The sequence below is a fragment of the Corvus hawaiiensis genome, chromosome 5 (assembly GCF_020740725.1).
Source record: "Corvus hawaiiensis isolate bCorHaw1 chromosome 5, bCorHaw1.pri.cur, whole genome shotgun sequence".
Lineage (NCBI taxonomy): Eukaryota > Metazoa > Chordata > Aves > Passeriformes > Corvidae > Corvus > Corvus hawaiiensis.
Window position 1 is genome coordinate 18,205,169 of NC_063217.1, and position 72,089 is coordinate 18,277,257.

Below are 72,089 nucleotides of genomic sequence, written 5' to 3' on the forward strand. Positions count from 1 at the left end.
TCATAATTAACCCTCCATGCTGGTACTCATTAATGGAAATGTCAAGGGTTTTGGTTTGGGTTTGGGGATTTTTTTACAACTGCAAGCTCTACGATAGATTTCTTCACAGTCAGAGCTTGAGGTCAATCTCCTTATCCATGCTGGATAAAGGGCAGCCACTTACCTGTTCTGAATATTCATGATCCTGAACATCAGTGGCCATATCTGGAGCACTCTCCAGTTAAGACTCAGAGAAGATAAAACCTGCAGAGTTATGATAAACAGGTTTATTACACTACATCCGGGGGTTCCCTCCATTATTACCATTATTAATATGCCAAGTAATTAGTTGATAATGTTTGCTTTGATGCTTACAAAACTTCTTGCTCTGCAGATTTTAGGTGCTATAAAGTTGTCACTTTCAGAACAACTTTTGTTCTGAAAAACAACTTCGAAAATCATGTTCACTACATGTCTTGACTGATCTTCAGTGTTTACAGTGCAACTTTAATATGAAAAGAAAAATAGAGGAAAGTGGAAAATACTCAGCAGTACCACTGTTTAAAATCCATGAGCAATCACCAGCAGACTTCCAGTATTTCATACCAGCAAAGGAGATCAGCTGGTTGCTGAATGAACTTCTAACATGATGATTGAAATCTGACTTAATGTGCTTAAAATGGCCTAACATGTACTCAGTACCACCAATTACAAAACTCCTTCTTACCTACCTAGATATGCTTGTTATCTGTCATATAGGTAATTTATTCAACTATTTTCATTTCTATGAAGCTATATAACTGCATAAAACAGGATTAAAATGAGCTTTTTTCTGCCTATCTTATGCCATGACTGTTGTAATTCGTAAAATAAAACATTCCCTGTATCTACCATCACAGAAGCTGAAAGAGCGGTCAGATGTAGCCTCTGAGAATACTTGCCTACTGTATGTGATAATAAGGTTAAAAATTCATCTCTGTTCTTTCATCAGTTTTGGGGGACTAGAAAGAGATACCAGCTTTGCTTCAGTCTGGAAAGCAACATTCCCACATTACAGATTGCTATAGCTGTACATTTTTGGATGAAAAGAATTAGAAATTACTGTATAATACATTGCAATAGAAAATCTTATATCATGTTCATGAAGATATAAAGAGTTCTGCCACAGAGACCCAGTTTACCACCATGGTATAAAGTAAATTTTTTTGATAGTGTTACAAATATTCATGGTGTCAAAGTTTTTTACCATAATGGTTTAAAAGCATACTGTATTTTGAATAAATAAATTCTTCTACATTTTTCAGATTTAGTCTCAAAATACTTTAGCCTACACATATGCCAAATTTGCTGATTTAGAAAGGAGGTAGAGAATTGCCTTAAGGAGCTAGTTTTATAACAAAAAAACAGCAGCTAATACCAAAGGAGAATAAAGGTCAGAGCAAGTTCAATTCAGTCCATTGTGAAAGAACTTTGGTAAAATTAGGCAGAGGAAATGGAAGAACAGTGACAGAGGTAACGATGTTTTTGAAGGAAATGCTTGCAAGGAGACAGAATTGAAGGAATAGTCAGAATAACCATGAGGCACGTGCATACACTGGTGATAAAGAGCACAGCTGCCATGAAGAAAGTTGCACATTCATCCTTAGGCATGCAGCATCTAAGGAAGCCATGAGGAGTCCAGCACAAGATAACAGAGAAGCAAGGTTGCAGGCAGAAGATCAGATTTAAGAGTCATTAACACCGGGAAATAAGTGGGTCCATGACAGCTGGCAAAGTCATTCAGACAGTGACTGGGAAGAGGGAAAAGGGAATAATGACAGAGCCTTCAGAGATGCCAGCAGAGACGGGGGAGAAATAAGGGATCCATCAGCGCTAAGTCTCTAATGCTGTCAGCCAGATGAAGAAACAGTAAGTTGATGTCACATAAACCTAGGGGTGGGAGTTTCTTGTGGAGTAGTAAGTGGCCTATGGTGTCAAAGGTAACAGAGCTATCAAGGAAGAATGAGCACAGAGAAATGACCCTACAAGAAATAGGCACTTAATGTGAAGGACGACAAGACAAATTAGATATTTGGCAGTCTACCTAAAGCAACTCCTTCAGCTACTGTGACCACCTACATTGGCAGAGTAATTAGAAGATCTTCCAAACAAAGTGATAAATGGCATGGTAGAGGCAGGGAGATCTATGCCTATTAATAAAGTGCCAGTCATCATAGTATCCAGATATCACAGCAGCCAGTCAAAGACAGTCACCATCCAGTAGTGGAATATTTCTTCTGTTACGGTTAGATGTGTTTGGTATAAAAACATATCCCAAATAAGCAAAATTTTATCAAGGATGACAAAGCAAAGAAGGCTTGTCTATAGTGACGTACTGTGTACATCTTCAGGAAAAGAAATCTTTGAAGCTGAAAAAAGAATATCTTTTACAGAATTTTTTAATGGTGGCCCTCTTCCTGAAGACATAAAAAACCAGGATGACTTGACTAGCCAATGCAGACAAGAGCTAGTGCACAATGAAACAAGCAGTGTTAGAAAATGGTGCTTAGGGCTTAGAAATAATGAGCTCCTAATGTGGTTTTCTAATCAAAATGTCAGCATGAAATTCACTGTGTTTGGAGACCATTCTATTACCAAGGCAGCAGTGTATCAAAAGTTCACTGTGGATATGATTTTTGTCTCATCTTTGAGTTAGATTTGCTTTTTCCCCTCCCTTTTAATAGTTTTAAATCAAAACAGTACAAACAAGAGAGGAGAAATGCTTATCACATCTGCTCCAACTTCCTTGGACCAACAGACATTCCTGTCAGTCTCACTTATCTTCCCATGCAACACTCTTTTGAACAGAGGCTTGATAGGTAAAAGCTTTTCTCTCAAGATTTAGGCACATCATAAATCAAACAGACCACATGATGGGACTTGTTTCCCTATTTAGTCTATTGAACACAGACAGGAATATACTGCAGGTTCCTCAAAGGCTTATTTTCTAACAAAAGCACAGTGTTGTGCAGTTCACATATTACAGCAGGATTTTTGTCAGTTTTACCCAGGCAATATTTTTCTGTCACAAAACCAGAGCCATATTTCCCCTACTGAATCCACATAAATGTAGCAGCTGTGGCCTCAGTGCTGTTTTTAGGGACTAATTTTTTCTATTTTTCCCTTTGCCTTATGGTAGCAACATCCTTTATTCTTGAGAGATGGGTTTTAGGTGTTACATTTTGTTAAAAAAACTGGGCGTGTGTATAATAAGTGACAGGCAGTCTTATGTTTCTAGGAACACGGAAGAAATAAGCAGGTTAGATTTAGGTTATCTTCTTAGTTAAACCAGTCAAAGAATCCGGGTTCACTTCTCTTAATTTTTACCTGGTTTTGATTATCTAGTTTATATGAGCTTTGTAAAGTTTCTTGCAATTTCTCTTGATACTTTTTCCAAGAAAATCTCCAAACAGCTATGCAGGCAATTGTTCTTTGATCATTTTTGTTATTCTTGTCTCACATCCACCATCATATTTATGTAGATAGACAAATGCAGGTATGGCCAAGCCTCTGACACGATACAAGGAAGTGTAATACAGTCTGGTGTTAATGAAAGAACAAAGACCTGAAGGGTTGCCTTACTTATCTGAAAAAATCTGCACCACAACATACGTGACATAGGGAAGTCAAACAACAATGTTGTTATACTAATTTTTTTCATGGCATACGCGTATTACTTAAAAAGCAATTTGAGATTAGAGTTTGTATGGGGGTTAAATCATGCATGCTGCTTGTCTACTGTGCTGCAGAATGTAACTGGGAATTGGTGTGCAGCCTTGTACTTATTATACACACTGTGCACTTCACATAGGGATATAATAAAGTCTGTCACGTTGAGAGGAAATTGTATAAAGTGCCACTTAAAAAATCCTAAATTATCTGCTTAACTCAGCTTGAATTTCACAACACTAAACCATCACCCAAATTAGGCTCCCAAACCAACCCTGTCTTGGAAAAATTGTAGCTGGGAAGAGAAAGAAACTCTGTCTTCTACTCATTAGCTTACAGAACAGAGGTAGAGGATGCTGCACAGATTGGTTTTAATAGATAAAGCTGAAGGAAAGGGAGAGAAGCTGTGTTGGGTTTGCATGGCCAGGTTTTGGTAGTGGGGAGGCTATAGAGGTGTAGGGGTGTAAAGATTCCAGAGGCTTCCCCCTTGTCCCACAGACCCAATGCCAGCCAGCTCCAGGATGGACCTGCTGCTGGGCAAGGCTAAGCCCATCAGGAATAATAGTAATGCCTCTGTGGCAACATATTTAAGAAGGAAAAATGTTATTGTACAGATGTAAATGCAACCAGAGAAGAGTGGGTTGAGAGTACTTGAGAGGAACAACTCTGTAGACATCAAGGTCAGTGTAGGAGGGACAGGAGGTGCTCCAGGAACCAGAGCTGGAATTCCCCTGCAGCCTGTGGTGCAGACCATGGTGAAGCAGCTGTGCCCCTGCAGCCCATGGAGGACCACGGGGATGCAGAGGTGTGGAGAAGGCCCATGCCATAGTAGGTGAATGCCTGAGAGAGGGCTGTGAACCCCTGGGAAACCCATGCTGGAGCAGGCTCCTGGTCAGGACCTGCAGACCCATGGGTAGAAGAGCCCACATTGGAGCAGGTTTCCTGGTAGGATTTGTGACACTGTGGGAGACCCACACTGGAGCAGGCTGTGCCTGAAGGATTGTACCGCATGGGAGAGTGACCCATGCTGCAGCAGTTTGTGGAGATCTGTTGCCTGTGAGATGGAGTCACGTTGCAGGGGTTTGCAGAGAACTGTCTCCCATAGGAGGGACCCTACCCTGGAGCAGGGGACTTCTCTCCCTGAGCAGCAGCAGGAACAAGGTGTGATGAACTGATTGTAATCCCCAGTCCAAGTCTCTCTGCCCTGCTGTGGGAAGGAAGTAGAGCTTGTGAAAGAGGGAGGAATGAGAGGAAGGTGTTTTTAAGATTTACTTTACTTCTCATTATCCTGCTCTGACTTTGTTAGTAATAAATTCAATTAATATCCTGAAGTTGAGTCTGTTTTACCCATAGTGGTGATTGGTGAGTGATCTCTTCCTGTCCTTATCATAACCCATGACTCCTTCATTATATTCCCTCTCCCCTGTCCAGCTGCAGAGGAGAGTGATAGAGCAGTTTTGGTGGGTGCCTGGCATCCAGCCAGGGTCAACCCACTACAGAATCTCAATGTCCTACTATGGTCCTTCAACCCACACTACACCAGAACCTGTGTAAGGGTAGAGAAGGGGAGTTGAACAACCTCCATGACTAAAACAATATTGCATTCGGGTCTGCCAACCTTACTGCCAATTCTTTAAGAGCAGCAGGGAAAGACTAATCCCCTGATTTACATAGAAAGACAGGCTATAAAGAGTAAGTGTTGGCTTTTGGAGTATTGACTCATTTAAAACTGGAATACAGGAATGTGAACCCACGCACATTTTACACTGAAATTACATGTAGTATTTTAATTTTAACCATTTCTTTATATGCTGTCCAACTTACAGTATGTTTTATGTGATCCCTTTGATTAAACGCTCCCCCATTCCCAGAAAAATTCAGCGAGAAAGAGCAGCAGAAGATTGGGACAAAACCCCAACTCTTTGAAATGCCAGAGTGGTACTGATGTGGAGTTTTGTAGCACCAGCAGCAAGTCACTGCCCTGGCTCCTCACTTTCTTCAAAGAAGAAGGAAGAAACAAAGGAAATCTCTCTTAGATTAAATGCTCTCAGGAGTATTTAATTTCATGGAGCACCAGCCTACCTTAGGTCCAGTCCAAATAAACCTTGACTTAGAAGGGCACAGCCTGAGCTGAAGTAGGTAAAAAGTTTTCAGACAAAAGCAATGTAGAAAGTTGACACTTCATTCCTGTGAGATCATGGAATCACAGAATCATATTGGTTGGAAAAGATCTCTAAGATCATTGAGTCCAACTGTTAATTTATAACTCCCAAGTCCACCACTGAACCATGCCCCTTAGCACCACATTTACACTTTTTTCAATATCCCCAGGAATGGTGGACTCAACCATTTCCCTGGGCAGCCTGTTCCAATGCTAGGCAACCCTTTCAGTGAAGATATTTTTCCTAATATCTAACCTAAACCTCCCCTGGAGCAACTTGAGGCCATTTCCTCTCATCCTAAATATAACATAGGTTCAAATTTTCTGTTAGTGATCCCTTGCTTTATCACACTCTTATTGTAAGAGGTTCATTGCACTAACTAACCTGCTTCTGACAATGGAGAGGAAAAGTTTAACTTTTTTTTTTTTAATTAAAGGATCTGCAATAAGAAAAAGTCATGTGTAAAGTCTGTAACTTGCTAGGGTGGAAAAAAATCACATAGCTCTGATGCTTAGATTAAAAACAAGTTGTTTTACCTTTATACACAATGCTTGCAATCTGCAGCTGTTCACAAAAGACAGGAAGACTTAATATATAAACAAGTAAGGTTGTTGGCTTTGTACTTTTCTATTCTTATAAATGACATGTGTACTTCACCTCTTGCAGTGTTACATCAAGGTGTTGTCCTTGAATCAAGACTTTCTCATTTTGGCATTTGAGAGGGAGGAGAAGAGGAAAAAGCAATAATATTTTGCTTTTACTTTGAGGAGAATCTTTCATGCTTCTTCTTTAATGTGATTTTCTAAGACCCAGGATGCTAAATATGATCTCACATTTTACAGATGGGGAAGGAACTAGATGAAAAATAAGTGCTTTACATTCAGATCTGACACTGATGGTTAATCTTAAATTGGTCTTTCTTTTTCAGTAGCTGGCACATGTCACCTCTATGCAGTTCAGTTTCTCAAGATCTAGGAATCAACTGAGATATGAGCTGCAACAATATTTCAGTATTTGGCCAGCCTATGTCCTAATGTTAGCTTCCTGATCTTTCATACAATGGATGGCAGAGTTGATTTTCCCACATACAGCTTGAGGTTCCATGGCAACAATTATTTTAGAATGGTTCTGGAACAGAGGTTAGAATACAAAACTATGGATGCTCCATCCCTGGAAGCATTCAAGGCCAGGCTGGAGGGGACTTTGAGCAGCCTGATCCAGTGGGAGAGATCCCTTCCAACCCAACCCACTCTATGATCTTATGTTCATATAAGTTTGGCTCTCTTGGCACTTTCAGCATTGGGAGATCTGCAGTGGCCCATGTAGCCCATGCTGGGAATCCTGTTGCCTCTATGTACAGGAATCTGAGTGTGTGCTAACAGCACAGTCCCTGTTAATGTGGATATACCCAGTATTACAAATGTGCAGGTATGCTGATCCCTTAAGGCCATCATCATCCCACACTTCAGAGAAGCTCCACTACATTATTTTTGAGTACTTCAGCTTCAGCCAAAGAACCAGATCATAAACTTGCAGCCAGCACCAGATTTCCGCTGTGGTTATTTACATACAAGTTTGTCTGGAACAAAGGACAGGAGAGGATCCTAAGAAATACTCATCTTCAGGAAAAGGATAGAATCAATTAAAATAAAGGTTACTTAATTCAACATTTATTAGTAACTAATCATTACCTTATCTATCTTTACAACCCTATTTTCTTACTGCTTAAACAGTGACATCCCAGTAAAGGTCTAAAATCTACTTTCATACTCTTCTTCTAAGGCTGCCTGCTTTATTGGTAATTTCAAATCCAGAGCCCTAAGTGTGTTACATTTTAAATGGGTATCTCCCTATTTTTATGCCTTCTCCTTGTGAGGGATGACATTACTGGCAGGAAGTCCAACATACCAATTATTCTCCTAGTGGCAATTAGGACATCCCACAGTTACCATTGGTCTAAGAGGAATATTTGCATTTCTGGAAGGTTGGAGTTTCAATAGTAACCCCTATATATCATACATAAACTCTCAGGGATTGACTTGACTTATGACACCTTTCTGTAGTTATCTGTCTTCACCTCACCTCTCGTGTTATGCTTTCAAATAATACCTTTCCTTACCTGCCCATTGCTGTAGCCCAGTGAATATACAGAGTGTAATAGCAGGTATTCTGCATGGCACAGATGATGTCTTCCATGGAAATTGCAGTATGATGTATTTCCATTCAGCTGTTACTAAAAAGCAAATAGTTCTTATCAGATTTCAAAAACCCACAATAGTAATATATGAAAATAACATAAAAAATCAGCCTGCATGACTATAGAGGGACCTAAGTGTACTTTCATGTTTGTATGTTAGAATGGTGCTATAATGGTACTTCCAAGGAGAATCAGTATTCTTAGTTGCATAGATTATAGTGTGATCGCTAAAAAGTCCCAACCTTGTTCCTAAATCAAGGAACCACCTGAGCCTTTGGTAATTTTCTGGCAAAGATCCGGAATTTCTGGATCTTCTGGAAAAGAAGATCCAAATTTTCTGGATCTTCTGGAAAAAATTCATTGAGGTAAATAGTAATAATTTTGTAACTGTTACTTTAAAAGTTTTAATTTTACTTTCTGTTCTTTTGAATTTTTAATTGCTCAGCAAAAAGTTTTAAACCGTGTTTGTTTACAAACAGTATGTTATATATTTTTATCCATATTTCATAGGTTTTCTTGTTCCATTTTATAACATATTGCCCATTTACCTTTCTCTCCTGTGTTTCATATGAGGCAGTTATACTCTTTCTTCTAATTAGGATAACTGGACAGAATATACTCTATTCTATAAAGAATATTTGCATGTTTTACAACAGGCCAATTGGGAAAGCATTTTTCTTTGCAGAAATTAATATTCTTCATTGTAAACAATGTAATCCATCACGTTTAGCTTATGTGGTGAAATGAATATCCTGATAGTTAGCATGAAAGCTTACTGAAAGTACAGTGACCATCTGCATCTCTCTGTTGGGCTTTAAAGGCCAGTTCTCCCTTCTAAAGATTTATAATACAAAGGGCAATTCACTAATTAGTACTGTAAATTAGTGTTGCCACGAGGTTAAGAAAAAAACTAACAGCCCCTGCAGTATTTCAATTAATGTTATTTTTAATTGCTTGTATTAGCATTTGAGAACAAGATTGATTAGCTTTTGACTGTCAAAGAAGCAGAACTTGAAGCTCTTAAATACTGAAATGGAAGTTGTTAATTATGCTTAAAAATCCATAGATACTGTACATGGAAATCTGGAAGGTCATCTGAGCATTAAAGAGGGTATGTTTCTGTTCTGTTTAAACAAAAATTTAAAATGTTAGCATATAGCCACATGTATTTCTCATGCTCTCTACTAATTGATCATGCAAATTAACATCTCCAAAATCACTCTAAAAACAAAACAGCTTTAATAGTGCATCTGTTTATAGAAAGTAATTTTAGAAGTTGTTTAACTTTAAAGTGATTAGTTAATTCTCAATTTGTGATTAAAGTGGCAAGACCTGAAATTTCTCCTAAAGCTGTTGTGAGTTTTTCTCTGTAGACCCCAATTCAGGAAATAGCAGCTCTTTGCTATGTCTCAAAGGCTAGCTCTGAGACAGGACTTGTGCTATTTCATTCTGAAGTTCAAGGTCCTGCCTAAGGCAGATTTAGAGACCTCAGAACAGGACTCAGAAAAGCCAGCAAGCACAGCAGACATCTTCCAGTAGCAAGCTAAAAAAGGTCCTGAGGTAAGCAGTCCTGTGTAGCATTTTATAGATGCTTGTGGCCAACAAGGTAGTCACAGGTTGCTAATCTTTACAGAATACTTATGTAGCTGTTTAAAAGATTAAATAATCAAGAATTAAATAATTCTTATTATTTAATAGGTCCTGTTAGAGGAGCAAATCTGGGAAGAAGTGCACCTGGATTCATGTCCTTCTTCAGCTTGAAAGAATTTAAATGCATCTCCCATCTCACAGGGTTATATATTAACAACCAGATGTTAACGAGCAGGGTGGATGGAACAACAAAAGTTTTTACTTCTAACTAGGCCACTGAAACTCTGCTGTTTTGGTTAATGATTTGGCTTGGTGATCTTAGAGGTCTTTTCCAACCCTAATGATTCTATGATTCTATTCTATGAAAACATGAGTGATTCAGTAAACCTAACTAGTTAGCCTTATTTAGTTCTGTTGTTCCTGAGTCCTGACTGTATTTGGGAAGAAGAGAGGTATATTTTCCAATTGTACAATTTTTGGCTGTAGCCCTTAAGCAGTTGCTTAAGTGCTGCATAGTTAATGGGATGGAATCAGAGTTAATGTACAGCGTTGACTCTTCATGAAGTGCACGCAGATGTCTGCTTCCTTAGTGGCACTTGGATGTGTATTTAAGAGTTTTGCTTAACTGGGACTAGATCACAAATGGAGAGGAGCATGTAGTTCCACATTTCTTTTGTCAGCAGCTGGGCTGGTCTAAGAAAGTGCTCTGTCCTCAGTGCCTAGTCCCCACCGCTCACTTGGATTATCGGCCACATACTTTGTTGAATAGGATTATCCTAACCTCTGATGTGGCTAAGAATACTCCTTTCCCCCCAAGGCTAAATATTTTTCAGCTGGATTATCGTGGGTAGAGGATAGTAATCATCAACCTATGGATATGACAGGCATACCATGCCAGCTTCTGCTTTGAAAGCCAGTGGAATTTGCTACTTTTGGTACATTGGTCCCTTTGCTGCATTGAGGCTCTGAAATAAATTTGCTGAGAGATGATCTAGCTGTAGATTCTTGTTGGCCTTAAGCATCAGAGATGTACCAGAGAGAGCTGGTGCACACTGGGATGTGCAACAAAATACAGCTATCAATGCATGAAGAAATTCAATGGCTATCAAAATTTGTGGCTCTTAGGAAATTCATGTCTGCAGCTTAGGCAGCAGCCAAGTGGCATACTTCAACTCTGTCTGGAACTTCAGATCTTTCTAAGTCCCCTTTTTTATATATCTTGAATATAACAAAAGGAGGACGTGGCTCCTATCACTACAGTAACAATGAGTATGGTCACAAAGACCACAGTACTAACTGACAACACTGTCCTGACTTCCATGTGTTCTCCCTTTCTCTTTACATTTGATTCACATCTCCTTACCAACCTCATTCTTCAACTCATACACTCACAGAAAAAAATATTGCAGGTTGTAAGTAATTATATACTAGCTGTTCTAGAATAAGTGTAATATAAGGGTACTGCTGCCTAGCTTCTTACTGCTTTACATCTTTTGACTAGATAATAGTATAAAGTGAAGGATGAAAAACAAAGGGAGATTAAGATAAAGAAAATGAAATTTAAAAATGAGATTAGATAAATAAAAATGGAATTTTTTATTTTTCACTGTTGAGAAAGCAAAATGGAACCACATTTTAATTGAAAATTTCATTATGGAAAAGGATTTTTCAGTTGAAAAAGCTTTCATACAAAAAAATTCAGCTACATGTGTCAAAACACTGTGTCAACTCATCAGAGGACCAGGATTTTTTTTAGAGGCAATTAGAAGGTATATTTTAGAGCTAATTTGACTATCTAATGAGAATATCACAAATGAAGTGATTCAAGATAGCTCAAGTACTAGTGATCACAGTTTGTCAAGGTCAAAAGTTTCAGCTACAGTTATTAATATTTATATATATATAAGTAGGCAAATAGTTTATTCACAGTAAACGCTTTAAAGAAAGCTGCAACGTAGTGACCAACAAGGCATTATCATACCAATCTCTTCTAACATGCTGTTGAATTTCTAACTGCAGTACACATGTCAGAGAGAACACTATAGTTAGTTCCTGGAGAAACAGATGATAAATCAAACTAAATGGAATTAATAGTGCCTGATTACTAGTTATATACTTCACCTGGAGTATCATATTCAGCAGTGATCACCATACTTCAGGATATAATTGCTCTTCATGGCTTATAATACAGAGTCTGAAGTACAATAAACCTTAGAGAAATCATTAAAAAGATAGAGAGTAAAAACAGTACTTTATTTTTAATATTTGAATAAAAATTTCAAGGTTCAAGGTAACCACTTTGCATGGCATTTTTAGGAATATTCGGACAATTAACTGTGTGACTGGTGTAAACACATTCTGCTGAGCTATGAAAAGCAAAAGTAGCTTAAAAATGTTTTAATTTCTTTTTCCCTTCAGGGTTATGACTTTATGAGAATGTAGTACTAAATCTGCTTGAAAAATTAGTTTATTTTTTAAAAAAATGCTTCACACTATGGCATCTTTAACTTGACTTATTTGTGTTGTAAGATGATTTTGGCTGAAAAGGAAGAAATATAAAAATCCTTCCATTCATTTAAAACTGCTCTAGGTATACACAATCTGTTTCTTCTTAACCTGTCATATAAATCAGCTTAGAAAATCTGATATTGAGGAGTGCTACAAGTTTACAAATGGATATTGCCAAATGCTGGATAATTGGTACGTCATACTTGAAGTCTTAAAACAGTTAGAGACATTGGGTTCCTGCAGACTTTACAAAATGCACATTACTTATTTTTAAATATATTTTACTCAAACAGTGCCTCTTGAGGAATTGATAAGTTAATTCCTAATTTATTATGTCAGTGAGGAGATTCAGTTAACAACTTTCTTATGTTATCTATTTGTATAGTGGGAAAATGCCTACCTACTTATATGTGTAATCAAAATCAATTTCTCTATGGCCTTCACTTAATATTTAAGTACCAACTGACTGTTTTACAAGTGCAAAAAATTGGAGAGAGAAGACATTAGTTAAAATGCTAAACATTTATTTCTGCTTGCTCTTCATTAAAACTAAGGATATAAAAACGCTTCCTCAGGCTAGACTTAAAGATTAATTTCTGAAGCGCTTTCTAAACTCATTGCTCTGTTAAGAGAGATGGTCCAGCAGTTAGGGGTGTGATTGGCTTTCTGATCACTGAAATTTTGATAAATTTGATATGTATACAGCCCTAATCTTTGCAGACATTTACTTCTTTTTGCCTGGTAAGTAAGAGATGATCTTCTCTGTGTTTGTTGCTCCACTAAGTGCAGCGATCACCCCATGGCTATGTGGGTTCTTTTAGCTTCAGAAAGAATGCCAACTATCCAAAGAAGGAGAGGAATCTTAACTGACTCTGCGAAATGACAGAAGGAAGGTGACAGACACAGAGGACACTCTTACCTCTTTTACAAACGAAACAATAGTCAGACTTTTCCTGCAGGATAATTTTGCTGATGTTTTCTGTCCAACAGTGTTTGAACACCATGGTTTTCTCTGCTGAGAAGCTGTTTCCTCCAGACTTTGCCTTGACAACTGGAAGAATGCTGTTCTAAATAATGAACATCTCCTAAGTTCTACTGTATATAGAGAGCATATAAAGAGTCAGACATGAGGAAGATCTCTGCTGAATATTACTGCTAGGAAAATAGGAGATAGGAGCTAGTGTCAGACAGAACTGAAAACACGGGGGGTTTTACTACTACATCAGAAACAAAGGGGTCTGTGGTGGGAGCTTTATATTAGATTTCCAGTTTTCTTGTAAGTGTATTTTTATGTCATACAGTTCTTATTATTTTAATGGAATGTGAATTGATTTGCTTGCACTATGGAAATAGTGAGATAATCAGGTCTGAGAATGAGGTTTATTGCAATTTCATTTTTTACAATACAATAGGTTACTGAAACAGTTCTAAATCACACAAATTCTGATAAACTATTCTCATATAGTCTTTCCGACTGTCAATCTTTACCTTATTGTCCATACATTTCATTTAACCCTCTCAGGACTGTCTCTACTGAAAGACAAAGTTGCTCTTGTCTGAAGACACTGAAAGCCTTCATGTACCAAGACATCACACTTGGCAAAACATGGATCCATTTTTAAATTTTTTCACACAAGAAGTTTGCTACAGTTTCATGCTGTGCAGGCCCTGGTCAGCAGTATTGGTTTGTTCTGTATAAGGAATTCCTGTTGCACTGTAAGCATATTATGTACTGTGTAGGATAGAACTTGGTAATTCCAATGAGAACCTATCCCTGAGCCATTATTCCAGTAATGGTGTGATTCTGTTAGAAAGGATACCTCATGGAGGGGAAAAGACTGTTAGATCAAATGCACACATTAAAATAACACAGCCACAGGAAAAATTTCTAGATAGAGAATTTTTATGGCTAGAATATATGATAATAGCCCTCTTTAGGGAATGAAGGATATAGGAGTCTGTTACTGAAGTTTACAGAGCTTCCTTAGTAAATTTTTGTGTTAGCAGTAAATTCTGGGTTGGATATTAATTTGATGGATTAGAAAACAATGCCAAAGCACACTTTTGTTCTTGTCATGAAAATATGGAGAATAAGGTCTACATATCACTGCTGTGGCAAATTGACATCCAACAAGATTTATGCTGTTTGAAAACCCTATTCTTGCTGAATGCATTGCTGTAGTTTACTTGGAACTTTGCTGCTACAAATAATAGTAATATCTCTGGTTTGATACGACATGAAATTTATTTAATCTGGTACCTCATTTTGAAATACATTCATTAAAAGTGTTGAATGGTGAAAAATCTGTCAGCATAAATGGTGTTCATTTTCAATGTGACAGTATTCACAAGTCACAAGAAATAGAACAGTTGAATAGATAATGTCACATGTCATAGCATTATTCCGATGGTGTGATCTTTTTATTGATTGGACAGCAGTTGCAAATTCAGAGCTTATGCTACATTTCACTAGTAATGACAATGAAGCACATGAGCAATGATCTGTCAAATGTGTGGAAACTGTGCCATGAAAGTAAATAAATACACAGTTTATAATTCTCCAAAAGGAAAAGGATAACATTTGTTCTGGCATTAAGCAATAATGAAACAGAGGTTCTGCTTTGTGCTTTAAATATAAAATGGGGTTTTAATGGAAGAGCAATTCTTCCATTATTGATATTATGGAACAGGTGAAATGTTTAGCTTCCCTATAGTGTAAAAAAGCCACTTCCCAAGCAGACAGAGACAACTGTATTGAAACTTCAGTTTGTAATCTCTGTACTTTTATCAGCCTTTAAGACAGGAGACCTTTTATCCCAGATTTTTTGGTTGTAAATGCTGAAATCTTTTTTAATAGCATACTTTCCTAGCAAAAAAATAAACTTGAACTTGGATCATATGTGAGACACTCATTGTAGCTTGAGTCTAAAGAGCCAGATTAACAATTTAACTAGAATTCCTAAATCATCTGGGAAGTCCCTAAACATGGAACAATTAAATGAGTAATATCTCTTACCATAGCATTATTTGGATGGTGTGAATAGTGGTACATTAGGGAACATAAGTAGAACATTTTCTGTATCTTTATATTCTATCCGTCTAACAAAAAGGGGCAGGCGAGGGAGCTGTTCAGGTGTATGAATATAGATGCCCAACGGCATTTTAAGTGCTACAGTGTGGGGAATCACAAAAGGTGGAAAGCATTTTAGGTGTGAGAAACAGAAGCAGACCTCAGGAAATAAAGCAAGAGATTTAGAATTCAGCTTTGCCTGGGAAAGTTAGAAGATACAATTATAAGCAGCAAGGATATTAAAAGACAATGGTTAGTCCTTAGGCTTGGCCTAGATGGATGTTGAAGTTGCAAAAAGTATATTTAGTTAGAGAGATAAGTTTAAGCTTAATAATGGGATGTTGTATGTTATTATGTAAGGCATAACAAGTGACTATTGTGTACACTAGATGCACGTGCACTACTATACATTGGTTGAGACAGATGTCTGTAACTTTTAGAAGCACGCTATTGGCTAAAAAGCTTTTAAGAATGCTTTGCAACCAAGAAATCGGGGGATGTCTCTGTGACAGCGTGAGCTCTGTACCAACTTTGTCTCAACTCTGTATGTGAGACTGACAAACTAATAAAAGCTCCTAAAACGCTTGTCCGAGCCCCCCATCCGATTTGTCAGAGATCACTGGCACTACAGGGTATCCATGAGGCCCCTGAATGTCACTCTAGAAAGGCACAAGTCTGTCAAAGATCCTCTTTAATTTTTGCCAGCTCCATAGAGATGTCTAGAACACTCTAGATCATTACAGTGGCACTGTGTTAAGGCTGCTGAATTTCCCTGGGACTGTTTCTGGGATTTATTGTGCTTTTAAACAGTAAGGAGAAAGAAGTAATGAAGAAAGCAAAAAGATGCAGTCAGACCTTGAGCCAGAGGGTAAAGGCAGTTTACTTGGCACTTGTCTTGGCACTTGTCTTATACTGTGGCCTGTTACTGAAGGAACATCTGTATGTTCCAAGTGAGTCAGGTCCTTGAATCTTTGTGTTTAGGGAATAAAAAATGAAGTACAGTCCTTGCTTCACCATTCAGTTTCATTTGAAAAGGTGAAGCTTGGAAGACGAGACAGGGCTGATAGGGTCTACACCTCTTGGGTTCTCAGGAGCAGAGGAAGAGGCATGTCTTTGCCCACCTCTAGGCTATATTTTAAGAGCAGTTTCACAGCCACCATTTCCCCTCTGGAGGGCACTCTGGATCAAAATTAGAGCAAAGCAACAGATTAGAGAAAACTTCAAGAAAGTGAGTTGCCTTAAGGTATGCCTTCAGTTTAGGCTATGTAACTGGAGGCTGACTCCATGTTGCACCAAGCTTGGCACTCCACTTGTACTTCTTCCTCCTTGTGATGATACTGTTTGTCTGGCATTGGTTATCTAGAATGGCCTAGTGGCAAAGAGCTTTAGAAGTGTTTTGATGGTGCCTTCCACAGAAACAAATATTTACAGACTATAGATAGCCTGTGAGGATATTTTTGCAAGAATAATGAAATCCCAGAAGAACCAGCACACACAGATATGTAATAGGCTTAATTATTCTCCTGGTCTAGCCTGGATCTGCATTGTTTGGGCCATATATTTATTTTAACTTGTTGAATTATTTGCTGAGCTGATTTTTTCACAGCAAGCAGACAGAAATATCCATATGCATCTTTTCCAAGAAGGACTGTGCACAAGAACCTGTTGTTTGGCCAGGTTTTGTGCATGTGACTGCCACCATTGACACAGCATCTTCATTGGAGCTGGCAGGGCAAGGGAAATATATCATGCTTGTCTGTTGGGGTTTCTTTCTTATGAACATTGATGCCTTTTAATTTTCATTTATTTGGACAATTCTTCTGAAAATCACTTATCATCCAGATTTTCATTTCTTTTGGGCACGCTGCTAGACTTTTACTCATATTGTTCTTTATTGCCATGCACTTTGGAAAGGTGGGAGTGGAAGTGCCAAAATGGATTAATTTTCTGCAAAGGGCAGCTCAGGGAAAATGGTTGGAAGGGATCTCTGGAGGTGACCCGGTCCAACCCTCCCTCAAGAAGGGATACCTAGGGTCAGTACCCTAGGACTATGCCCAGATGGCTTTTGAGGATTGCCAAACATGGAGAGCCCACTGACTCCCTGGGTAAACTGTGCCAGTGCTCAGTCACCCTCACGGAAAAATGTTTTTTCTTCTGTTTAAATGGAATTCCTTTTGTTTGAGTTTTTGTCCATTGTCTTTTGCCCTGCACCAGTGAAAACAGCTTGGCTCCATTGCCTTTGCACTCTTTCTTCAGGTATTTACACACTTTGATAAGATCCCACACCTCAAGCCTTCTCCAGGTAGAACAGTCCAGGTCTCTCAGCCACTCCTCATCAGAGAGATGCTCCAGTCCTTTCATTATCTTCACTGGACTGTCTCCAGGATGCTCATTTTGCTACTATACTGAAAAAAGAGCAATGTTCCCTGCTCTCATCTCTCTAATTTCAGGAGCAATGGTGGATGAAATGCTCCTTAACAAATTTCTGTTAATGCCAGACAATCTGTCTACCCACAACTCAGAGTTGCCTACAAGAGAGAGGAGCACTGGGGATGGACTTTGGACAAACTACATTGCCTTTGGAGAAAAAATGTGGTCTATGAAACCTAGCTGCAGTAATTAGCAACACCAAGTTAATGGATAGGCAGGATGAAATTTCACCAGAAACAGTCCTTTATTTTCCTTAAACCTTTAGAACAGTATCTCAGTCACTCCAACACAAAAAATAAGTCTGAAAGAATATTTTTTACATATATCATTTCAGTGCCTGTGCTTCCTTCTAGAGTGACACAGTGCTGTACAAGGAAAATCAATTAAATTATATGACATATATTTGTGGATTACAGAGAACCAAAATAAGAAATTAGTCAGTTAAGTATGTGCTACAAGTACTTCTACTGTGTGCTTTGAAAGTGAAATTTTCAGTCTCCTGACACAGTCAATATATTCTCCTACAACTGTACAATGGGTTAGGACTCTCTTTTCTAGAGCAGTGAAATAGGAATCTCTCACTGTGTGTCAGCAGCCCTGTGTTTCTGCTGCTGCCACCCCATGTGGTCTGTCCTTAGTGCAAGCAGTGCACCAGCTGAGCAGCAGCTTCACGGGAACAAGAGAATTCCAAACCTCGGCAAAACCATTCAGCTGCGTGTGCCCTGGAGTCACAGCCATGAAACATGTCAGGAGAGCAGCAAAACATTGCAATTCCTCCACAGGATATCAAGGGATCCTTTATCTTGCTACAGTCATTCATAGGCCCCTATCACTTTCAGATGATGGCAGAAAATCATTGGCACTGAAGTCCCTACTGTCCAGCAATGACAAAGAAAACGTCACTGTGTATCAATTGTCTTGTAGCAATTGTCACTGAGTACTGACAGCATGCAAAGTGCACTGCCATTCCAATTATTAAAAGGTCTCTTAGTCCAACCTGGTTTTCCCAAAGGTAATTGATATCATTTTATTTATCTAGTTTTTCCTAATTACAAGGAGAAGAAAAAATGGCCTAGTGAGATGCATTGGCATTTCATAGTGTTTTCAGGGAAAAAATCCCCAGTAAAGTAGACAAAATATATTTCTGTAGGAGGATGTGGTAAGTCATTCTCTATTGATTTTAAAACTTCACATGAGGAAAGTTTTGCAGTGTTTAAAATGAGATTGAAGAGTGAATGCATTGGAATTTTTTTTATCTGTATTATCAAAGTCTGGGGTTGGTTTTGATTCAGTCTTTTTTTTCCTGATGAAATGTTTCATGTTGTAATGTAATAGAATTAATAAGATCTGATACACTGACTTTTAATGAAATTTCATTTTTCAAAAATAGGCACATAAAAATGTCTCCATAATAAACTTAATTAGAGAAAATAGAAGATTGTATTATTTCATCATTAATACAAAGAGATGGATAATTAGGAGGATGCAATATGCATATTGAGTGAAATCAACACTCCTGCAGGAGTCTGAAGTATACAGGCCCCATGTGAGAAGTTATTTTAGCCAAGGAATGGGACTCGGAGCCCCATCACTAGAAGGCTTTCTAAGGATATAGTACTCAATACTCTTCAATAGTACTTTTCCAACTCAATGCTCTACTGCGTCTCTCGTTTGCTTTCCTTGTTTTTTTCTCTTATGTGATCTGGTGCCATTTCTCTGTAGCCTAAATATCTTTGTATTAGCCATTTTGTTTCAGTTTCTACCCAAAAAAAGGCCCAGAATGCTGTATTTTCCATGTTCATTCATTCTCTCTTTACTGTTCCTCAGCCTTTTACTACAGCTCTGCTTTCTCGGTTTCAGTAATTTTCATTACATTTTTCTTCATTTTCTTCTATACTAGAATGTCTTCATGTCTCTCAAAAATGTTATTTTCAAGGTCTTATTTCATTATATAACTCCCACTTACATCAGTTAATGCACTGTACATGCCAATATTTTTATTAATCAGATTTTATGAAGGAAACAGTAAAAATCCTCTACTTAGCCTGAAAGCAGATTATTTGTGAATGTAATATAAACTGTGTTATTCAAAAAACTCTGTTGATGACAGAGCCAATTTCACTTTTGCTGGAGAATGGAGCAAATTAATTTTCTCATGCAATCAGAATGAAAGGTAGTTTTTCAACTGTTGAGGGTGAAATTCACTCCTGTTCACAGGGTCTGTACAAGGACCCTGTTTAAGTTTGGCTGATGCATGAGACCTTGTATGGGTGATCTACATTGACAGAAATTTATAGACCTGATTTGTTCAGTCTATTATATTAGTACGGTTCTGAATAGGCTAAAGCTCTCACTGGTGGATTTCCTCCTGTAATTCCACTCTTCTTACTCTGTCACCAATTTTATGATAGTTATTACATTAGTCTTGTCAAGGATGGTAGCTTCCCAACCTGTCATAAAATATCACTAACTTGTTTAAAAAAGAATAGCCAATATATTTTAAAATAAATGTAATAAATGATGCTTATATTGATAATTAAGATTCTCAGTCACCAAATTTTATAAGAAGCTGTATAATAACGAATTAGTGTAACAGGATTTGCAGGAAAAGTAGCTAGTAAAACATTTACATTTCAAACCTACAAACAACAATGATATTTGGAGAATACTTTTTGTTCTTCCAAATTAGGGTGCCTAAGGTAACTTCTAAAATTCCTTGAACTGATGGATACAGAATGGTTTGGTTTTTGACTCTGAAAGAAGTCTATCATGTAGTGTGACTTTTTGTGTGTGTTTTGGATGAGGTGTTTCTTTTGTTTTTACACAATAGTTTTCATTCCAGGCAGCTGCAAGAAAGAAGCATGCTGTACCCCCTTCTTACAAAACCCGGGCTGGGAAATATTGCTCAAGAAGACACAAGAAGCCAAACCTAATTTCAAATGTCAGTGAAACATATTCTGACCATGCATTCCCAGAACTGGAATTTATAAATGAGCCTCCCAGCTCCTTCCTGCCGCCCAGATTTTCTGTAGATCTATCTTTGCCCCCACTCCCCAGGTCACCTGTAGCAGTTGTGGCCTCACTCGTTGACTGCAGCCTTCTGCAGACTGTTTCAAAAGCACATCAGTGGTTTAAGGTCAAATTAATATTTCCCCATTTAAAATTTTGACACTGTGAAAAGGACATTTTTCCAACTTAAGATTAGTGCTGTGAGTTGTTCCTTACCCCTTCTCACAAATAATTCATTTTGCTCCTCATCAGATACCTCATGGCAGTGGGTCCCATGTCCAAGTTCAGACAAAGACTGGTCATACCTGACGAGTAGTGTCAATGATTGAATACTTGTAAAGAAATTTCTGCCAGGAAGGTGTTCATCCCTTAGTCTGTGGATTTGTTTTATGACAGCCTGGTTTTGTTGTATTTTGTGGTCTCAAGATCTCATAGCTGCAGTTCCTGCTTCAGAACAATGCTCAGCTCAGTGTGCTGCTGGGTGTTTCCATCACCCCCACCTGCCTCATGCAGTAACGTACCACCAATCCTGCTTCTCACCAGGGAAGTGAGAAGTGCTTTAAACCAAGATAGGGTTAATTTTTTGCATTAGCCATGAGAGGGAGGTGTTGAGGGGGGCGTGGCCAGGACCCAGGTGTTATTCTGTACCACCTCACATCATTGCTGGGGATTGGGTGGGCAGAATGAACTCTCTCACTTCTGAGGAGAAGGGCGTTCTTTCTGGTAGGGAGAAAATGTGGCAAGGAAGAGCCGAATTGGTATCATCACAGGTTTTCCATATAAATTGTTTCTTTGTCTTATACCTCTTGTTATTCATATTGTTGTTGTCACTGCTCATTTTCTCATCCCATTGCTGTTTCCAGTAGATCATTCTTATCTCAACCTGTGATCTTTGCCTTCTCTGCTTTACATTGGAGGGAAAGGGCAGCACGGTTTTAACAGGAGTGCTAAATTGGAAAATACCGTCCCAAACCGTGACAGAAAGTATGTCCCTCATACACCTGGACTGTCCTAATTCCTATAATAAGGTCTGAGGAACCAAGGTGGAGGTATGCTTTGAGGTCTCTGACTTCCTGCTTGGGGCTATCAGTGGCATCAATCCCCGAACAACATCCCCTCTTGCAGATCCCCCTCTCTTTGTGGGCGCTGTGCAGGGTAAGTCAGACTTCTTGCTCCAGGCTCCAAATGCTGCTGCAGATGTTAGGTATCTGGAAAGCAGGCAGGCCTCCCAATTATATGTACTTAAATTATTACTAAGCTCTTCAGTATGGCCAGCTTCACATTGGAGGCAAGGCAGATGGAGGTGGCTCCCGGGCTATATCATCTAACCCACTCAGCTACTCTCTGGGGCAGAGCTGCAGCCAGCATGGGTGAGCTGTCTGTGAGGGGCCTGAACTGCACGAGTAGCAGCACCTGCCTCTTAATTTCAAATCATATCAGTCATTTCTTAACAGGGTCCCAGGTTCCTGCCATTGTAACTGCTTGATTTTGCTTAGCAGGCTATAGCTCCCTGAGAGCTCAGCGGGGGTTACCTAGGGCACTGCGACCCAGTCACATCCCACAGTCCATTTTGAACAGCCCTGCGATCTGTCTCTGGTCAGCTATCAGCGTTACAACCAGTGATGATGAAGGAAGTGAGAAGGGTGTCTCATGAGGGTTGAGATGGCATTAATCACATCTTGTCCCCGCAATCTCCAGAGGCAGAGAGACCTCATGGTCTGGGTGCAGGGGGGTTTTGTCAGGGGCCCAGGGGCGGTCCCTGGGCAGGGTTGGGGTACAGGAACCAATAGGGAGAGCCTGAGGGAGTGGCCAAAGCTAAGGCAGGGAACGGGGGCGGGGGGGGGGGGAGCAATCTGGGATAGGAAAAAGCATGGGGAGGCAGGTTGTCACATCCTCCACTGATGGGCTGCTTGGTTTCTCCCTCAACATTAACAGCAGCCTGAAGACTGTATCCATCCCAAGGCAGAAATGAAAGATGGAAAGTCTAAATAATGCTTTAAAAGTGTCCTCAGATCTCTCCTTTAACCTTAGAGGGTGTCTAGCTGAATAGCTTTGATTAAGTGTCTGATTTTAGATGATGAGGTTTAGATGAGTCACACACCAAGGCAACGTTTTCTCTCTCTATGAGAAATGTGTAGTCATTTTCTCCACAGCTTCAGGAGTGGGTTTCAGATGATTTCCCCCTCTTAACTTTGTCTATTTACCCATCTTTTACCTTCCTTGCATCTAAAGTGGAATAAGCGGGCCCCAATGGCCACCAATAAAACAGCTGTTAGCAATCCATTTTAGATAGATTTTAAAACTCCTGGAGAAAGACCTGGGGCAATGGAGGCTACCACTCCAGGCAGAGATGCCTCAGCTCTCTTTTGAGCATTTAGAAGCATCACTCTACTCTACTTGGCTACAATGCCTAATTCAATTAGCATTATCCCTTAAATGCTTGTCTGCTGTTATCCAAACTATTCTCTGTTTACTCCTGTGATCCCCTTATAGACGCATTTCCTATTGCCATCAGTCTGTATCCTTTTATGTGATTTTACCTCTCTGCTAGAAGCCATAAAATTCTTATCAGCTCCCATAGTACATCATCCAATCCTCCTTTACTCTATAGTATATGTTGCTATCAATATTTCATTCTTATATATTTTAATCTCAGACAAGAGTATTGTATCATCTTTACTTTGTTCTGATAAAAGAAATGTAATATTTTGGTATGAAAACTACTCTTTAATCCACATGAATATACAAGAGAATTGTTTTCTGTATTGAAAAAAGGTCTTTTTTTACAGTATCTTTAAATCAGAAATGATATTACATTTTTTTAACATATTTTTCCTTTAAAGGATTAATTTAGTGCTCATGAAAGCTTACAGCAGTGTAAGATTCCTAGACTGCTTACGCATTCACCTGAAAAAATCTATGATCCTGATCCCATTCAAGTCAATAGTAAAATTCCCTCAAACCTGGTACTTCTTTTGGCTTCTAAGTCTGCCCATGAAAATAATCCTTATGACAATGGTAGGTGTGCTGTATTCTTAAAATTCTACTCCAACTGGGGATACTGAGAGTTTGCTCTGAGAACTGACCGCCTTTCATATGGCCACCTCTATAGCTGCTATCAGTCTACACCAGGTTCACATCAGTGATATAAAGAAGAGAGGGACTATAGCTCTTCACTGCTCTCTCAAGTCCTCCTGATGATATTAAGATTGTGGTGGTATTAACTGTGCGTGATATATTACAAATCTCCTTCAAAGTCACATTTTAGCTCTAAAAGGAGTGAGAGACTTTATCAATAAATAGATGGTATGGTGTCTACCACTGTGGTTTGTAAATGTTATGCCCAGAAGAAATCTTACTTTATAAACAGATGGATCCTTTTTACTTGATTCACTAATGCTTTACAATAAACTAATTAACAGGTTTATTGCCAAAATTAGCAATAAAAAGTGTTAAGGAGTTTTGACCAAAGCAGTCTTTGGCAATTACATAGATACAAAACAATCTGCATGATAGTTTGAGGCTAAACGTTCCTCAGATCGGAATTTAACCTGCTGTTTTCAAATAAAAGTTGACAAATAGGAAACCAAACCCTGCAGACTTTCTCAACCATTTCATATGTGAGAGCCTCAGCCTTAATTGGTATTAATTACAGGTAACACAACAAAAGTTTGAAGGGCTGATTATGCACTTTCTAGACAAACAAAGCTGTTTAATATCCTACACATTGATGGACTAGCTTCTTTCAGTCTCCTCTAATGATATAGTTCTGGGTCAGGAATCTTTGTGCTTTTTGTGCTATAAATAATGTTTAGTTTTAAAGGGCACCGTATCATCTAGAAAAATATATCACGAAGGACATTTAAAATCTAATTATTTAATATTACTGCAGGTCAGGAAGGGAAGGGGGAATTCTTGTAAAAATAGACTACTGACTTTTAAGTAATCAGTTGCATAATTTCTATGTAAAAATCCATCCCTTTCAACTTGACAGCACAAAAATGTGAATGAAAAAACCCTATATAATCAGAGTTTTAAAAGATCTTATTCATTTTGTAGATTTAACTCTAGAATTGTTTAATAGATGGGGACCAGTGATTCACTCACTCCTGACCATGAAGGTTTCAAAAGAAAATATATACAAAAATACAAAAGTAAGTCATAGTCAACTCAGGAAGAGTTTACAAGTATATCTAGCTGGTGTGTGTGTCCATCCATCCATATATGCACCAATTTAGTAATCACAGAATCCCAGAATGAGTCAGGTTGGAAGGGACTACAATGGGTTGGTTATCTGGTCCAACCTACCTGCTCAAGCAGGGTCATCCTAGAGCACATGGCACAGGATTGTGTCCGGGTGGTTCTTGAGTATCTCCAGTGAGGGAGACTCCACAACCTCTCTGAGCAACCTGTTCCAGTGTTTGGTCACTTGCACAGTAAAGAAATTCTTCCTCATGTTCAGGTGGAACTTCCTATGCATCAGTTTCTGCCCGTTGCCTCGTGCTGTTGTTTGGCATCACTGAGCAGAGCCTGGCTCCATCCTCCTGACACCCTCCCTTCCTATAGACATCGATGAGGTTCCCTCTCAGCCATCTCTTCTCGATACTGAACAGGCCCAGGTCCCCCAGCCTGCCCTTGTAACAGAGATGCTCCTGTTCCTTAACCATGTTCGTAGCCCTCCACTGGAGCTGTTCCAGGAGCTCCATGTCCCTCTTGTACTGAGGAGCCCAGAACTGGACACAGCGCTCCAGGTGCACCTCACCAGGGCTGAGTAGAGGGGCAGGATCACCTCCCTTGACCTGCTGGCAGTGTTCTCCCTGATGGACCCCAGGGCACCACTGGCCCTCTTGGCCACAAGGACACACTGCTGGCTCATGGACAGCTTGCTGTCCATCAGGACCCCCAGGTCTTTTTCCACAGAGCTGGGCTTTCCAGCAGCTTGGCCCCCAGCCTGTGCTGCTGCATGAGGTTACTCTTCCATAGATGCAGAACCCTGCATTTGCCTCTGTTGAATTTCAGATGGTTCCTTTCTGCCCATCTCTCAAATCTGTCAAAGTCCTTCTGAAGGGCTGCAAGGCACTCAGGGGCATCAGTCCAAAGCTCCCTCCAGCTTTGTGTCATCAGTGAACTTGCTGAGGAGGCATCTGGACCTTCATCCAAGTCATTGATAAATAAGTTAAACAATGATTTATTATCCTATCCATTGTGACTCATTATGTTTTCTTATTGCCACTGCATCTTGCACACTGTTTATATTTTTCTTTTTGGACCAGATCTACCTTCTGAAGGTAATACTTGAACTGACATTGCATTCAATTTTTTAGTAGAATGGACAGAGAAGTAAGTATGTAACTCTATTACCAAGAAAGGAAATTTTAAAATACCATTTTCTAAAGAGTACAAGAATATATGTTATTATTTCCTCCCAGTATCTAACTAAAAATTACAGCCCTTTTTAAATTTCTTATAACGAAACCTGTCCTTTAAGTGACCAGAAGAATAAAAGAGTAATTTTCTTTTTGAATTATGGTATAAAGCCTGCATAAGATGGATTTGATAAGACATGACTTGTTATTTATTTGAATATGATATCCATACCAGAAAGTTTGTTAGGACTGAAAAGCTTGTTATATTCAGCTATTGTCTTAAATGAAAGTTAAGGTCATTTTTTTCCAATGACTACATTTTATTTCATTGTTATGCTAATTTTTATTTATTTCAAAGGGACTGTTCCTTTTCTGACTCAGTTACGTGAATGAAATAGAGACGCACATTCAGTTTGGTTTTAAAGATAGCCCTTAATTTTATATTTAACAGAGTCAATATATTTGTTTATCTTTATCTTACTGTGTATAGTAGCTTGCACTTTTTAAGAAGTTCATTTTATTATGGATTCAATTAATGAACTGAAGTATATTTGCAGTAATTTATTCACAATGGGCCTCTGTGCCTATCTGAGAACACTGCAAGAGAGGTTATGAAGATTGGGGAAGTTTGGAATTGCTTCAGATTGTAGAAGCTTTCTTCCTTGAAATTCCCAGCCCATACACTGGTCAAAATATTTCATAAGGAGCATATGTACTAAAAGGGAAAGTATCAATTTATATCACTTTTCTTTTAACTGGTGGATGCTATCATTCCCTTAGAAAGGGGTGTTCTAATAATAGAAACACTGAAAGATTTAAATACAGCAGAGCTAGTGGATGGTGCTATAACATACATTTTATCCTATTTGATACTTGTTAACAAGTGCAGTGATCCATGAAGAAGATTCTTGAGTTTTTGTGTCTGAGTTTAAATGAATGGTTTGGGAGTCGAGTCTATTAGTGTGTGCCATATAGCGAGCAATTCTTTAAATTCAACACAAACCATGCACAGGCTGGGGTTCACAAGGTGCCTGGTTATGGGTGTGATTGGAACCAATGATTTATTTCCCATTTTTATTACGTCATCAGAAACACAAGTTTGTAAGATGCTTCTTCTGTTTACTGTATGTTTGATATTCGTGTGCCCAGGTGCAAGGGAAAGCAGGGGGAAGAGAAAGGGTACATTAACAATATTACTACGTTTTTCAAATATGCAATAAGAACATCCATAAATTTTCAATCGATCTGACCTTTAAGGATTAGCCAAGGATCCTCAGCACATCAGCATCTGAACCTTTAGGGGCAGTTGATGAAGTCATATGCTGGCGTGGCCTGTGGGACTGCACAGTGATTCCCAAGAACAGTAGAGGTATTATGTGAGTGAAACAGAAATCATAGAATGATGATCTGAGGATCAGCAAGAAGTAAGGTTCTGACCTTGAAGAGGTTTAAGAGTACATTCTGAACAGCTGTCTGGGACATAATTAAAGGCATCTTAACATGATGAACCCTGAAGAATGTAAACCATCATCTGTGCACATGGAAGAGCAAAAGATATTGCTTTTATAGCTGTGGAGCTTATGGTCAGAAGTGATATGAAAAATTAGAAATGTGACAGTTTTATAATAATTTTATACTCCTTGCAATAATTTTCATTTGCATCTTTTTGCCAGTGAATCTCTGGAATGGCGTTAAGTATTTCTCACTTCAGCTTACCCTGCAATATTGGAGTGTCTCTGTGGGCTTTCTTTTTCACATATCTGTGTGCTTACAAGTTGCAAGCAAACAGGCATTAAGATGATGTCTGCTATTCAAGCTAAGAAAAGAATGAGGAAAAAGAGTTCCCAAAGACATTCTGTTAAGTTTCCCTGTGAAGAATACACTCCCAGAATACACTCCTGAAGTCTCTTATAAAATTACAAGTGTGGTATTTCAAGCAAGAAAATAAGTCTTGTTGACTTCTGCAAACTAATTATTGCCACAAAATGGGAAGATGAGAAGAAAAGATGTAGATGAGGAAAATCAGTACATTATTTTTTTCTTCTTCAAACTCTGAAGCAGTTTAATCAATATCCCCTGGACCACATAGAGGGCACATTGTAATTTAGCTTTTCTGTAAAACACAGGATGGACTATGTAATTCTTCCTGTGGGTTCATCACAATGAAATTGAAAACCAGTGATACATTACACAGGAATTTATCTTCTCCTGAGAAGTATGTGTAGGTCCAGAGCAAAGAGAGCTCCACGTAGTTGAAACAAAAGTACTTTTATTAGTACCGGGGAAGTGCCATAGTTTGGCTGCCTGTTTATGACTGATAGCTTTGGCTCCCTGAATCCCTCTCTTACTTTAGTTAGGGAATTATTTCTCACAAGCTATAGTAGTATCTGGTTCCTGCATTTAAAATTCACTAATCAGTCTGACATATAACTGTAGGGCTAAACAACAGGCAAAACACCACGCACTATGCAATTAAAGTATTTGCTTTGTCTCCTTAGATAGTTATGTCTACATTAATTTGACAGAAAATTCATCCTCCACATATTCAAACTAACCTCCATTTTATAACCATTCTGATTATTTATCTTAATAATCGTCATAGCACATTTAGTCTAGATCTGTCTGTTGGGAGAGATTACATTTATAAATGTCACATACCTTTCCTTTTGGAATATATATGGCAAAGCTGTGTCCAAAAATCTGCATGAAGCACAATAAATCCATTATTCTCACCATTCCTGATGTCCTGCCTGATCAATGGACTTGGGCTAAGAGCAAATACAGTAAAGTTAATATAAAAGATTTCTTAGAGAGAGGTATAAACAGCTGGACTTCTATGCTTCAGCTGAACTGGGGAGTTTTGCAAGCAACTCAAAGCAGCACACAATGCCTTAAAAGCACTTTTCTGGGTCGGATAGTGGAAGAAATGGCAGCCACGTGTAAGATGAACTCATATGATCATGTTCAGAAATTTGCCAAGGGCTCTGACACAGAGGGGCCCAGTTCTGTTTCGAGCAGGAAAGCCTTGCTTTTCAGTCTCTCAGGAGCTGCTGCTTCACCCTGATGTGATACAATCAGTGCAGCTTGTGCCACCAGACTTCAAAGGCAATGGGACAGTACCCCATCTGAGGCACAGAGTGGGGTCCCTGTGCCTGGGTCTGTGGCAATGGGAGCCCTGTAAACGGCCTGCAGCAGACAGAGAGATTCTCAATCCTTCACTTCCCCAAATATTAAATTCAACCCATTTATGTTACTTATTTTTTGTATCAAAATCATATTGGAGACTTATATAACTGCTGTTGTCAAATATTTGTAAAAAACTCACAACTGCATCATATAATTCAAATGTTTATAGCATGCAGGCTGTACTGAGCTGAAAGCTACTGCCTTCATTTACACTCACTAGGAATCTCCAGATTGAGTCACTTCTCCAAAAGGTATAATGGATTCCTAAAATGCTCAATAATTCTGAAAGATACTGTAGAGACTTGCATATAGATAATCAGCAACAAGTGTAATATAACAACTGCAGTAGTCCTCTGAGATGAGGAAGATTACTTCCCTCCATCAGTTCTTTATTGTTCTCTGCTGATAAGGACCTTTACTACTGTTGGGGTGCTTCCCTTCTGTTTAACCAAGAATGAAGAAAGCTATTTTTATCACTGAACAATGTTTAGTTCTGTACAAAAATCTTTCATTTTTTTGTCATGTTTGTAATGCTTTGAGCTTAATGCCTCAGTGAGAGAAGCTGTTCTCAGTGCAGCTGTTTATGGCACTCAACAGAAACTTTTTGATTTCCTTTAGTTTATTAATCTTTACATCTATGCTCTGCTTTATACTGAATATGTAGCAGCATTTGTAACTTTTATTTATGTCTGCATTAGCCTCAACACTGATAGACATTGCTAATCAAAGATTTACAGCATTTAATTGATGCCATGAAAAATGCACTGACAATTTCCTGCCTTATAAACTGGAAGGGTAGAAAACATTTAACCACATTAAGGGCAAGAGTTTGTCTCCTTAACATAGGTTTCTCACAGCACCAGAGAACTAGGGGTAAAGGGCAGTATTTTTTTTTCTGTATTAATGTTCTTCAGCATTTAGACTCCATTCAGAGTGAGGAATCTTCAGAGAAAAATTATCTTCAACTAATTGTGTTGTTCTATGATTTCAATTCACTCACCTCCTACAAAAAAAGGCTAACTGTTTCTGACTGCCTACTGACACTATTAAACAAAATTAAATAAATATTAGTTCAAACACTGTACAAGTAAAGAACAGTAGATTTTGTGCCTGTATAGTGCTGCTTACATAAGCACAATGCTAACTACCTCACAGGCATTGATTAGCATGGTATCTGTGTAAGACACTCCAGACACAGACAGATTAATGAGCTCCTCTACATTTAACTGCCTTCGCCATTAATTATGAGGTTCAGAGGAAAGGAGAGGAGAGGTATCCTCTGATAAAAATCTATTTATTCTGTCAAATCTCACAAAATTTCAGTCTTTTATATTAAGATCTTTATGTACCAAAGGCAAGAAAACTACAATGGCCTTGCTTTACTGTATTTTAGTCTGTATTCCATGTATTTTTGTGATTCTATGTCACTATTGAGGCTTTTAGTAAAATAGAGTCTGAAGCTTGCTAGGTTCTGGCTACATCAGTGAAAAGAGGGCAGACAGTATTATAGGTTACAATAATTTTGCTCCCTTTTACCCATTTCCAAGGTCTTATGGATTTGTGGGTTTCTGTTTTAGTTTTGCTGAGATAAGAAATCCATGCTAAAACTCAAATATATTCTTTGCATAGTCTGTTTTATTTAGCTCCATGCACATTTCATCTGTTCTCCAAGAATGGAAAGGAGAGAAACTACAAGCAGTTTCCTTGATCCTTGAAGCTTCACATCACTTTGTACCAAATACACTCAGTCTCTTTTCTTCTAAATCACAACCTTTTTGCCTTAGGTTTTTACTTGCAGTAGGCTAAGCTTAAATTCCAGCTCACTTCCTTTGCTTCCAGGACAGAATCTTGTAACTTTGAACTACTTGGAATGCCCACTTCTCTCAGTTGCTAATCCAATGACTTTATTCATAAAGCAGGTTAATTGCTTCCACTGTGGGTAAGAAGATAGTCATTGATGAAGTCACAATTAAAAATAGCAAAGATGAACTATCTGGGGAAAAGGTGTTTTGATTTATTGTTACTTAGGGACAAAGTAGCATCCTATTTGGTATTCACTAAAGCTCAAAAATACACATTGAAACAAAAATTAAAAAGAATCATGGTAACTTACTTCCAGAAGAAAATCCTAAGTCTGGCAGGGGAAAAAAAAAAAAAAAAAAATCGCATGCACTCTTTCAGTCATATTCAGTAGATGATCCCACTGATCAGGCGTCCCCAGGTCCTTCAGACATAAACACCATCTGAATACCTGAAATGATTAGCTTGTCTTTTAAATGCTGATTTAGTAAGCTCTAAACATGGTAACAGGCAACATTCACTTTTGAACACTAAAAAAACATATCCTAAATAATTTCGACATTGAAAATTAAAGTGGGATTCAGAAAATGTGGGAATCTAAGTACAGGGAAGTTTTCTGTATTTCTCCACCAAAATGCTTTGGGAGATGCAGATAATGATATTCAATAAATGCCTGCCTAAATCTCTTTGACAAAGAAAACCATCAGTTTTTTGGCAAGAAGGTGTGTCATTGATATTGACTGCCTTTCTGGTCTGATTTCTTGGCTGAACCTTTTGTACAGATGAAATGAAGAAACAACACAGTTATTATGCTCCTTGTAAGACTTTACACAGTTAGACTCTTCACAGACCTGTCTAAGAAAATTATGCACTCTAAGGAAAAGGGTTTTACTGCCACTTTGTTAACCAAGTACCTGTTCACCTGTATATGGAAATAGTAACTTCTCCATGCTTGAATTAACATTCATCACTAATTTGGAAAAAAAATGGGCAGTGCAGAACCAAAGAAAGAAATTTATAAAATGTAACTTTTCAATAATAAAATCAAAACATTGAGGGGTTATTTATATTTTTTCTTTATATTTACATTCAGCTTTATTAGGAGTAACAATACCACCTCAAACCTTTCAAAAGCAGAATCCATTAAAGGATTTGGTAGAATCAGGAAGATAATGCCTTAAAACTAGTATGAAAGGGAGTTGCTTAGAATAATAATCAAGGTTTCAAGAAGCATCTCAGCTAAAGGGTGGAAATTACTTCCTCCTTCTGAAATTCAATGGGAAAAAAGTTGGCCTTCTGTTTCACAGAGAAGATGAAAGGTAAAATAAAATATCATTCTCTACTCTTAAATTGTGGTACAAGAGTGAGATAATGTTCTTGATGTTCGGCTCTTATCAATAACCTTCCTGGGGAGCATTTGTTATGTTTAACATTGTAAAGCAAAAAGGAAATTTTAGCTGTATTAACCATAATAATGTCTTATGTTCCTTCAAGAATAGTCTTTTGGCTTTAGGCTTGAAATCCCCCTGCTGTCTGCATCTGCTTGATCTGAACTTTTTGGGCCAAATTATCCTAAATAAAGCTTTTTGACAAATGGAATGGACTTGATATTCCAGCTCTCATGGATAAGTGAGGGAAATGGGAAGGCTGCATGACTGCAGCTATCACACCATGTCTAAAGGAGAAGACAAGGAGGGATTGAGTTAAGCAAATTTAGTAGTTATATTTGAATTATGTAAGCTGCAGATCAGTACTGAACCGGGCTGGCATTATTCAATTGCCTTTTACTCATCCCTTTGATTATTTGCTACTATATTTGGGGAGAGCGAAAGGGAAGTTTTTAAATATTTCAAATGTCCTCCTAAATGTGCAACTCTGCCAAATAGTTACAGCAGCTACAAAAGTCAAGCACATCACATCTAGCTGCAAGAAAATAACAGGCCTCCCTTCTCCCTACTTTACATGTCATGCTCTTACTTAAGATTTGTCAAAGTAAAATAACTGCCCTGGAATCATTAGCATCTGGTTCCCAAATAATGGCTCTTAAGTCTGTTTTGAGAATGAACAGATTATAGATTTTTCTTTCAATGAGGGGATTGTAAGGGGTAAAGAAGAAAGAAAGGCATAAAAGCTACTCAGGGACAGATCAGAATAACTGCAACATTGCCAAATCTGCTCAAAAGGGAGCAGTTTTCTCCCTCCTCTCCACCAGAAGTTCCATTAAGTATATTTATACCTTGTGCATGACAAGGTCTGAGCCATGAGCTTTGGCACTGAGTGCTTCCTGCTGTATCCCAACTAGGACAGAGACATTCACATCCCCAGCTCAGAGAGGGAAGAAAGCTGGTGTTTCCCAGCTGAGTGCAGTGTCTACCCCCGGGTTTTCCCCTTCTTTCCAAAACAGTGAAATGGAACAACTGATGCAGCAGATGGCTTATCTTAATTTGCTCGTCTTCACACAGGAAGCGAGGAGGAGAATCTCAGTTTCATGTCTGGCAGTGGCTGGTGTTACACGGTTACTTCCCCAGCTCCTGTCCAGTTGTGCAAGCAGAGAGTGCTGTCAGGGGGATGTCCTCTGTTCATGTTCAGTGGTGTGAGTTGGCTGAAGGCTTGGGAGGGGAGGGTTTACTTCTCACCAGAACACTGCATGAGAGAACTACATGTGCAGACAGCACTATCTCACTTAGCATGTGGTCTGTTTTGGCTATATCCCTTAGAGAGTTGTTCACCAATAAAGACCTGAGCTTCTAGGTTCTCCAGAAAGATGGAATTTTTTTAACCTGTAAGCCACCGGGTTCTAATCAGATAATACATATGCTGAAACATAACTTAGGCTTATGACTTCCCTTGTGTGAAGAAGTGACAATTTCAAGCACAAGGTCAGCCCCAGAATATGCAGCAGAGATTTCTCTACTGACCAGAGCAATTCAGGCAGGTCACCTATCTCTCCTCTCCTCTGAGTCTGTTGTCCAAACCTGATCAGGAAGGAATCCAAAATTGGAAACATGCACTGCCTCTTTTTATTTCAGAAAAGTTCATTCCATTATTAAGAAACAGGCATCTTTATGTTGTGGCTAAAACAGTACTTGTCAGATTCCTGCTTTCCTTTGTCAATACTAGCCTAGAATAGTCCTGGCAGTTCTTGAAGGAGTCACTCACTGCTATGGATTCAATTCTCACAGACTCCACTGTAGATACTGAAAATGAGCCACTTACCAGATTCACGTCCAGGAGAGACATATTTCCCTCATCTCTCTTGCTGTGTCCAAGCTCCGTTAGCTACCCATAACACCCATCTTCCTTCAGAGATCCATTCACTTGTCAGAAATGTACTGTTTTCCTTATGCTTATTTCCCAGCAGAACTACAGCATTTTTTTCACCATCACCATGCACTTATAATTTAATAAAACCCAAAAAGATGCAAATTATACTGACCAAACTGGTTTTGCCAGGACTCTGTACCTGAGTCTCTGTAAGAGAAGGTGCAGTGGAATCAGTTCTTTTCAGTCCTCTGATCCTTTGGCATTAGGGTACACTAGCATAATGATGTGGAGACTTCAAAATAGAGGGAAATGGAGAGAGAATACAGGAGAGAGAATACAAAAACTGTGGGAAAGAAGTGAAAGCTGACAAATTAGATTGTGAGGCCATTGGGCTTGCTGTTTGTGCAGGGTATAATATTATTGGGGCAGTCAGGATATGAACAATAATGAGAGTTTACTTGATGAGATGCACAGTGGTTAGCTGAAGTAGTACCTTTTATTGATTCTTCAAACTATTTAATTCTTTCTTTTTAGCTTACTCAGATATCTATTTAGTTGGCATCTGTCTTAACTTCATATATCATTGTAACTGTTTTCTTCCCAGACTGACTGCTACTTAAGGGATAATAGGAGGGATGCTCTGTTTTACTAGACAATAATATGGTTCCTGCTTGAATCAATTACAAGGCTGAAGGGAACCTGATTATTGCCAGAGAAAATGGGGCATCCCTCCTATTGTGCTTAATATACTAGAAGTGAACCAATAAAGTTGATTTTTGGATACAAAGTTAATTACATTGAAAAATCAGCTATAATCCATCTGATGAATACTGCTTTTAAACATGCAGAAGTATACTCATTTAGGCCTATTATTTCCTATTTGTAGGAATTAGGGTATCTATAAAGTTAGCTGATCAATTTCATTTTAATTGTTCCCTTATTATGGAAAGAAGTATGGAATGGAGATATACCCACCTCTTAAGGGTGTCCGGAGAATTAACCAGTTAATGTTTTTACAGCACTTTTAACATTTACAAGGAAATATAAATGCTTTGCATTATTAAGTAATAATTAGTATTAAGCAGGAATAGCTAAAGAGCGGTTACAGATTGGTTTCATATGCCCTTTCCAATCCCTACTGCTCATTAGGAGGAATCCTACCCAGGGTGTAGAGAATGTCCTGCCTTAGGAAGACAATTTACATCTGCCTGCATTTGTTTCAGTAAATCAAGCATTCTAGTTCTCCCTTTTCCTACTCACAAGTGAAAGGGATGAGTTTACAGGCAATGCAAAATTGCACCTTTCAGCAAGGCTGTGTGTAGGCAAAACATATGCCTACAACCCACTAGAGGAGATGGCACATATTGGAAAACAGGCCAGCTGGCTGCCCACTTACTCTTTATGGACTTTCTCCCTTCCACAATTGGGCCCTTGGTAATGTTGTGATTTTCGGTGATAGCCCTAACCAATAAAAGAAGAAAGGATGACATTTGGGGTAAAAATCTACCAGTGGCAGGAAGGACACACTACAGTACCTGACTTCCTCAGCTCTTAGGTCCTTCATCTACTGTGGAAAAAAAAATCTAAAAAAAACTGAATTGGGTGGGCTGTAGGTATTTAGATGTTCATAAACTTGTACCTCTGAGTGATGTTGAAGTTCCTGAGCTCCACCCAGGGAACAACTAGTGCTCCTTAGTACTAATGTGGTAATGTGGAAATGTATGTTAGTCCTGATTAGCAATCACCCATATGGGTTTGCACAAAAGGATAATGATGGCCTCACAGGAATTTCATTGCCCATCCTCAGATTTCTTAACCATAAACATGTGAAATAGGGAGGTTGTAGTGTGGTAAGTTTAACAAGGAGGAAGCCATGATGGTACGATCACATCCTTTTACCCACAGAAGTCCTAACTTTGAGTGAGACTGAGTGACAATAACTCCATGTTCATTTCTCTGGCTGAGAGTGTGCATTTTTACCATAATTTTATGGCAATCTTTCCAGAAATTCAAAGGAAAATACAGCAATCTCATGTGCTCCTGCCACCTTTATTTATATCACAGGAACCAGTCACTTAAGCATACAACTGCGTAAGCAGTTTCACAATGCTAAAATTGGTGGATAAGGCCATTTCACCCACAGAAAGTACCCATTGTCCCCTTCCAGAGAAGAGCTGTCCTGTTTCAAGGCCTCATGTAAAATAACATGTAGGTTAACATTATCCAGCATGCTAAAGGCAAAACTCCATGCCTAAAGAAAAGCAAGCAGAGAGCTTCTGCTGCAGCTACGGAAGAAGGATGGTCCTTCCCAGGCTGTGAAGCCACGCATGCTTTGCTCACTGGTGCACTGGTGAAACCATCCTGTTACCAGGACAGACATTATCTGACTTGTTCTGCACAAGAGGTGGAGTTCAAGGTTGCTATGCTGCATAGCCAAACCCTACGTGGCTGTTTGACTGGCAGAGAAATGAGATGATACTTCCATGCAGGTTTTTTTTAATGTGATCTGCTTTCCTTGAAAACCTAGAAATAGTCTAGTATGTTTAACTGGGGGTTAATTATATCTCCATTTTTAACCAGAGTTTATCCCATCCCCATTATATTTCTGTAACATATTTTGAATGAGTTTTCAATCCTGCCACATCAAGTGCTTTTTTAATGCAATTCTTCTGCTTGTCAGAAATATTAGTAATTAAATTCTCTCAAATACGCTAGTGTAAAGCAGAGGGAGAACATCCCAATTCTATCAGCACTAGTGTTAATTATTTTAGGCAAGCTGTCATTTATGTTTTCTAAAGTGGATTTTGTTCTTGCAGTCAGGAACATTGCTTAGTGCAGAATTAATTAATCATTATAAATATAAAACCTGCAGTATCAGCTTCCGTGTTCAGTAAGGTTTCAAGAGGCAAGGTTGAAGGAGTCAATAGGCTGCTGTGGGGAATCATGGTTTTTTTCATCTGATACAAGGACAATTAAATTATATGCCTAATCTTTACAGGAATATGTATTTAAAGCATCATCGCAAAATAATAAAAAAAAGAAAAATTGATAATTTATTGTGACTGGCAGCTTTTACTAATGCAATATTGTTTTAAAAATTGCTGTATAAAACAAGATTAGTGAGGAAGAAACTGAAAAGCTAAGTTTACTATAAATTTGAAGAGCTGTTTTTAAAGGTATTTTTCTCATTTTACCTGTTTGGAAATTGGTTGAGTCATTAATTTCCTCTCCATAGTACAAATACAAGCCTAAAGATCTACAAGACCACAAAAATAAACAAATAGTCCAACTTTCCCCAGAGCATGCTGTGTAAGAACTGAATGCCAGCACTTGAAACTATGGGGGTGGCTTTACTAGAAGAGGCCAAGCAAGTCTGACAGCTCAGAAAAACTGGAATTAATGATGAAATAAACTAAAAAATTTAATCTTGCTATTTGGTGTAAGAGATGTTGGCTTTTTTTTTTCTTTACCTGCTCCCTTATTTTCCCCTCACAAAACAATTAAAGCACATTTTTCTCAATAAAAAAGGACGTGATTTCATTGTCTAAGACACGCACTGACTTTGCACCAGCAGAAAATTGGCTGATTATTTTCTCATACAGGGATCAAAAAATCAAAAATGTGATGGATGGCCACTAGCTGCTTTACTGAGTTGACTGACCATCATGTTGCATGTCTCCTTGTTTTACAATATAGATATGCCGGCATTTAATCTCCAAAAGCAACGTATAATGTGGGACTTTGAGGAGGGCAGGGAAATCAAATCTACCTAGAGATACCCACTCAGAATCCTATGAAATAGATGTTGACGTCCTGTTGAAAATGCACTCCTACTTTCCAAAGGCATTCTCTTGAAATGTAGGTTGTATGTGGTTGAAAGGTATGGGTCTATCGGTGCAATAGATAGTATTAATTATGCAAGCTTCCTCAGTTTTATAGTTTATTGTAAAAGATATTATTTCATGATTTGTTTCACTACAATTATGTTTGTAATGGGATTTTAATTGATTTTGAATCCAATTTAAAAAATCCCTATTTTTAAAGCACACCTCAGCTGCTGCCACTTTGAATCTGTGCCAAGCTGGCAGACTGTAACTCATTGTGTCATCATTTAAATGTCTTGCTGCAGTGCTGGAGTTAGGGATTTGGAAACGATCTGCATTTAATACAGTCTCTTAACTTTCAGCCATTTCAGAACTTAGGAATGCTGAAATCTTCAATAAGCATGCTACTGACAGTCAGTAGGCATCTGGTAGGATTGTGTTGTTTTACTTATTCTTGACACTTGTTGAGCTGATAATCTTCTAAAGATGCTTTTATTAAGGAGCGCAATTATTTTCCCAATACATGCTTGGAGTTTGGTTTTACCTCAAAACCTTATTTACCCAGATAAACCTAGGATTTGGAAGGCATGAAATTGATGAAACACAACTCACAAACATCTTTCCTTGTCTTGGACACAGCATACATCCACATCCAAACATCCGCAAGATTTGAGGTGGGTAGAAATATGGATGATCACACCTTCATTTGGGCTTCTTGTTGCCACTCCATGTATCTCTCATGAAGCTATTTCCTGACCCTCTTATACCCATGTTGATTAAAAATGTGTAGAATTTGAGCTGACATGTTTTAGATAATCATCTGTTACAAGATAAACAGTGGTTATTTTATACATGCAAAAACCTTTCTTAGTATTTGAGATAACTTCACATAAGCTCATTTGACTACAGATAGGGGATATTACTGCCCTCAGGCTGAAGCAAGAGCCTAACAAGCAATGAAAACTGTGGTTCATCTTCCAAGATCATGTATATTCTGGTATGGCGGATGATGATCTTGGTTCATGTTTCAATCTGTGGAGCTTTCCAGAGCAAACTTTCCATTAACCTGGAAGATTCTAAAAGGTTAATTAATCACTGACTGGGTCTGAGGGAAATTGCAGCAAACTATTGCTCAAAGATATTAAAGCGCTCTTTACAATTGGCTTCAGGCAGTATTACCTAATCCCAGGAATGTCTTTAACCCTCAGGCAGTAGCTCATTGTGGTTGGCCTCAAGTGCAGTCAATAATCTGTATTTGCTATTAGGGCTCTGCTAGTAATCGAATTTTGGTTTAGTGGAAGAACCAAGAATTTCAAAGAACAAGAAGAAAACCCCTCCCCTCCCCCCCAACTCCCTTTGTTTTAGATTCTATGATTCTGTATCTTTTGAGAGCATTTTTGATAACTATGAAAAAATGAACTTAGAAGGGTGTTACCTACATCTGCTTCTGAAAACAAGAATTTGATCTGCTTTCCTCCCTCCTTAGTGGGAGTGCTCTAACCACTAAGCTTTGAGACATTGATATTTTTTTCCCCTCTTGAAATTTTTCCACATTTCATAAAATGTTCAGACGCTAATTAGTGCAGAAGCTGGTACCTAAATACCAGGGCATGCTTTTCTTCAGAGCTGTGGAAGTATTCACATAAATGAATGAAGAGGATATCAAGCCAGATAATGAGTCAGCTCCAGGACTGGTATGGTTATGTCGGTGCAGGGCTGTGCCCAGGCTAATTAGCTCATTTGAAGAGAAGAGCTAATTAACTCTGGAAGAGCAGCAAGCGGCTGCTTCTTACATGCAGCTACTATTTCTGCCATTCTCATTTGCAGTATCTGTGTAGCTCTGAGTCTACTGTGTAGACCTCTGGATGCAGCATTCCTCAGGGCAGACCATCCCTATGCTCTGAAAACGTACTGTATGCATGGGCTTAACTCCAGTAAATTTGTGGTTGGCCTTTTTTTGGTTCATCCCTTTCATCATTTTATTTCTGCCTTTGTTCGTCATACATACTCGAATACTGAAAGCTGTTTAGCAGCACAGGTCTTCCTCTAAAATAAATGAAAAATATTTGGGGTACGAGAAACATGTGACAGAAACCACAAAATTGCACAGACAAGAACAATTTCTAATGGCCCCTCTGTTTTGAAGGAACGTTATTAAGAATTGCTTAGCTGACATAACCCAACCCTGTGGCCAGGCAGAAAGGCACATGGTAAATGCACATGTGAATTTTCTAGCAGATACTGATTAGAATTTCCCATTTAAAACTTGTCCTTCTGTTTTTAAACAGCAGCACTAGTATAAAAGATGCAATTCTATTATTCTGCAGTTTCATTTTTTTATATGAACTCTGAATACAGGCTAATACATCTCTCCCCATGATACCCTGCAGTGTAACCTACCAAATAAAGAATAGCTCCCTATGCAATTGAGCATTATGTTATAATGAAGAGACTCAGTTATCAGATTATTAATATTTCTAAATGAAGCAATCATTCTGAAACAAGGAAAATAAGAAATATTTCTATCTATTTTATATTTGAATTAGGATGTTTTCAATCCCATTATTGTAAATTAGTTCAATAGACCTTGCACAAAACAGGTCCAGATAATAAAAAACTGTTGAATTGTTACATATGTTAAGTTTCTGGCTACTATTGTTTGCCATAACTCAACTAAACAGGCAAGTGAGACATTTAGACACCTGATGGCAATCTTTCATTAAATTTGGTTAAGTATGATTTGTGCCTTTTCCTGTATGAGAATGTCTCAGACATAACAGTACAATTTAGTTTTGTATAGGACTTCAGTCAAAAAAAACCCACAAAGAAGTCTTATGATGAGATGCATAAGGGAGAGATAACACTTCTTGGATGTGAGTTCAGTGGTTCCCAGAAAGGCAGTATACAAAAAAAATTACATTAGCTGAAGAAGTTAGAGGGGAAAACCCAGGAATTTTAAAGCAGCAAAGACAGTTATGCATTTTTGCAGCCAGTTGGAGTGAGAATAAACTGGAAGAAAGTGGCAAAGGGAGGAGAAGGTAAGTGAGGTTTATGTTGTGTTAAATGATGCAACATAACCTAATGCCATGCATGAATTGTGTTACTTCAGAGACTTAAACAGATGCTGTTCACTGTTTCTTAGGGCTGACTGGCCAGCTAGCCTAGCTTTCTTATTGCTATGCCAAGTACAATAAACTTATTTTTGTAAAACGAATGTGATCACCTGTGACAAATCTTACCCGTCCTCACTATCCATAGTCATCTTAAATGTACTGAACTTTGCAGCAGCTCCATATTTGAGGTTAGAAGGAAGACACGATGAAGGAAATGTGCATTCAAACCCATTTGGTAGCTGAGGTAATAAATAACAGTCCTAGTGTTTTTCAGTCTGTCAGCGCCAAAGATACTGAAATACAGTTCTACAGAGCTTGACAGAAACCCGTAAGAGGGAATTGTAATTGTCAGACCCCTTTGGCTCCTGATACAGTTTTGCAGGAGCCAAGGACGGACACAGAGTTTGGACTCTCTAACTTCTTCTGGATACAAGCATCGTTTCTGCTCTTTCCATGCTCTTTCCCTCTTGATGGGGGTTAGTTTAACAGTGAATCTGTCTTCCTTCCCTGTCTCCTAGAGAACCCAAACACAATTATTCACATTGGTCACACTGAAGAGATACTTTATGTGCATCCAATTCTTCTGTCCCTGCCTGAAGGGCTCAAGCACAGCTGGTGAGTGGAGACAGATGGAGAAGGGCAGGTAAATTGTGAGACAGCCATGGTTCACTCACCAGACAGTGGTTTCGTCTCTACAACTGCCCAACTGTGGAAGCATATTGTGAGTGCCAGGGGCTGTGGCAACAGAGAAAGAGACTTTGATTAGTTTTCAAGAGGTAGAACAAGAACCTGGCACTCTTTTCTTCCTGAAAATATTGTGCTGTCCTAGAAACAGCTTAAAAAAGGGATCCATTTAGTATTATAAATAAGTGTAAGCACAAATGGGTGCTTGGTCCTGGACAAAGCTTAAAGTGACTCATTTATGCTAGAGAAGTCACCCTAGTGTGTTATTGATGTGAGAGACAAATTCAGTTAAAATTATTACTTTCTGAAACATCTTTTGTTTTTAGGGAAAAATGGTTCCTTGGATTGGGCTACAATCTGTAATTCTGAAAACCTTAAAAATAAACAACTTGCCTGACAGACAGAGGCGAAGGCATGTACCAGCCACTAGCATTTAGTTTGGAATGCAGGAATCCCTATGGAAAGGAACAAAGGATCTCTCTCATTGTTTTTGTACATATCCCTGAGGGAAAACCATGACACTCAAAACCAAGGGGTAAATTTTACCCTTTCTTCCCAGTTCACCCAGCTCCAGAGCATTACGGAGCCACTCAGCCACAAGGCTATACCTGGTTATGAGGGAAGTGGGGAGAGGATGCGAAGTGCCACCTCCTCTTCAGTGGTAGAGGCTGATATTCTTCATCCTTGACAGCTGGTGGGCCGTCAAGATGCAGTCAGACAGCCTTGTGTTTGAATCCTCTTTGAGTGTTTATCTCTCAGATATAACATACATCAATCTTACCTTTCGAAGATTTCTTTTTTATCAGCATACTACTTCTTCATGAAACAGTTATTTTATTTTATAGAAGATGAATGAACTGTGTTGAAGAGACAAGCAAACAAACAAATCAGATACTGATTTTTGCTTTGACCCATTGCCTCAGCAAAAAGGCTTTCTGTGGTCATGACATAAAAACATGCTCATGTAAAGTTAATGTCTCTACATTCAAATTTTATTTAACACTAGAAAAAAGGAGGCCCTAATATTCCTAAAACTGTGTTAATAATTGAAATAGGACATTCAGCTTCTGCTTCTAGAAGTGCTCCTTGAGCAGTGCACTGTGGTGTGAGGACAAGGGCTGGAATATATAAATTTAGCCCTTAAAAGAACAGAGTTTAAAAGGCTAGAGGTAAATGTTTCAAACATTGTCTTGAGCTCTTCTTTTAATCCCCATAGAATTGAAATAAAACTGTGTGTATCCATGTAAGTAATGCTCCCCATCACAAGTGAGTATATTCTCCCCACCCCCTTGCCCTCTAAAAGTTTATAATCTGCCCTTACCCCAAATAAATTTGAAAAATCAGGACGGATGTCAAAGGAGATAATATAGGTTATACTCAGGAAAGAAATAATGATTGAGTAATCACTTCATGGACATGTATTAGTCTCCCAACCCTGGTGTGTTTCAGAAGTAGATTTCCAACAAACTTTTACTACATAGGCCACTTCCCACTCACCTTCTAGTGACATTTACTGGCTTCCAATCAACCACTTTTCCTGTAAACATGTCAGCTGCAGTTGCTTTTTATTGGTGCTGTAGATTAACCCCAGCCAGAAGTCCCACGCAGCCGCTGGCTCACTCCCTGTGAGAGACTGAAATGTTAAAGATTAATGACTCAAACAATCGCCCATTTGCAAAAGCAGCAGGTGCTTTGCTGAGGCCAGTCTTGCACACACACCCCCCCCAAGTGAAGGGGAGGAGGAGGGTTTCTGGATGTGGTGAAACCTGTGTAAGAACAGCCCAGGTGCAGAGGGGGTGCACACCCACCACCAGAGGCTGACCACGACAAACTGGCCTTTGTTAGCAGCAAGCTGAGTTTTGAGCCAGATAAGGGAAGAAGCCAATAAGAAGAAGATCTTGCAAAGTGGGATAGTGCTCTTTATTATGCCAGTTGCTCCCTTTACACAGCTGGTTCAGGTGTAAAACTCCCCTCGGGGAAGGCATTGGGACATTCACACATAGGCCTAAAGTTATTCATCCTTTCTGATGGGACATAACTGGCTCAGCTACGCTGACATGAGAGGCAGCTGTCACGTGTTAGATGTCATAAAACTTCAAAGACCCCTGAAGCATCCCAACTCATTTCTGGGGCCTTCCACCAGAGGACCGCAGGTGATCCTTGTTACAGTGTTACATCAAACAATGTAAAACTACACCCCAGCCAGGGGAAATACCTAGGCCTTCCCACCTGACCCCAAGTGTATATTAATCCACTGAAATTTGTGGTTTTCAGGCTGCCCCAACCAGATCAAGACTGGGCAACATTTCAATCAACAGACACTAAAATTGCAACAATCAAGTCTCATCACTGGATTAGTCCATGAGTGGTGATATCTTTCTATTCTTATCCTTTCCTTCTCTTTCTTTTTTTTCCCTTGTACATTTTCTTAAGTGTTATTTTTATGTTTTTATATTGCTATATTCCTATAGATAATAACCAAGCTGACTACATACTTCCTTTCCATCGAAACCAAATTGTTCTGAAATAAACCTGCCATATATATATTTATACATACCAGCCATTTAGTGTAGTTTCACTCTAGTCTGCCCGAAAGGATCTATTATTGACAAGAACCTCAGTTAACCTGCCTCCAGGGGCAGGTCATAATACTCCCTAGCCAGCAGGATCAGGAAGAGAACTGGAAGGGTAAAAGGTAAAAAACTCATGGGTTGAGATGAAGACAATTTAATAGGGAAAGCAAAAGCCACACATGCAAACAAAGCAAAACAAGGAATTCATCCACCGCTTCCATGGGCAGAGAGGTGTTCAGCCATGCCCAGGCCAGTGGGGCCCTTCCTCATGTAATGGTGACTTGGGAAGACAAAGGCTGCCACTCCAGATGTCCCCTCCTTCCTCTTTCTTCCTCTCAGTTTGTATACTGAGCATGATGTCACATGTTCTGTGCCAGAGGCTGAAAAGGCTGACCTCCCAAGATATTTTGGGATGCCTGTGGGGTGTGGCAGGGGGGCAGGTCAGGCCTTGCCCTGCCAAGGTAGTGAACCGACCCCCCCAGCATCCCTGGAGCTCATATCCCAGTCTGGCAGAGCTGTCAATCATTGGCACACCAGAGGCAGCGCTAATCCAGCTCCTGAGTGGCTGAGTGACCCAAAGTCCCACCTAGGGGGCGGGCCCACAGAGGCCATTGGCTATTTAAGGCTGAGCCTGAGGTGAGCACGTGTCCTGATCTTATGCTCTTTTGGAGTTTGCGTCTGATCTATGCTGGAACCTAGGAGTTGGTGGCTATATGTGTGTGTTTCTATATGTTTTCTGTCTTTCTCTCATTCTCTCTTTCTTCTCCTTCTAATTTCCTTTTCTTGGAATGTTTTAGTAAAGCTAACATCAAATGGGTTTAAAGTTTTCTAAGTTGAGTGGGCCAAATGAATACTGTGAGAAGTGTTTTATGCTGATTGGATGTTGTACTAAATCTTTTGCCAGAGCTCCTTGATTTTCTATATTTTGCCAGTAAAGTAATTTTGACCTCTTGAGAATATCTGGTCAGTATTTCTTTGGTGCATTTAACCCAGAGTACAGGGACCTCGGTAAACCCTTTGCATTTAAGTGTTGGGGCCTTACAGTCTAGAATATCCCTTTGGTTAGTTGGGGTCCCTGTCCTGACTGTGTCTCCTCCCAGCTTCCTTTGCCAACAGGCCAGTATAAGAAGCAGAAAAGTCCTTAGCTCTGTAAACACTGCTCAGCAATAACAAAAACGTCTCTATGCTATCAGCCCTGTGTTCAGCATAGATCCAAAACATAGCCCCATACCAGCCACCGTGAACAACATTAATTCTACCCCAGCCAAAACCAGCACGCATTGCAAGAGACAACAGTTGTTTAACTACGATCTTAACTTTTAATGGGAAGGAAAATTTTCAAATATTAGAAATGCAAACAAGACCTGGCCAAGTTGGTCTTTTCTCATTATCCCCTTTAATATGATCCACTATCAGAAGTCTTCCTCAGCTTTGCTCATCTGGAGTTCCAAAGCAGCTCTGGACCAGTCTTCTTGTTCAACTCCAGATTTCAATAGGGAGCACTTTCTTTTCACCATCACAATCTGCAGCAATTAGGTAAGTAACAAACAGTCATTAGAAGCATTATGTAATTCCATATACCAGCTACAGGTCTGTGAGTTAATGACTATTACATTACAACGCTCTTGGTAGACTGTGTAAGCAGACATGCATTGGAGGCTGTAGCAGAGATCTAATTTGCTTTTTAAAACTTTCCTTTGTAGTTTTGGGTTGCTGTTGTTTTTATTCCAAAAAATTTAATTTCTATGAAGCTGAAAAGCTGTTAAAAATACTGGAAACCTAAACCTGCCACTTTTAGGAAAATTTCTTGCAGAGTTGCCATTTCTTTGATGTTTGACAGGGACTTGAAACCTGGGATAGAGTGACCCATATAGGAGGAAAGAAAATAGGGACACTACATTTCTGCCAGAAAAACTGGGACATCTGGTCACCTCATTTATTACCAAAAAGAATATCTTCAGAGAATGATATTTCTAGATACAGGGATTTGATGTTTTCTTCACAGTGAGAGGAAAACAGAGACTATGTTAGTAAAAAGTTGATCTAAATTCCTTTTGTAGGTAGCAATTTTGAATTTTTAAACAAGAAATAATTATTTTACTTATTAAATTTACAGTAAAAAGAGATTCCTATGTCTAAACCTGAACAGCCATTCATGAAATTAACATCATAATAAATCCAGATACACTGAGCCCCTCCAACATTAACATGATGTGATTCCCAGCTATATATCTTCTTCAAAACTGTTAAAAAACCTCCGTAAGAGGTTTATTTTATAGTCTTCTGGAATTGAGTGTTTTATAGGCAGAGAGGAAATCCTTTGCATGGGCCATACACAATAAGGCAGAGATATGTTAATGATGAGAACATGAAACATAACCATGTAAACTCTGAAGGAGAATGTCATTACAATCAAATATATCAGTGAGCAAGATTCACATGTATTAAAGATGCTTGAAAGTTAAAGCTGGAATCTGAACTCTTTCTAAATGATGATGTACAGAAAGAGGGGATTCTTTTACATTCTTAGAACTAGAAGACTTTGAAATGAGCATTTAGAGAAAGCAATTTGTCATTAAAACCATGTTGTTTTGAGCCAGTTTTATTACTGGTGTGAAAGATTCCATGTTTAGGTAATTTTAAAGCATTATCACTGTGATGTAATGTAATATCTCATCCTTGCATCATCAAATACTTGACTGCCAGGGCATGGTTCACAAAACATTGTTTCACAGCTTCATCACTGCATAGCAGAACCAGTTACTGAGTTCCATAGTGGTTGATCTGAGGCCCAAACTTTATTCCTTCTGAGGTTCTGTCTTAGTATGGTCACCTCAGATTCAGTCTAATATAAATGTTACTGAACTTCTTGAATGACCCCCCTTACTGTTTCTTGACAGGTTTGTTGCTCCAGGGAGACCAACACCAGTTTGCAGCTTGCCAGTGAAACAGCAATAGTTTCCATGATGCCTTGCTTCCTTTGCCAACTTCCACATTCCCTGCTGTACTGCGTCAAATACACCTAGACAACCTCCCTTTGTCATCTTAGCACTTCCTAGCATCAATCTCCCCTTTCCTTCACCCTATTTGTAGTATTCAAACTAACATCCAGCTCATCCCTTGCAATCTCCAGCCATTTCTGTATTTTCTTTGCATCTGTAAGGTACAACATAAATGAATCTTGTTTACAGAAGGCACTGAAGGACATTTTCAGCAGCACGCTATCTCCGAGTCTTAAGTTCTCAGCATGGATGTGAATTTTGTTAGCGTACTATTAGGTATAGTCAAGACAGCAGTGGTTTCAGGTGATACTTGCTTCAGTCTTTGATTAACTGTGATAGATCACATAGTTTTGCTAACTGGCTTCAAAGCCTCTTTTTTGTTTTGTTTTGTTTCCAGATGTTTCTTCAGGGCTCTGCTAGTGCATGACATACGCTGTTCATGGTTTGACTGCTCCATCTTCTCCCTCTGCTGCTAAAGCAATTTATGATCAGTTTGTTTTATATGTTCTTTTTTAATATTTGTACTCATTGTGTTTCTAGTGTTCTGGACCATGGGAATGAAAGTCAATAACCAAAGTTACCAAAGTGGCCTTTTGAAGGAACTTTAATTTTATTAGCTCAGGAGAAGTATGGAATTGGAGCCATGCTGAGATAACATCACAGGGTACGTCACACCCAAGGGCTGACATTATCTCTCAGGAACACAGACTCCTGGGGTGTCATATTAATTATAGTTAATTGCATGGAAATTAATGAGCTTTTTCAGTGACTACTGGGCTACTCTACAGCTGCGAGACAAACTATATTAACTTTAATTTTTATGTTTCTTGGTCTTCGGACAGTTAAATGCTTTAAGTTTATCTTAATTCACTCTCTGCTTTTCTAGAGTATAACTAATTACATAATTTTTATTGTTTCCCAACACCATTGCCATATGCTTTCAGTAAGAAATTTTCTCCACTATTTTTATTGTATTTATCATCTATGCCTAAGGGAGGAAATTTGTCTCATTTACTTTAAAATTCCGGTTGATTTGAGAAAGATATTTATATTTTCAAACGGCTTTTAAACCTAAGGGACACAATGCATGACTCTGTTAGTCTCCAATTCTTTTAGAAATTTAGACAACATCCGGACAGCCAAGCTGTCCATAATAAAAAACAGAAACAGGTTAATGATGGTGCTGAAAACTAACTTCAGAATTCTTGTTAAACAGCTTTATTCAAAACCTAATACTTTCCCAAAACAAAAGCACTAATGTTAGAGAATATAGGCTATTTCAATGCCAGAAGTGAAAAACCCAGACAAGAACCTATATTTCTGAAGGAATTTGTTAGCTTGGGGACAGATATTTTGGGTTTCCATTTGACTTGACAGATCTTGGTCCCTTTTGGATATTTCTCTACTCTGTATGATAAACTCATGTACTCCATATTCATAGACTTGTAATACTTACCAAACAAATTTAATATTCAAGGCATTTCTATTTTTGATAACCTTTTTGTTGAATATAGAGTGTGGCTGATTTTATGGAGTAACTTGAAGAAGCTGAAAGACATGATGAATGAATTGAGAAGAACTTGCTCTGAAGGAATAAGGATGATGCTGTGCTATCACTGCTGAGTGTTATTCATTATACACTATAAGCACTGCTGCAGAATATTTAGTGGTGAACACTTACAAAGCTCAGTATATCTTAAAAGCCCAGAAGAATTAATTAGGCCTTAAATAATCCTCTGTTAATTTTTAGCACATACTAGTCATCTTTCCACTGACAAGATTTTACAAAAATACCCTTTTCTCAAGCCTTCCAGATATTTCCAACATCATAATGTTTCTAAAATCAGTATCTTTTCATGGAAAACACAATGTTGAACACTTGAAAGATCTAATGCAGCCTATATTCCTATAAAATTTATTCTTTGTAATAATATGGTCTTAAACTTATGACTCATAAAAACATCATTTTATTGAAAATAGAAAAAGTAAAAAATTTTAAATGAGCATACAAAAATGAACTTAAGACATTAAGTACTTATTCATTGCTATATAAAGTTTGATTTTTTTTTCGAAACAGTTACAGGCTTGATATAGAAAAAGGAAAGAAAATATTAAGTAGAAAAAGTTAAAGTTCAGTTTACTTTTGAATTAATGTTGGTGATTCCAAGTACAGCTGTATTTGATGACATGTTTAACTTCTTCAGTTTGAACAACATAAAAATATCAAGAGCAAAAATTTGCATAAAACTTTCTGTTTATCAGTCATTCACTTCAAAATGGCTGTTTCAAGCTCATCTCTTCAGTTGTTTAAGATGTAACTTAAGGAAGTACCTGCAGGAGGCAGACCTTTTGATAGTAGACAACACTAATCTAGGAGACAAAGGCCCTAAAATTGTCCAACAGTTGCAAGCTGAATTTTGACAAAAATAAGTCTGGCCCGCTTTTTTAGCAGTGAAAACATTTAGCTGCTGCAGAAAGTTACTAAAAGACAGAGCAGATTCTCCAGTATGTAGGCCTGTAAATCAATATAAATTCTTTTTTAAAGGACTCCTGTAGTCAAAACAGTTGCTGAACGCATGGAAGAATTTTGATTCTCTAGCACATGTTATTTACAAAGGTATCATAACAGCCCTTTCTGGGCTTAGTAACTATTAATTCATGCATCTTGACCTACTGCAGTGGAAATTTTTATTAAATAAAACTTTTCTTTGTTAATTTTTAATATTTCATTAGAATGTCATCATTCTAGGCCAGTGGATACTGGTGAGCTAGCAACTGATAAATTACTTCCTGCAGACTGAATTAGCTGTGCACACTCTTCTGGAAGTCAATAAATTTACAATGGGTCAAAAATGTCTCATCAAAGACTTCTTTCACAAACCAGCAGCATGTCTAACTTCTTTGTAGAAGTCTAGAACAGTGACTTCTCTTATCCAAGAACCTAAGTGATGTGTAAGGATGTATTTCTGTAGCCATTGAAGCTGGAACTAGATGATCTTGAAGGTCCCTGGAGGCCTGGGAGGTGTTGGAGGGGCAGAGAACTACCTCACCAGAGCAAGGCCTGACCCACCCCACACATTCCAAGCCCCCAAGAGGTCTTGAAACAGACTCCCTTTTCCAGTCTCTGACTCTGTCTTCCTATTTTAGCTTGACCTCAGGAATAAGTGTACTGTATTTATTTTATCTCTTCCCTTGATTCTGTGTGAATCTCATGTTTCAGAGTCATTGAACTGTCGTATAACATGTTTGTCTGTAAGGACAAAATCACATGAGCTGTGTGGCCTATAACAGAAGCATGGATCTTTTAAAATATGAACTATAACAAAAAACAGTATTTGTCTCATTTTCTTGGAAACACTTGCAGCTTTTTAAGTGTCACAGTGTGATATAATGATGTAGGTGAGAATGGTGATACCCTGATCCTATCCCTTGCAAAAGGCTGTAATTTTCCAGCCATTTTCATGCCTCACTGGGATGTCTTAGATATGTCCTGGCTGCCCTAGGGTGTAGTGGACACTGCTGGACTTGGGGAAAAAATCATTCTTCACTGAATAATAAAGATTTTTCTGATTGTGAAAACCTATAATCAAATAAGCTCCCTACCCCACGTGTCTTGCAGAATAAAAGCAGGTTTTAATTCTTATATACCAAGTGAGGCATAAAACCTGATTGAAGATGTTTTATTTCCTCCTTTTTACTCTCATTATAGAGTGGGAAAATTCTAAACATCATATTTCTGGTTTGTAATATGTACAGAAATTTGACATGATATCCCTGACAGGGCCTATCAGTGCAAGGTGTAAGATGTCTTTTGAATTAATGCTGGAAAAAAAGTACCCAGAATTTCATCCTTAAGAAGAGATTAATTTGGCTGGTTATTTGAAAATTAGTTTGTTACGAGAAAATGTACACAGGCATGAAAACAACATTAAAGAGAAGGTTTACATCCTTACAGGACTTTAAGACTAAAAGATACAGTTGGAAAAATTTTTTTAGGTACTCAAAGAATTGCAGAATGGTTTGGGCTGGAAAGGACCTTCAAGATCATCTAGTTCCAAATCCTGTGCCATCGGCAGGAACACCTCCTGCTAGACGTGTTTGCTCAGGGCCCCATCCAACCCAGCCTTGAACACTCCCAAGAATGGAGCATCGACAGCTTCTCTGGGCAACCTGTTGGAGTGCCTCACAATCCACACTGAAGTCCACATCCTTCTTATGCTGAGGACCCCAAAATTGAATGCAGCACTGCAAGTGGGTCTCACCAGAGCAGAGCAGAGGGGCAGAGTCCCCTTTTTTGCCCTGCTGCCATGCTGCTTTTGGTGCAGCCCAGAACATGTTTGGATTTCTGGGCTGTGAGCGCACATTACTGGCTTATGTCCAGCCTCTAATCCACCAGCACCCCCAAGTAATATGAAAGATAAATCCTTTCTTCACAACTTACTTTCATATATTACTGATCCCATCGGTATGTGATAGACCTCTTTATGGACAAGTAGCTCTTACAGGAGATAGTATTTATAACTGCCTGTTGACAGTGTTCTATAATGACAATGCTGGAATTGGCTTTTCCTTCCTTAAACCATCATTGTATTGAACCATGTAACCAGAAAATCACAATGCAGTGATCTTTCTGTGTGCTAATCCTTCTGTGGGAGCTTAATGACTTGTCTGCTCATCTTGGAGATAATAAACTCCACAATGGAAGCAATAGCTGTCTTGGTGACTTTGCATGAATCATTATTTGTAAAAGTGAAAGAAAACCTATATACAGAAGGTAAGCAGTGAGATTGCTCACATTTTTGGTATTAATTCTAATTGGCTTTAAAGCATATGTAATGCAGTGAATAAAGAGATAAAAAGCAAAAAATGGAAATATTATCCCAAGGTATGATCAATAAGATCCCCTACATAGTAAAATCATTGAGTATCTCAGAATGATTGACCTTCATAAGCAAAACCATACTGTGTGCTTGTAAATACCAGCATCTTGTTCAAGGACCAGAGATAATACAATGCATGGTAGAAAGAAATTGAGTTTAACAGTTCAATAACTGAAAACTGAGGTACCTTTTTAAGTTTATCTTCTAGAAAAACATGAGAAATCTGAGCCTTTTTAAGTAGGAGACTTGAATACTGTGGGTCGTCGGTTTGTGATCCACAAACTGTCTGCAGAAAATGATGCTGAGGGTATTTTCCCAGAGAAAACATTTCTGTAATGAATAGAGCAAATGCAGCAGAAAGAGCACCTATTGTCTCTGTTGGTAAGAACTTATGGCCTGTAGAGAAATTTAGTCTGGTGTGTATGAGTTGTGAGTTCTTGAACACTGACTCACCCTGAATTTGAACAGCAGAAAAAATAATACTTGTCTGCAACTTTATTTTCAAACACAAGAATGAGAAAAAGAGTGAAGAGTAAAGAGTCTATTCTTTTTCTTGTGCTGCTGGCTGATTTACTTTTGCATTCACCAAACTGAATAAAGATATCTCAATTTTGGTTTTGTGTACCTTTATTCTTTAGAAGGGGAGGGGAAAGTATCCATCAAACTGCACAGAGATAGTAAAACGTGTTTAGACAGTGTCTTGCCTTAGCCTTTGCTTTCCTCATTTTCCTCGTGTTACAATCTTGTTGGAATTTATCTTAAATTAGAATATAAACCCTTCAGGACACTGTGTCTTTAGTAGTGGTTACACAGAGCTAAGTCTTTAAACAGAAGAGGAAGAAACAGAAAAAGCAAGCAGGAATGGAAAGACCCAGGGCTGAAAAAAAAAGTAAAATGGGCTCTTTTAGTACTCTTCTAGTTAGTGCTTTAGGGAACTAAACATCAATTTGATTTGTATGGGCATATTTGCAACTCTTGCATCCTTTATCAAAGATACCAAGATGTCAAAGAAGATAGATGGAAGAAATACTAATACAATTCTGAATTATGCAATGAATTTACTTTGGATTCCTTTGCAAAACAGCCTCTCTTTGTAACCATTCCCATTCTTCTCTTGTGTAAAAATAATTAGGAAATAATTTTTTTGCAGGTGCTGTAGGTGATTTGCTTCGCTTCATATAAATGTGTAACTTATATGCTGCTTCCTTTTAATATCTTGAGTAAAATTACATTTTATTAGAAATAGTGATCTAATCTTAAACAGTCACTTGACAAATGATGTAAAAATGATGCAGAGCTTCTGAAGCTGAAACATTTCCCTGGATGGCTGACTGCTTTAGGCTGTGTGAAAGGGCACCAGGGAGAGCCAGCCCTGGGGTAGCCCTTCAGACAGGCAGATAATCTTCCCCACATCTTTAAGCACCTGCTCTGCTTTGAGCACCTACTCTTCCTTGGAGTGGACCATAAGCAAGCCATTATTTCCAGATGAAGCTTCCATGAGTAGTCAGGGGTTTCGTATGTTGTACATAGCACGCTAACACAGCCTTATTCTGAGGAATATTAAACATCCTGCAGGAAACAAAAATACCCTGTCTCCAAATGCATAATGCGTATCCTGACATGAAGACCAGAAGTTTTCTCTTTTCCTAACTGCTGTGCATGAAGCTCAATAGGTTTAGTGGCAGAAGAGAAAAACCTTAGTTATGGGTATTACTAAAATGGAGAGGGGATGTTTTAACTGGAATTGAATTTTGAAATAATTAATAAATCGTCTTTATTTTTGTCACAATATATCTGCAAAGTTATGTTACACACAGACTGAACAAATTCCTAAGTGTACAAAGTACCTGCTTTTCTGTTGAGTGGGTTGTAATGAGTTGTAGTGCACTTGGTGACTATTTCTGGAGAACGTGCCTACAAGTTATGTATCACACTGGGTAGTCTGTACTTCCTTTGAGTTTATTAAAGGTCATTTTACACTGTGAGTAATGGCTAAAAATGTTTGTTGGCTAACTAATTGCTGTGTGCAATGAGTAATTTAAAGGTTGAATACTTCCTGTGGATACTCACTCCGCACTTCTTTTGGCATCCATTTTGGATTCATGTGTTCGTAATATCCAAAGGCAAAATTTATACCCAAAGAATTTAGTTTCCCAAAATGCCTTTGATTTATTTTCTTCACTTATATTGCCATTGTGTTTGAAGTGTGCTAGGCCATTATGGAAGTGCTGTGGAGGAAATAACCTCTCTATAAAATGCACAATCAAAAGCATCTATCCTGCAAGCTGCTCTTCATAGGAGGACCTTTGTCCCTGACTGGAGCTCTTTTGAAATACATCCCAGGAATAAGGAACCATCTCTGCAGGACCTTTTTTTTTTCTAATTTCTTCTTATTTTTCAATAAAGAAGGCTGAGGAAACAAGGAATATAAATAAGAAAGATTTTATAATTCATTCATCCTCTACAGTTCATCCCTAAATTATGAAATCTGAGACAGATGATAAATATCTTCAAATATTTGATAAATGCATAAAAATGCAACTACCTAATTCCAATTATTATAATTACCACAGAAAGCCTGTATTTAAAAATAAGTTATCTGTGGTGCAAAATGAAGCAGCCAGACAAGTAATCAATCACACAATCTTGAGTCTGCTCCACCTCTGTGCACTCACAGGGCTGAGAGAGGCAGTTCTCTGCATATAGCTTTGCATATCATAACACACGAATAAGGTCTGCATCAAGGACACTTTGCAACCATAAATTTGGCATTCTTAGACCCTTCTAGGACTTGACTTCTATAAACAAATAACAGCTTTCTAATTTAAAAAGACTTTTAAAAATTCTCATTAGGTACAACTCCAGTGTTTTTCCCACAGCTCCTTAACCGTTGCAACACAAATGTAAAGCATGGAAGACATTATACTGCTATTAACTCAATCAGCTGCCACGGAAAGTGACTTGTAACACATGGTGTCACTTAGCAAAATTTCCTGTGCATTCTGCTCATTCTTAAGCATTTTAAATACCACACCCATTATTTTACCTACTGTTATGTTGGTAACAGGCTGGGTTTAAGCCTTTAAAATATTCAGTCAAACAGCACCTTTGCGAAATGCTAAATTTTGCCTTAAAGAAGTAGTGATGAAAAAGTGGATGTTGATACTTGGGCTAAACACAAATGGAATTTCAAGAGACAAGGAAAAGGCAATTCCAGAGCTTGACAACTTTTTTATCGCTGTATTCCAAATATTTGCTACAAACAACACAGATGATAGCTTTTTTTAGGAAAGCTTCTTTTTCTTAGCAAAAATCTTTTATAATAAAAATGTTGAGAAATATAAATATGAGTTACTGCTGTCTTTCAGATATACTAGACCTTAAAAAACTGAAGGAACACTTTAATATAGAGGTTTTGTGGTAACCCTAATAAGCAATCATGTAAGGATTTTTTAAAATCGAGGCAATTCACGTGTTTCTTAGCTATCTGAAAATACTTAACCTTTAGTTTTGTGTTTTACAGCATATTCACAGCATCTGTCTACTAACACATGAATTCTAGAAGCTTACTGATTTATACAATAATAGAAAACCAGTTGGGTTTATTTGCAGCTGCAGTCATAATTCAGGACTTTCTCTCGCTACTTTTCTCTAAGCCTCATTTTTTTCCAAAATGTAAAGTGACATAATAACCTTCCTCTACAGATCCCCTTAATGGGGACCTGTATGGGTGAGAATGTGCTACTTTCCTGATGCACATTTTAGTTTCTTACTTTTTAGTGCACATCATCCTCTCCTTACTCATAGCTGCACCAAGCAATCCTCACACCACACTGCTGTCAGGAGAAGACCACAGCCATGATCCAGCTTCCATTTTTGTTTTAGGTTAAAATAAGATGATTTTCTTTTGAAAAGTGCCTTGCCCTTTCACATTGTATATTTTGTTCCCCTGGAAAATTTCTATTACTACGAGACCTCAGACAGGAGTTATTCAAGATTTTCAAGTTAATGGCTGAAGAATAAAAGGTGAATTCACCCTGACTATTGGTCACAAAAGGCTGCTCCATCATTGCACTCACAGTAATTCAGGGACACCTTGCAGTAGGTAGTGTGCAGAACAACTGTTTTTTCGTAAATTCAGAGTAGAAACATTTTCAGCAATCATCTGTAGGAACCACACTGTCAACTGCATTTATCTGCATTTATTTTTGTACTAATAATTAATGAGAAGGATTAAGGAAATGTATGTAAGTGGAATGATTTATTTTCTTGGGCTGTATTAGATCAATTTCAGAAACAATCTGTGAAGGATTTACTATCTAAATTTACAGAGGCTTCTTGTTTCCAAGCTATAATCAGTGTTTCTTCACGACCTTTTGAGAGAGCCAAAACACATTGCTGAAGTTGGACCAAAGAGGCCTGGGGGCTAAGATGTTTTATGGCATTGTTCAGAGTCCTTCAGCCAGGACAGGAAAGTGGTGGTGGCAGGTAAGGATATATTCATTCCCAGTCTAGGTAGTTATCTTTTCAAGGACTTTAGGTTGCAGTGCTTAGCAATTATTCTCTAAAACTTTATGAATTACAGTAAAGGAAGAGTAAGTTATTCTCTTCCAAAAATAAGCTGAAAATAGGTCTTAAAATGTACACTAGATGCCCTTTTCCACTCAGTGCTACTAAAAAGGTTTGCCTTTAAGTTTCACACATTCAATTTAACATCCAAAATGCCAACATACCAGCCTGAAAACTTCAGCTCAAACCAATTATTTTTGGGGTTTTGATCACTGAATTTAATTTTTTCCTAATGCCAAAGAGCATCTATGTACGATTATTCAGAAATCTAAAAGAAAGCATAAGTTACAGCAAACCTGAATTAGGTACACATTTTCGAAGATGAGCTTAAAACATAAGATTAATGGCTGTACAAATCTCTTAAATTGTCCTTTGCATTTCTATATAGATCCCATTATTCCTAGAAAATTTTTCAGGACATTTCAGTTTTTGTCAGAACTAACACAACCTCTCTTATCTATGAAGCTGGGGTTCCCAGCTGTTGGATAGAGGATGTGCTTTTCTTATAACTCTCATCTGGTACTAAATGATAAGAAGGACAACAACACTCCATTTTAAAACTAGCTGTTGCAAAGAAAAGCTCCTATTGTTACAAAGGATGCTGTGAGTTTTTAGTATTAATCTCTAAGAATCTAATAATCTAATGAAATCTTTTGCATCATGGCTTATTTTTTATGCTGTTGCTTGCAGTACATTGCCAGTAACATGAAAAAAAGGGCTTATTTTTCACAATTTAAGCATCTTGCAGCATGGGAGTATTCAGCCCATGCAAATGAATTACTTTAAACAATGAGAAATACCGCACCTTCTGCAAATGAATTGGTTCAAACAATAAGAAGTACAGCACTTCTTGAATGAATCAATTTGCAGAATACTGCAAAGTTCTCAAGCACTTTTATTTTTAATGAGTCTCACGTTGTTTGTATAGGAATATCTACAAGATGAAGCAAACCAATCCTCATGGCATTCTTTACCTTTTTTCTCACCCTTTAATAGGTACCCAATACTTAGTGTCAACTAAACTCTCAGATGGCAAAAATACAGTCTGTCGTCTTTAAAGCTGTCTGAGAAATGTGCTGGGTTTGGTAAACCCAGAAATCACTCACAGGTAAACTCACAGAAATCTGTTGAATCTAATGCTGACTTGCTGTCTGTAGTCCTGTCTTCTCTCTATAATCAGTCCATAGTTCTCACAATTCAAACTTCCACCCTCATTTTAAAAAATTTCTTCCTCATGTCTAATCTGAATCTACCCTCTTTTAGTTTAAAACCATTATCCCTTGTCCTATCATTACAGGTCCTTATTAAAGAGTCTGACTCCATCTTTCTTACAAGCTTCATTTCCTTGGGTTTATTCCAGAAAGGCAGTTCCTGGATCCCGTTATTCAGCAGTTAATGATGTCTGACTGAGAATCACACAGTCATAGTTTTGCTGCTTCTTTTATAGACCAAGACCCTTAAGAATGTTATTGCTTCTTTCCATTGGATCTCACTGTTACTCAGTGCAAAGCTAGCCTCTATTCATATTTATCAACTAGCAAGTCATCATTTCAAGTACAGGCCTTGACTTTGGAAAAAATTAAGTCCTGTCTTAATCTTATCTGATGGAGTAAAATCTGACATATAATTCATGTATATTGCCAGAAAAAGAATTCCATGTACCTCAAAATATATAAATATCTTAAGGATTTCTGTAGAAACATATGCATATATGTGTACATATACAGTATGTCAGCAAATATGGTAAGATGAATGTGCATTTAAAACTTTTCAAAGCCTATAGTTTCATTTCTTATAAAGAAAGTTGAGGTTTTAAATGTCCCCAAGGAAGAAGAGTCTGGACAACCTGTTCCTCTGTCTGATAACCATCACAGTAATTTTTATTTTATATATTTGCTGGCTGTTGGCCACCTTTGCCACAAGAGCACATTGTTGGCTCAAGTTTATGGAGTGTTTTCTTGTTGAGTGGTCTTGTTGTTTGGTTGTTTCGGGTTTTTCTTTAATATATCAGAGAATACTTGCAAAATCTGGAACATAAAAGGTGTACTAAAATGTTTATCTATAATAACTATTCACTCGCACCAACTACTCCACAAAAGAAGCCGGAGGGTCTCAGGTCATATGTTTTTCTTTATGTAGTGATAAACTCTCCTGTTGAGCAAACTGACCCACTTAAACATTCATGCTCAGTAGTTTCACAGTGAACATTCCTCATCCTTGGTGAAATGTTTGGGTGACAGTGCACATGCTTGGGTGTCAATACCAGTTTTCTAGGACTATCCTCAGTGGTTCTGTTTAGGAGGTTACCATACTGGCTAAAGCTCTTCAGCTGGGGCTCAGATCTCCTCTCCTTGACATCAGGATCAGGTGCTACACTTCAGTTGATACTGATAGATAATTTGTAAATTGTGTTGTCAACACAACATCTAATCTGCTCCAAGTAGCTCATAAACAAACCTTTGATTAATTCCTCCAGTCTGTGTCTTCTGGACAGGATTTACAGCATTCTACTTATTTGGATGAAAAATAGAGAGAGACAAGTTGTCACCACTGAGATAAGGAGTATTTTTTCCCTTCACTGAATAGCTTAAGGATCATTTTATCATGACTTTACTGTATGAAAATGGCAGAAAATTTAAATTTGTGACTGATGATGCAGAAGCTGTAAAACTTGATGAAATCAAGAGTGTTCATACCAAATTACCACAAGCTACACACATTTTAGACCAGGAACATCCAGTTCACAATGCAATAGAAACTTGGAAGCGTTATTCCATGATCAATGCATAGGATGATGTTAGCCAATGACATTTGAAAGAGCTGTTTATTTATAGCCTCAGCTGAACATTGCAACACAGCTGGAAGAAAAAATGAGTAATTTCAAAGACAAATAATTCAGAAGGAGATCTGCTGGGGGTGGGAGCACTGAGTTTACTGTGTCCAGACATTTAATAGCATTAAAACAAAGAATCTGAAGGAATAAGGCTTACTTTACTGACCTTGTCTTTTGTTATAACATTAAATTTAACTCACAGCTCGGAAGATCGCATTAGTTTGGCTTTGAAACATTTTTCATTTATGTGTGCCTTTGAATCAGCACACTACTATCTCTGTTGATTTAGTCCAGTCAAGATGTATGTATCGTTCTGAAGCACTGTTTATGTAGGGCTCTTATATCACCCTAAAGCCCAGCTACCATCCAACAACTTGGGCTTGAAAATTAGAAACTGAATGCCACTGAAATAAAATTCAATTCCTATCAAAATTATTATGATAAAATATATACAAGCAGTTTGTGGCTGATATAAAAAGATTAAAGCAAATAACTATCTATTAATTTCAGGAGTATCAGAAATGTAAATAAGAACCTGACACACCAAGTCCTTTTTGAATGCTAGCTAGTTTTCACCACTCAACACTCTATTGGATAAAATACTCCTTTGCAATCTGCATTTCTGAGTTTGCATATTTGCAGCTTTAAAGCCAGCTTTGCTCTGCTTTTTTCTTTTTCTTTATTTTTTTATACTGGCACATGCATTAAAGCTCCTAATGTAAAAGTGAAAAGTCTGTTCCTGAGGAAGGACAGCAATAGATTGATGTTTGTAGATAGTTTGTATATAACACCCAGGGTAATACTAATCCAAATATAGAAGGTAATTACCCTGACCTTGATATCTGTCATCATTATCTTGCTTATAGCACAAATGTTTTGCTAAGAATGTCATCAAAACCTTAGTTTTAGATCTATTTCCAGTAAGAAACTCCTTCTAATCATTTCTCTCCAAATATTGTGGCTCTGAAGATACAAAAGTATCAGTGTATCTAATTGCCGTAATTGTTCCAAGAAAGAATTATGATAAACCTCCTTCATATACTTCATTCCAATGTCTTTTATGTACTACTTGCAGTGCCAGAGCATTTCAAAACACTGTTCTGTAGAAGATTATCTTGTACCCGGGGAAAAAGAAAGGAGAACAAAAAGAATGATTTTAGGGAGTTAAAGCACCTGAAGTGCACTTGATTCTTTCATAGGAAAATATATCAGAAATTGACAAAACACCCTAATGTTTCCCAACTTGTAGGAAACATTTCTGGTATACAGGGTACATACCAGCAGCATAGCTAAATGTAACACTAGCCCCTGAGAAACAAGAGGCTCATACATCCACACAAAGAGAATAATACAGAGTGATTCTCAGTCTTCTGAGAACAGCAGTGGACTATTGGGCTTATTTCATGATTATAAAAGCCTCATAATCTATGATTGCTGCAAGCAGAAATGATTTATTGGAGTGCTCTCACATATGTGAGATAAAAACATAACTTTCTGGCAGCTATTATTTTTAAAGGAGGGTATTAAGGGAAGGGCCAACAGCTTGCTTACTTTGTAGCCTCAGAAAGTGATGTTTTGCAGCTCCAAAATACCAGTTTTGATGAATAGTTGTGGTGAAATTATAACCACTGCTTTACAATGCAATAAACTTTCACTTCTGTGAGGAAAATATAGACTACAAAATCTGATTGTAAACAATCAATGCTTTATATTCTTCTTCCCTAACTGAGCAATTTTTGAATTTATGCCAGTCTGACAAATGCATTAATAATCTTTAGCCACTAGGTATTTGTGAAAGAAATTGAAAATTATTTTTAATTTGCTAGTCTGGTGAAGCGATAAGATACTGATTCAAGAAGGGGGAAGAAGTGGTAGTATGTGTGTGCTATTTTCATAAGAAAATTCAGAAACACACATACCAGCGTGTGTCCTTTTACATATATACACATTCTCCCACACAAAGCAAGTATAGTGAATAGACAGAAGAAACCATAATCAGTTGCTAAATAATAAGGAAGGAAAGTAACCCAAAAGCAGGTGAGTCTGTAACAAGTTATGAAGCTAATTTCCTATGTATGAAAGACATTTTAAAGATTAAATTTATACTTGACATACAATTTAAATTAGTATTATTTTATGTTCTTACTGAGTTTTCTTCAGTTTTTTTCATCTGTAAAATACAGTGTAAACCACACAGCCTATTTGCTCTGTATAATACATGGGATGAGGTCTGGGAAAGAAATTTCTTAAGAAATTAAAGACTATGGTGAGCTGCATTTTAAAAGCTTTGTCCTGTTCACCTTGATTTCAAAATCACATGCAACAGGATCAAGGAAGTGAGTAATAAAGAAAATAAAATCAAAAGATCTACAGGCAACTGCTTGAACAGGACTCTTGTTTTTGCCAAACTTAAAACACGAGAAGCAATGTGTTACACTACTCATCTGAGAGCCACAAAAATTCTTCATGTGGAAAATTTAAACTGCTTTGAGATGCCTTATTTTAGTGTAAATAAGTCTATAACCTCATATGCATGAGTACTTATTGCCAATTTAAATCCCTCCTATTAAAAAGGCAGGATACCATGTAGTTGTGGAGTACAGGTAATCTGGGACTGAAATTAAACAAGGAGGCATATTTGAGTGCTAAGTCCCCAAAGACAGTCTCTTTGAAAGAAAGAGTGGTGAGTAGTGAAACGAATAAAAAGCCAAGCAAGAGCCCTGAGTAAGGTTTATGCATTGGGTTGTAGTACTTAAATGATCATATATATGAAGCAGAAGAGTTATATAAATGGAAAAATTAATCTGCATTGAAGTAGAATATGAATTGGCAACAAAATATGTGTGGAAGCACTCATGGCTCCTTAAGTGTGTGACTGGTTTCATCAGTGCCAAGGCTGCGCAGGTTTTCCTATCTTGTTAGTAGAAAAAGGGGGAGAAAATTTGTCTCTCCTTTTCCTTTCACCAGAGTTCTTCAAAATTTTGGTACCTTAGAGAGCATATGTTCATTTGATATAAGATCTGTCACAATTCTCCTATACACAAATATAATGCAGAGTTATTATTTGTTCTTTGATGCTGTGTTCCAAGCATGTAGCATTTGGAAGTGATTCAGCTGCCTTAACAGAGGTATCTAGTATCACCCTGGGTTACTGACAGTATCTTTGTGGAGGTGGCAGATGTGACCCTGGACTCATAGCAGACTTTTCCAGACTGACAGTTAGAAACCACCTTAAATGTCATTGTATGCCTATGTTTGCACAAATTCATTTTTATCAAGGGTGTTCAAGTTGATCTGGATTCACTGTGGAATTTTTTGTTGCTGGTTTTCTTTTTTCTTTTTCATTAATTGAACAAGATTTTGGTGCTCCTTTATGTAGAGTGGTTGGTTTCAACATTTACCAAGGAACTCTGGAATCTCAATGGCCCCTGCTACATGATGGGTATCAAATTCATCTCATTCTTCTGAGAGGACACCTTCTTAGATGCAGACTGTAAGATAGGATAGGAGAACTCACAAGGCTTCCTCCTCTACTGCACACAGAAACTTTGAGATTTGGTTTTATGTTGTGAGAAATCAGGGTGGTTGAGTGCCTCAGGCTGCAAGGGCAGGTGGAGTCTTTCCTGCCAGTTCGAAACCTGTGTCACCACTAAATACAGAAATGATCCCAGGAGCAGGATCCTCATCCTTAGATCTTCAGCTTGTCTCAGCAGATCTGTTTCCCCCAGACACAGCTCTCGACCTCCACTTCAGCTCACCAGTGGCTGTGTCCCCAGGTGGACAAAGCAGAACGGGAGAAGCAATTTCAAAAAGTGCCTTTATCACCTTTTTGTGAATCTTCTGATTAATATTTTGTGTCAGAAAAGTCTAGTTCAACTTTCACATGAATGTGCTGGTTTCAGTGAAGTGTTCTTTGTGAAGGATTTCCTCAGACACTATTGCTGGTGTGAAGCAATGTGTCCTAGAATAGGCCATTACTTACTAGAGACATCATTAACTCTTCATCTGTACTAATTGCAGGATGAGTTGGAACGTCTGCATTACTATATCCAGGAAAATACCTTAACACGAAGCTAGTAATTCTTCTGATATTGGCATTTTTAGCTTTTCCCAGCTGGTGCTGTCCTACTTGATATGATTGATTGAGTTTTCACTGTGAAGGAAGAACTAACTCTAAGCTTGAGTGTACAACACTGAGACAGTGGTAAATTACATCAGGACATCAGGAGTACTGGAGAATCACCTCAAACTGAGACGCTGTATGTATTTGACATTTTGAAAGGTATTTGAAATGTCTTTGTTCTATCTAAATGCAGAAATTGACTGTTCTTTTAATTCCCTCTGGGTTTTTTTGGTTTGTTTTTTTTTGGGGGGGCGGGGGGGAATATGTCTGATATATCTCAAATTATTGGTGTAAATAAAAATTATTATTTTTCACACATGTATTAAACCCTTCAGTTTACTCCATAAAAGAACTTAGAGTTCTGCATAAAACAAAATAACAATAAGGAAAACAGAAAGTTGAAATACTACATAATTTGATTAAAAGCTGAAAGCTAAATAATTTCTCATAATTGAAGGTCAACATTGTACATAAACCAAAAGAAAATAACCCATTTCACTATTATGTCTAATCAAGCAAAGCATTAAACAGTAAAACAAGGTGAAAATTAAATGAAAACTGGAGAGTGACTGATTTACGTGTTTTCTAAAGATGCCATCAAATTTTATTTTCAGCCTGATTTGCTAGCTGATGTAATTTGAATTTTTTTGTTACTTAGTCTCTCACTGTAAATCTTACTGTTCTGTCATTTAATTTCAAAGCTTTTTTGACTTCCAAATAAATTATTTTGAAATAATTTAAATCACAGGCAAGTTAAATAAAACATTTGTGAGTTCATTTTTGTTTTGTGCTCAGATGCTTTGGCTTAATTTTTATCAAAGCACAGGATCATATACTATGAATAGAGAATCCCTCACAGCCATCAATTGCCCTTTCCTTTGGTCAGAAACCAAAAATAAGATTAATTATGTAAGCTTCCAAAGAGAGATTTCCAGTAACACTTTAAATGAAATGCTCCCCCCTTAAAAGGATTTAACTCAGACTTAATGAGAAAGTTATTGTATGTTAATTAAATACACACTGATTACTATGAATTTTTATCGAAGTGTAACAATAATTTGCATGAAGATAGATGTTGAACAACTGAATTTCAGTAAATATGTTCCTAATAATTATTTAACATTCACTAAATTATGCAACTAAATTATTTTTTGGCAAAGATATTGAGTATTTATTATATATTATAGGCCAAATTGTATCATTACCTACACAGGTGCAATCCCATTTAATTAAAGGGGAAGTTGTCACATAACTGAGGGCAAGATGCAATCATATGTACCAACTGATTGCTGAGCATATTTAATGACACTGAACATCAGTTCTGAAATCTAGAGAAGCCATTCTATTAACTTCTTTCAAAAACTTGTTGAAAATTAAACTGAATGATCTAGCCACAGTCCTTCCTTTCTAATTTACCACTTACCCTTCAACCAGTTCCAGTTTTAGGATCCTTGCAATCTGTGGAGTTTCTTGCCTGCTCACATTTGTATCCTGTTTTTTGAAGAATATCTCGGGGTGACTTTATGATGCGTATCCCCTATCACCTGTTCTATGCCCATACATGAATCCTGTGCCTTTTCTGTAGCTTTAAGGCAGACCTTTAGGAGAGGGGGGGGAAGCCAGTGGAATTCCTTCAGCGCTGTGTTCAAAAACACAGATCAGCTCGCTGGCTTCTTCTGCCCAGCTGCTCTGCTTCTGCAGAAGGGAAGAGAGTGGCATGCTCCCGCTTTCTAGCTAGCTTTTTGTTTGTTAGCTAAAGCAAGGAGTTTTCCTGGAACTTCTGTTTCTTATTCTTTTCTTGTGGACTGTTCAACAACACCAGAACATCGGCCAGGAGACCTTACACCTCGGCCCAGAGGGGCCCAAGCCGACCCAGCTCCGAAGAGGAGAAAGCCACACCCATAAAGGACTCTCAAATCTACCCAGGCTCTCTCCACAGTGAGAGGTTTTATTATTTAGCATTATTCTTTTCCCATGCCTGCGTGCATCGTGTTTGTTAAATAAATAACTTTTTTTCCTTTTTCACTTTCCTCTGAGGAATTTTCTTTCCAAACCTGGTGATGACAGGGGGATGACTGTAACCTGCCTTCTATCAGAGTACGCTCATTTCAGATGTTCCTCCGAATTTCTCTCAAACTGGGCCAGAAGCTTTTACAGCCTGTTTGTACATGTATCCTAGCTGTACTGCAGCACCAAGTCCTGATAAAAAGTGTAAAGGAAAATCACCCTAACTCTGTTCTTTTCTACTGCTGCTCCTCTATGGAAGTCTTTGTGTCCAAATCTAGTCTAATTTTCCTATGGAAATATTCAAAGCTTATTTTGTAAATTACTAGTCTTCCCCCTTCTAGATGCAGTATAGATGTTACACATGGCATCCTTAGTTTCATAGTCTAGCATTTGGTATCCTGCTCAGCTGGAGGAATTTTGAGATAATTTCTACAATTTCTTAGGAGAAAGGAACAATCTTCAGGCTCCTGTCAGGACTGCCACTTTCTGTGCCTCTTGTTCAAGCCAGTTTAGTCAATGATTCAGGAATTAAGATTAAACATAAGAGACGTGTTTCTGTAGGTCAGTGATGACAATATTCTATTGGGACAGGAGAGATTCCTGCCCCCAACATAATTTTGAAATTCTCTCTAGTGTCCCTTAAATGCTTATTCAGTCCTTGAATCATTTATCAGAAGAGAGATTCTCCATCCTTGGGCTTGCTTGTAAACAACAGAGAGAGGAAATGACACAGGTTTTTTTTATAGGAATGCCTTAATTCAGAGCAATTTGGGAGCTTGCTGCATACCATTAATACTAAAAGTTTCAAAGTAGATCAAACAGGACAGAGACAATAAAGCCTGCAGTTATGCCTTTTGCACTTATTTGTCAGTCCACTGCTATATTTACTTCTCATGCTACATCTTTTGAATCAGCACAATGTCATAAATTCTCTCCCTTACATGTGACAGTGAAGCATTGGAATGGGTTTTGGGATTTGCATGCTCACTGCACATCCAGTGCACTTCAGCCAGAGGTGGGAAGGATATGGCAAGGGAAGACATACTTCTAAAGGAAAAATCTGTCAGTCATGGTGCAATGGTCGTCCATCTCTTTCCTTGCTATCTGTCAGTACTGCAAGATATGTGGAAATAGATTGTGTCTTTGAAACCTCAAGGTCTTTCTAAGAGCTGTTGGAACACAAAAGGCTTATATTCTTAGCTAGAAAGTCCATCTGGAATTTTCTTCTCCATCCAGTGCCAAATTCTTCAAATAGCTTATTCTCTTAAGAGTAAGAAATTAATACCATCAAGCAATCCTGTTTTAGTGTTTATAGAGCTCAAGAAATTGCCTTGCTTTCTGGCCTTAGTCTAATTTTTAAAAAGCTGAAAATGGAAAATATAGGTGTAAGTTCCTTTAGTACCTGACGGAATTATGGACGTGCACAGGAATGACCCTGATATTTTAAAAAGCTAATGGCATTATCCACTGGATGGAAAGGAAAACAGAATTATGAAAAAGGTTGCATAAGAATATTACCTGTGTTTAAGAAGTCTTCTACAAGGTTAGGATTTAACTGTACTATCGTCAATGTAGATGACAAATGATGATATAGCTGATGTATATTTAATGAGTGGTTTTTGTAAGCAATAAAAATTAGAAATTCTGAAGTTAACCTACTCAGAGTTTGGACTGCTTGAGAAATAAATGAGTGTCTAAAGCAAATAAGATAGAACAAAAAGGTAAACTTAAAAAAGCTTTTCTTTAGAATATTCTTATTTTTTGTTACCAGCACTAGGCTACTTTATTATTCTTGGCAGTAATAGAAGCATAAACAAACTTCTAAGTATAAACACAGATAAGAAGCTCTAGCAGGCCTTGTCTCTCAGGATGCTTTCATGAAACATTTCAATAATAAATAACGGTAACAGTACGCAAATGTCAGTGGCTGACTGCTTTTCATTTTTTTTTAATCAAATGTTTAATGATAATTCTAGAAAAAGTAACTAGTTTTATTTACTAGTAACTGGTTAGATGCTGTTACATGATTTGGCAGTCAGCAGCTTTCATCAGAGCTATGCAATAAATAAGAGGAAGGCACAAGAAACTACAAGCTCTTTCAGACTCCATGCTGTTACCATCTCAACTGTACTTTCCACACACTGTATCCTAACTCCAGGCATTACTGACAGCCTCTCACTCCACAGATTTTTGACTTTCTTTTTGACACAAAGGCAAATCTTTCAAGCAAAACCCTTGATTATTTGCTTCCTAGCCCAGGAGATGAAAGGTGTCATAGTTTCCAGCCAAGAGTTCCCAGAAGGGTTATTAGCTAATGTCCATCTCTATTACAAGCTCTAGCACTCCAAACCCTCCAAGTGGGAGGAAACCTCTTTCTGACTGATATCATGCAGCCTCTTGAGTCCTCATAAGAATACCCCTGTTATTGATATATTCTGTAGAAAGATGTTTCCAGCCATACTTTTTCTAAGCAGCTGAACAGGACGGGCTTCTGTTGTGGGTATTTTTTCATGAGAGAAATGTTACTGTCAGTGCTCCAGCTAGAATCCTACTGCACTGTCCAAGCGGGGATGCAGAGAGAAACAAAAAAGAGGAAAGAAATGTATCAGTCAAGAGCTGAAGTGTTTTGAACTGTGCTACCATCCTGCATATCCTACCCTCTTTTTGGTTTTGGTTAGGATTTATAGGTATAGTCATAATTTTTTGTAGCCTTTGCATGGCAACTGGCAAAACGTTTCTTGGATAAAGATATCCTTCTTCTTGGATACAGGTATTCTCGGAGATGAGCAAAGCCACAGAGTGAAGCAGCATAGCTCAGGAAAGAGCACCAGGCTTTGACTCCCAGTGGGGGAATGTGATTCTCTGTGGCTGTAAGCAAGGTTTTTGTGTCAAGAGTTGATTCTCTCTCCTGTGTACTGGAGCCTACTGAAGAGGATCCAGACACATAAATCCTTTTATGGATTTGACCTTAACCTTGTTAACTTCTGCATCTTAGTTTTTGTCAGCTCCCAGACACAGAGGACATGTTCAGATGTGTTTATTCTCTTAATATCTGTTTTCTATGTAAGGTTTTTCTTTTAAATCAGACCATTTTGGAGATGATTACTTTAAGCTGTCTTTTCCTGGAAGAAAGAGGCTAGGTGCTTACCTGAAACTGGACTTGCTGAGTTGTCAAACTGAATAGAAAGATGCCAAGTACTTAGCAATTTTTGTCACTAGTCTGCAGTGAGGGACCAGAGATGTCTAGGGCAAGAGTGCTGGTCCCAGAAGGTTGATGGCCAGGTGTCTGAGACTGATTGGAAAAACCTTACTGCAGTCAAAAACAAGGCCAAAGGTGCAATTAACTCAGAAGCTGCTGTAATTTGTATTTCATTATAAGCTGTAAATCAATACAAATAGTCTTGCCAGACACAGTCAATTGCATTTTTAATAAAAGAAAATTAGTAATGAAAGAGAATGCAGAATGTGTGACAAATATACGTTATGGAAATTTTTCATAGTGTCTGTGAAACCTTAGCCTGACAGGATTTACAGAAAAAAAAATAAAATAAAATGCTTTCTTTACCTTTTCTATACTTAGATAATGTGGAGCTTCCATACCAAGAACTGATGTGTGTACTGACTAGTATAGTTTAATTTTAACACAATATTCCTAGTGTGCATTGGACTTCATGAACATCTGGAGCAGAAAAGAGTCTGTATTGAGAACAGCAATTAATAAAAGATCCCAGTAGAGTCAGATCATTGCAGGGATCTCCCAAACTCATAAACTACACACTGAGTAAGAAGAAAGAAAAGGTAAGCAGCTGGAGGGACCATCCATTTAGACTCTGTTGGATTTCCTGGATCAGAACCTCAGACCACAAGAATGAGAGAGCACTTTTTCTTATGCACTGTGATCAATCATTTTAGCCAAAAAACTGCTGGTATTCAACCAAGAGGATACTCATAACATTAGATTTTAAATTTCCTTTATATGAAGTAGTGTTAGAAAAAGTATTTCTTCTCATAAAATGTCCTGGTGTTTTATGTTTTTAAAATAGCCTTTTAAAAATTAAATAAAATAGCTAAACATTTTAATCACTTTTAAAATCTTTTTAACATCAATCTCCATCACTACAGTAGAGCATTATTTCAGAATGCTGCCATGGCTGTAACATAGCCCAAGACAGGATGGAGGTAAGAGTGTCCCTCTGCATCTGCAGCTGGGGTTTGTCACACAGAGGGAGAACAATCCCATTGACTGGGAGGAGCCTTGTTATCTTCCCTGTGTAAGCTGTCCAATATAAGTGCTAGAAACAGTCAGGACAAGGAACATATATGTACTGTGGATGACAAAAACAAGTTAGAGATGAAATAGTAGAAGAGCCTGAGCAACGAAGCAGCTGTGGGTGCTCTGGAAGGAGCCCAGACAGTGCTAAAGCAATTTAGAAGCACCCCTTTGTCTTCCAGCATTACAGAAGATATTTTGTTCTTCTATCCTTTGAGGTCTGCATGCATAAAAGTAATTAAAAATCACATTTACCTTTCTTTATCCTGCTCTACCTTAATCATTCCAAGGGATTTTTTTTTTCTCTTCTATTGTAGAAGTGTAAATTTCTTCAAGGTTGAAATAAGTTTATGAATACAGTGCTGGTGTTCATAAACATTGAAAAACCACCAAGAGTTTGCTACTGCCATTGTGAAAGATGTCTCACTCTACTATTATCTTAGCTTTATGATATCATGTTTTGTGTGGGATGAGACTTTGCGCATATATTAAAGAAACAAAGACAATAATTATTGAATCGGCACACCAAGAGCAAGAGTGGTTCTTTAATCACACTCTATTCCATGAATACTGAGTGGAATACTACAGTAAAAAACCCTGATATTTTGACTGAGACATAGCAGAGCTTTAGTGCTCATAATACTCTACTTTTATGGGGTCATATTTCTGTCTCAGATATATTAGTAGATTGTGCCAAGATTTAGGCTGTGCAGCTGCAGGAACTTGAAAAGTTGCCTCTAGTGTATCAGATACAAAACACGCAACATTAAATTTTGTGAACTATAGCAGTTAGCTAAGTGTATGATGTCTCTTTAAGGAAGGAGATTCAAATCAGGTTTCATCTGGGGCCCACTGAAACAAATGTGGGTTTTGGTTGGTTGTAAAATGACCAGAGTTTCAGGTCTTTAACAGAAGACTGACAACAAGAACAAGATAAATCATTTGGTACTAATTCCCAGATGTTCCATGGAAGAAGACATTGCCATGGAAAAGATGACCTCTGTCCAAAGGGAATTAACAAGATAAAAACCTATTAAGGTGGTCGATATCAGCTGTTGATATCAATTCTATGCCATATAGTAAAAGGGACTATTAAGAAAATAAATAAAGAAAATTATTATTTGGCATTTTAATGGGTTATTCTAAAAAGCTGATTTAACTCAACTTCACATTTGTAGTTTTATTCTGGTATCTCTTGATAGCTAATAGGAGACCCAACAGGCAGAGATGTGCTATAATGCAGAATTTAAAATGCCCATGTACTCACTGTGCTTGTTTTCTTATAAATTGAGGTCAAAGAGTTTAGAAATTATCTGGGGATGCTATAGGCAGTCATACAATAATAGAATCATTTAGGTTGTAAAAAACTTCAAGATCATCAAGTCCAACTGTAAACCTAATATTGCCAAATCCACCACCAAGCTGTGTTCCTATGCACCATGTACACATCTTTTAAATACCTCCAAGGATGGTCACTCAGCCACTTCCCTGGGCAGCCTGTTCCAATGCTTGACAACTATTTCAATTAAGAAATTTTTCATAATATCCAGTCTAAACCTCCCCTGCTGCAACATGAGGCTATTCCCTCTCAAACTATCACTTGCTACATGGGAAAAAATAATTCCACTAATTTAAGGTTTTACTAAGAGCATGCATTACTACTTTTTGTAACCATGACAGCTGCATGTTTGGATAGCAACACATAGGAAAGGAATTTTCATTTGCAAAAAAACTGTACGGAAGGTAAGTAACCATGTTCCAGTGGTATTTTAAGACCCCATCTCCTTAAACTGTTTTAAAAATAGGCACCTAGAATCTTGTAGAAAATCTGATACTATTATTGACATCATGTGTTCCAATACCCAGGGCCAAATATGTTCAGTCCATTTTGCTTTCCTTATGCAGTTTGTAGAGTGCATTAATTCCTTTTGCCTAGATCAAT